Source organism: Bubalus bubalis, chromosome 6 (genome assembly GCF_019923935.1).
Source record: "Bubalus bubalis isolate 160015118507 breed Murrah chromosome 6, NDDB_SH_1, whole genome shotgun sequence".
Classification (NCBI taxonomy): Eukaryota; Metazoa; Chordata; class Mammalia; order Artiodactyla; family Bovidae; genus Bubalus; species Bubalus bubalis.
The window spans coordinates 19419091-19491179 of record NC_059162.1 but is presented as its reverse complement, the minus strand read 5'-3'; the positions used below and the strand labels follow the sequence as shown (position 1 = coordinate 19491179).

At 41.0% G+C, this 72089-nt stretch overlaps 2 protein-coding genes across 11 annotated transcripts; one reads left to right on the top strand and one right to left on the bottom strand.

Moving 5' to 3' along the window:
• Positions 1-20463: 20463 nt before the first annotated feature.
• PSMB4 (proteasome 20S subunit beta 4) lies at positions 20464-22850 on the top strand. Its single transcript, XM_006055108.3, has 7 exons — positions 20464-20642; positions 20887-21093; positions 21338-21484; positions 21661-21742; positions 22117-22233; positions 22430-22518; positions 22728-22850. The coding sequence occupies exons 1-7, from the start codon at positions 20503-20505 to the stop codon at positions 22738-22740; spliced, it is 795 nt and encodes a 264-aa protein (XP_006055170.1). The 5' UTR covers positions 20464-20502; the 3' UTR covers positions 22741-22850.
• A 1266-nt stretch (positions 22851-24116) lies between these two features.
• On the bottom strand, positions 24117-71510 carry POGZ (pogo transposable element derived with ZNF domain). 10 transcript variants are annotated; one of them, XM_025287850.2, is made up of 19 exons: positions 71277-71509; positions 54796-54920; positions 53660-53818; positions 45153-45328; positions 44152-44260; positions 42704-42994; positions 42405-42596; positions 39684-39790; positions 38665-39002; positions 38116-38270; positions 33513-33613; positions 32688-32834; positions 29693-29827; positions 29404-29576; positions 29107-29247; positions 28570-28626; positions 28262-28374; positions 27986-28010; positions 24117-27855 (listed from the first exon to the last, which is right to left on the bottom strand). In XM_025287850.2, exons 2-19 carry the CDS (start codon positions 54917-54919, stop codon positions 26184-26186), a joined length of 4215 nt encoding a protein of 1404 aa, XP_025143635.1. In that variant the 5' UTR covers position 54920; positions 71277-71509; the 3' UTR covers positions 24117-26183. The 10 variants fall into 10 exon arrangements, with proteins under 10 accessions (XP_025143635.1, XP_025143633.1, XP_025143634.1 ...); XM_025287848.2 differs by having other exon boundaries at positions 42405-42623; positions 71277-71508; XM_025287849.2 differs by lacking the exon at positions 71277-71509 and adding an exon at positions 68496-69116 and having other exon boundaries at positions 42405-42623.
• Positions 71511-72089: the final 579 nt, after the last annotated feature.

The window sequence follows — 72089 nt, the reverse complement described above, 5'->3', positions numbered from 1 at the left end:
GGGTCGCTAGGAGTTGGACACGACTGAGCAACTTCGCTTTCATTTTTCACTTTCATGCATTGGAGAAGGAAATGGCAACCCACTCCAGTGTTCTTGCCTGGAGAATCCCAGGGATGGGGGAGCCTGGTGGCTGCCATCTATGGGGTCGCACAGAGTCAGACAGGACTGCAGTGACTTAGCATAGCGTAGCATATATATCTATATATATGTGTGTGTGTGTGTGTGTGTATTTTTAAATAATTTTATTTATTTCTGGCCGTGCTGGGTCTTCATTGCTGCTCAGGCTTTTCTCTATTTGTGGCGACCGGAGGTACTCTCTAGTTGCGGTCCTTGGGCTTCTCATTGTGGTGGCTTCTCTTATTACAGAGCATGGGCTGTAGGGTGTGCAGGCTTCAGTAGCTGCAGCTCCTGGGCTCTAGAGCACAGGTTCAAGAGTTGTGGTGCATGGGTTTAGTTGTTTCACAGCATGTGGGATCTTCTCAGACCAGGGAGTGAACCTGTGTCTCCTACAATGGCAGGTGGGTTCTTTACCACCGAGTCATCATGGAAGCCCCATTTGAAATAGTTTTAATATGTCTAGGTTTTTAAAGATTTAAGACAGGTGTACCCCAATGTTCATCGCAGCACTGTTTATAATAGCCAGGACATGGAAGCAACCTAGATGTCCATCAGCAGATGAATGGATAAGAAAGCTATGGTACATATACACAATGGAGTATTACTCAGCCATTAAAAAGAATACATTTGAATCAGTTCTAATGAGGTGGATGAAACTGGAGCCTATTATACAGAGTGAAGTAAGCCAGAAAGAAAAACACCAATACAGTATACTAACGCATATATATGGAATTTAGAAAGATGGTAACAATAACCCTGTGTACGAGACAGCAAAAGAGACACTGATGTATAGAACAGTCTTATGGACTCTGTGAGAGAGGGAGAGGGTGGGAAGATTTGGGAGAATGGCATTGAAACATGTAAAATATCATATATGAAACGAGTTGCCAGTCCAGGTTCGATGCACCATACTGGATGCTTGGGGCTGGTGCACTGGGACGACCCAGAGGGATGGAATGGGGAGGGAGGGGGGAGGAGGGTTCAGGATGGGGAACACATGTATACCTGTGGTGGATTCATTTTGATATTTGGCAAAACTAATACAATTATGTAAAGTTTAAAAATAAAATAAAAAAAAAATTTTTTTTGGCCATGCCACACAGCATGTGGGATCTTAGTTTCCCTACTAGGGATCAAACATGCATCCCCTGCAATGGAAGCATGGAGTCATAACCACTGGATCCCCAGAGAAGTTCCCATAACACAGTATTTTTGAAAAGCATCTGCCAACATCTATTAAAATTAAAAATATGCTTATTCATCATAGCCAACAGGTGGAAATAACCAAATTCCATTAATAGATGAATGAGTAAGTAAAATGTGGTATATACCTTCTGTAAGATCTTAGTTGGTGATGGACAGAGAGGCCTGGCTTGCTGCAGTTCAGTTCAGCTCAGTTCAGTTCAATCGCTCAGTCGTGTCCAACTCTTTGCCACCCCATAAATTGCAGCACGCCAGGCCTCCCTGTCCATCACCAACTCCCAGATTTCACTCAGACTCACGTCCATCAAGTCAGTGATGCCATCCAGCCATCTCATCCTCTGTCGTCCCGTTATCCTCCTGCCCCCAATCCCTCCCAGCATCAGAGTCTTTTCCAATGAGTCAAATCTCTGCATGAGGTGGCCAAAGTACTGAAGTTTCAGCTTTAGCATCATTCCTTCCAAAGAAATCCCAGGGCTGATCTCCTTCAGAATGGACTGGTTGGATCTCCTTGCAGTCCAAGGGACTCTCAAGAGTCTTCTCCAACACCACAGTTCAAAAGCATCAATTCTTTGGCACTCAGCTTTCTTCACAGTCCAACTTTCACATGCATACATGACCACTGGAAAAACCATAGCCTTGACTAGACGGACCTTTGTTGACAAAGTAATATCTCTGCTTTTGAATATGCTGTCTAGGTTGGTCATAACTTTCCTTCAAAGGAGTAAGTGTCTTTCAATTTCATGGCTGCAGTCACCATCTGCAGTGGTTTTGGAGCCCCCCAAAAATAAAGTCTGACACTGTTTCCACTGTTTCCCCATCTATTTCCCATGAAGTGATGGGACCGGATGCCATGATCTTCGTTTTCTGAATGTTGAGCTTTAAGCCAACTTTTTCACTCTCCACTTTCACTTGCATCAAGAGGCTTTTGAGTTCCTCTTCACTTTCTGCCATAAGGGTGGTGTCATCTGTATATCTGAGGTTATTGAGATTTCTCCTGGCAATCTTGATTCTAGCTTGTGCTTCTTCCAGCCCAGCTTTTCTCATGATGTACTCTGCATATAAGTTAAATAAGCAGGGTGACAATATACAGCCTTGACGTACTCCTTTTCCTATTTGGAACCAGTCTGTTGTTCCATGTCCAGTTCTAACTGTTGCTTCCTGACCTGCATATAGGTTTCTCAAGAGGCAGGTCAGGTGGTCTGATATTCCCATCTCTTTCAGAATTTTCCACAGTTGATTGTGATCCACACAGTCAAAGGCTTTGGCATAGTCAATAAAGAAGAAATAGATGTTTTTCTGGAAGTCTCTCGCTTTTTTGATGATCCAGCAGATGTTGGCAATTTGCTCTCTGGTTCATCTGCCTTTTCTAACACCAGCTTGAACATCTAGAAGTTCATGGTTCATGTATTGCTGAAGCCTGGCTTGGAGAATTTTGAGCATTACTTTACTAGTGTGTGAGATGAGTGCAATTGTGCGGTAGTCTGAGCATTCTTTGGCATTGCCTTTCTTTGGGATTGGAATGAAAACTGACCTTTTCCAGTCCTGTGGCCACTGCTGAGTTTTCCAAATTTGCTGGCATATTGAGTGCAGCACTTTCACAGCATCATCTTTCAGGATTTGAAATAGCTCAACTGGAATTCGATCACCTCCACTAGCTTTGTTCGTAGTGATGCTTTCTAAGGCCCACTTGACTTCACATTCCAGGATGTCTGGCTCTAGGTCAGTGATCACACCATTGTGATTATCTTGGTTGTGAACATCTTTTTTGTACAGTTCTTCTGTGTATTCCTGCCACCTCTTCTTAATATCTTCTGCTTCTGTTAGGTCCATACCATTTCTGTCCTTTATCAAGCCCATCTTTGCACGAAATGTTCCCTTGGTATCTCTAATTTTCTTGAAGAGATTTCTAGTCTTTCCCATTCTGTTGTGTTCCTCTATTTCTTTGCATTGATCGCTGAGGAAGGCTTTCTTATCTCTTCTTGCTATTCTTTGGAACTCTGAATTCAGATGCTTATATCTTTCCTTTTCTCCTTTGCTTTTCGCTTCTCTGAGAGTGTGAGGCTGCGACAGCGCAGGAGCAGCCGAGGAGCTACCCCACGTCCAAGATCAGGGGTGGCGGCCAGGAGGAGCTACCCCATGTCCGAGGTCAGGGGCGGTGGCTGCGAGGAGCAACCCCACGTCCAAAGAGGGGTGGCTGTATGGGTGCAGGAGGGCCTAGAGGAGCTATTCCACGTTCAAGGTCAGGAGGGGCGGCAGTGAGGAGATACCCCTCCTCCAAGGTAAGGAGCAGCCGTGAAGAGATACCCCACGTCCAAGGTAAGAGAGACCCAAGTAAGACAGTAGGTGTTGCAAGAGGGCATTAGAAGGCAGACACACTGAAACCTTAATCACAGAAAACTAGTCAATCTAATCACACGGACCACAGCCTGGTCTAACTCAGTGAAAACAAGCCATGCCATTTGGGGCCACCCAAGACGGGGGCGGGGTCATGGTGGAGAGGTCTGACAGAATGTGGTCCACTGGAGAAGGGAATGGCAAACCACTTCAGTATTCTTGCCTTGAGAACACCATGAACAGTATGAAAAGGCAAAATGATAGGATACTGAAAGAGGAACTCCCCAGGTCAGTAGGTGCCCAATATGCTACTGGAGATCAGTGGAGAAATAACTCCAGAAAGAAGGAAGGGATGGAGCCAAAGCAAAAACAATACCCAGTTGTGGATGTGACTGGTGATAGAAGCAAGGTCCGATGCTGTAAAGAGCAATATTGCATAGGAACCTGGAATGTTAGGTCCATGAATCAAGGCAAATTGGAAGTGGTCAAACAGGAGATGGCAAGAGTGAACGTCGACATTCTAGGAATCAGCGAACTAAAATGGACAGGAATGGGTGAATTTAACTCAGACGACCATTATATCTCCTACTGTGGGCAGGAATCCCTCAGAAGAAATGGAGTAGCCATCATGGTCAACAAAAGAGTCCAAAATGCAGTACTTGGCTGCAATCTCAAAAACGACAGAATGATCTCTGTTCGTTTCCAAGACAAACCATTCAATATCACAGTAATCCAAGTCTATGCCCCAACCAGTAATGCTGAAGAAGCTGAAGTTGAATGGTTCTATGAAGACCTACAAGACCTTTTAGAACTGACACCCCCAAAAGATGTTCTTTTAATTATAGGGGACTGGAATGCAAAAGTAGGAAGTCAAGAAACACCTGGAGTAACTGGCAAATTTGGCCTTGGAATATGGAATGAAGCAGGGCAAAGGCTAATAGAGTTTCGCCAAGAAAATGCACTGGTCATAGCAAACACCCTCTTCCAACAACACAAGAGAAGACTCTACACATGGACATCACCAGATGGTCAACACCGAAATCAGATTGATTATATTCTTTGCAGCCAAAGATGGAGAGGCTCTATACAGTCAGCAAAAACAAGACCAGGAGCTGACTGGGGCTCAGATCATGAACTCCTTATTGCCAAATTCAGACTTAAATTGAAGAAAGTAGGGAAAACCACTAGACCATTCAGGTATGACCTAAATCAAATCTCTTATGATTATACAGTGGAAGTGAGAAATATATTTAAGGGACTAGATCTGATAGATAGAGTGCCTGATGAACTATGGATGGAGGTTTGTGACATTGTACAGGAGACAGGGATCATACCATCCCCAAGGAAAAGAAGTGCAAATAGCAAAATGGCTGAGGAAAAGAAGTGCTGCGGTTCATGGGGTTGCAAAGAGTCGGACACAATGAGTGACTGAACTGAACTGAAGATCTTACAGAAAAACCCAAATGAACGTTTTGGCCAACCTAATAGATACAACAGGATATTATTTTTCCGTAAAAAAGAATGAAATCCTGACAGACAAAATGAATAAACCCTGAAGATACTACACTAAACAAAATAAGTCAGACAGAAAATGACAAATATTGTGTGGTGCCACTTCCTATGAAGTATCTAGAGCAGGAAACTCATAGAGATTCAAAGTGGAGCAGGGCTTACAGGGACAGATGAAGAGGGAAGGGGGAGGTATTATTTAATGGGTATACAGTTTCTGTTTGGGATTAAGAAAAAATTCTAGAAATGAACAATGATGCTAGGTGCACAATATTGTGAAGATACTTAATGCCATTGAATGGTACACTTAACATGGCTTAAGTAATACATTTCATGTTAAGTGTACAATAAAAGACTCAAAACAATTGTAAACGTACACACCAATTTATACAATGGAATACCACACAGTAAAACAAACAAACAAAAACAATCATACCATTATATACAACAACACGGATGAATCTCAAAGACAAAGTGTTGAGTGGAAGACGCCAAACACAAAGGAGTGCATACTGCATTATTCTGTGCATCTGAAGTTCAAGAGCAGACAGAATTTCTATGTTAATAGAAGTCAGAATAATGGTTTTCTTTGCTGAGGAGGATTATTGATGAGAAAGGAGGAAGGAACATAATAAGAGTTTTCTGGGGAAAAGATTTATATCTAGATCTGAATGGCGGTCACATGGGGGTATATACACACATAAATGTTATTTGAGCTGTGCATGTAGAATTTCTACACTATAGATAAACCCATAAAGATGTAAAAAAAAACAAGTATCTTTGATTTAGAAATCATAATTTTGGGAATCTAACCTACGGAAACAAAAGCATCACTATGTAATAATAAAAGTTTGCACATCATAAAAACAAATCACAAGATTCTGGGACAGTGATGATTACACAGTTTTTGAATCTCACTGAATTCTCTCATAAAAATAGAACAACTAGGCAGCAAAGCCAAAACCCCATTAACAATGACAAACTCATGGGCCCACAGCCCCATGACACCCAAAAACAAGTGGGCGGGGACAAACCAGCCAAAGTTAACAGACCAGTGTGGCGTCAGCACTCGTGTGGGAGAGACACTGGGGCCCCTGACACGCCCGAGAATACCAGACCCCCAGAGAGCCAACAGACATTGAGCGGAAAGCTGAACGGGATACTCTGAAAACAGCAGTTCCAGCAGAGCAGGGCTTTGCCCAGTGATGAAGCTGAGGAATGCAAGGAGTCTGTGGTGAGGTCTGAGGGGGCTGGACTGGCCTCAGTTCCAGGAACTCTCTGACTGAGCAGGAAGGCTCCTTGTGGGACAGGGCTCCACACTGAGGAGAAATTGATGCAAGCAGAATAAAAAGCAGTTAAAACAGGACGATAGAGCCGGATGAAGAGAAGGAAGGTCTAAGGAAAAGTGAAGAGAAAGCTAGGAAATCTCAGAGAATAGGTCATGTTTTTTGAAACACTACCTAAAAAACAACAGCAGAGGGAGCTCTGTGATGTTAGAAAAGCTATCTTGAACCATGCCTCTTAAAAGTTTAGGAAAAGAAATACTTCCAAAAGAAAAGAGAAACAAGAAAGGGTAGAGAGCAATTCCCACACAAAGTTATTATGAAAATAAAGAGAATAAGAAGCAGAATAACATCCTTACTGACAATGAAAGTACACCAGGCAGACATGTCCACAAGGAGAACAAACTGTGATACGCTATTTCAAAATGAGCTGAAAGATACTGTGAAAATAATGTAGGAAATGAAAGACCAACAGAAACGAGAATTTGAAAAATGCAGCCATTAGGTGACTAAACATAGGAAAGAACTGAAAATAAAAGAAAAAATCTTTTCAGAAATGAAGACTAAATTAGAAGGAATATAAGACTAAGTATATATAACAGGTAGTGTCTTAAGAGAAATAGAAGTAAAATTTTTTTAATTAAAATAAATGAAGAGATACAGGGAATACATACTAAAAGTTAAAAATCAAGAAAAAAAATTAAACAACTACACATTGAACTAACAAACCACATGATTAAGATTATCAATTCAGAATACCCGCTGCTGTCATGTTCTGGTAAAATTACTGAGATTTAAGGAAAACATTAATGCTAAAGATTTAATGCCAAAGAATGCTCAAACTACCGCACAATTGCACTCATCTCACATGCTAGCAAAGTAATGCTCAAAATTCTCCAAGCCAGGCTTCAGCAATACATGAACTGTGAACTTCCTGATGTTCAAGCTGGTTTTGAAAAGGCAGAGGAACCAGAGATCACATTGCCAACATCCGCTGGATCATGGAAAAAGCAAGAGAGTTCCAGAAAAACATCTATTTCTTCTTTATTGACTATGCCAAAGCCTTTGACTGTGTGGATCACAATAAACTGTGGAAAATTCTTCAAGAGATGGGAATACCAGACCACCTGGTCTGTCTCTTGAGAAATTTGTATGCAGGTCAAGAAGCAACAGTTAGAACTGGACATGGAACAACAGACTGGTTCCAAATAGGAAAAGGAGTCCGTCAAGGCTGTATATTGTCACCCTGCTTATTTAACTTATATGCAGAGTACATCATGAGAAACGCTGGGCTGGAAGAAGCACAAGCTGGAATCAAGATTGCCGGGAGAAATCTCAATAACCTCAGATATGCAGATGACACCACCCTTATGGCAGAAAGTGAAGAGGAACTCAAAAGCCTCTTGATGAAAGTGAAAGTGGAGAGTGAAAAAGTGGGCTTAAAGCTCAACATTCAGAAAACGAAGATCATGGCATCCGGTCCCATCACTTCATGGGAAATAGATGGGGAAACAGTGGAAACAGTGTCAGACTTTATTTTTTTGGGCTCCAAAATCACTACAGATGGTGACTGCAGCCATGAAATTAAAAGACGCTTACTCCTTGGAAGGAAAGTTATGACCAACCTAGATAGCATATTCAAAAGCAGACACATTACTTTGCCAACAAAGGTCCATCTAGTCAAGGCTATGGTTTTTCCAGTGGTCATGTATGCATGTGAGAGTTGGACTGTGAAGAAGGCTGAGCACCGAAGAATTGATGCTTTTGAACTGTGGTGTTGGAGAAGACTCTTGAGAGTCCCTTGGACTGCAAGGAGATCCAACCAGTCCATTCTGAAGGAGATCAGCCCTGGGATTTCTTTGGAAGGAATGATGCTAAAGCTGAAACTCCAGTACTTTGGCCACCTCATGCGAAGAGTTGACTCATTGGAAAAGACCCTGATGCTGGGAGGGATTGGGGGCAGGAGGAGAAGGGGACGACAGAGGATGAGATGGCTGGATGGCATCACTGACTCGATGCACATGAGTCTGGGTGAACTCCGGGAGTTGGTGATGGACAGGGAGGCCTGGCGTGCTGCAATGCATGGGGTCGCAATGAGTCGGACATGACTGAGTGACTGAACTGAACTGAAGGAAAAAAGTATTTCATTATCCAAGCTATTTACATAAGGGGGAAAATTACATTGTCATTAGACTGACAGGAACAAATTATGTCAGAAGAATTCCCTGGTGGCTCAGTAGTAAAGAACATGACTGCCAACACAGGAGATTCAGGTCAATCCCTGGGTTAGGAAGGTCCTTTAGAGAAGGAAATGGCTACCTACTCCAGTATTCTTGCCTGGAAAGTCCCATGGACAGAGGAGCCTAGTGGGCTATAGTCCATGGGGTTGCAAAAAGACTTATCAACTAAACAATGACAACTGAGATACACTTCAGGGGGAAAAATGTGGGCTAAGGGTTTTATATCCAGCAAAACTGACTTGGAAGTTTGAAGGGCACACACAATTGTTACTAGTGATAACTAAGAGAATGTATATTCCATGAGCCCTCCCTGAAGGATCTAGAAAAAAGCTTTACAAACAAAATGATTACAGCAACATCAACAGAAGGACTGGTGGTAAGACATATGCTGCTGCTACTGCTGCTGCTAAGTCGCTTCAGTCGTGTCTGACTCTGTGCGACCCCATAGACGGCAGCCCATCAGGCTCCCTGTGTGTATATCTATAACTTATAGAACCAGGAATAAATATGTTTATTTTCTTTTCCCCAAACCTTTCCTTTTGTGAACAATTCAGTCCAAAGCCATTAGGTGGGACCAAGCAATGTGGGCAACTGTGTATGAAGCAGAGAATGGTGCAGAGCCACCGCGGCACAGCATGAGATGTGAGGAGGACATCTAAGCATGGAGGTAGGGGGCAGTGATAGGGAACTGACATAGGCTGTTGGAGCCACAGTAGGATAGAGGGCATGCACTTGGAGAGATAGATGGCCCAGTATGGTAGCCTGAATGGGGTCCAGAGAAAACCTTCATGAATGGATGGTCCACTAGGCTGTTGGAGCCAGAGCAGAGTGAAGAGGGCAATGGTGAAGGGATGCAGATGTGACAGTGATGGAAGATTGGTTATGCATAAAAGAATTGATTTACATATAGAGAGAGGATAATTGGAGCTAGATTTCTCATTTTCAGAAAAGGAAATTACAAATATGAAAAGGAAGGAGATTAGAATATGCCCAATAGTGCTGGATTGAAATTGGAGATACTGGTATAAACCTGTACAGATAGTTTTCAGTTCAGTTCAGTTTAGTTCAGTTCAGTTGCTTAGTTGTGTCCGACTCTTTGTGACCCTATGGACTGCAGCAGGCCAGGCTTCCCTGTCCATCACCAACTCCCAAAGCTTACTCAAATTCATCGAGTTGGTGATGCCATCCAATCATCTCATCCTCTATCATCCCCTTCTTCTCCCACCTTCAATCTTTCCCAGCATCAGGGTCTTTACAAATGAGTTCTTCGAATCAGGTGGCCGAAGTATTAGAGTTTCAGCTTCAGCGTCAGTCCTTCCAATGAACATTCAGAATTGATTTCCTTTAGGAGGGACTGGTTGGATCTCCTTGCAGTCCCAGGGACTCTCAAAAGTCTTCTCCAACACCACAGTTCAAAAGCATCAATTCTTCAGTGCTCAGCCTTCTTTATAGTCCAACTCTCACATCCATACATGACTACCAGAAAAACCATAGCTTTGACTAGATGGACCTTTGTTGGCAAAGTAATGTCTCTGCTTTTTAATAGGCTGTCTAGGTTAGTAATAGCTTTTCTTCCAAGGAGCAAGTGTCATTTAATTTCATGGCTGCAGTCACCATCTGCATTGATTTTGGAGCCCCCAAAAATAAAGTCTGTCACTGTTTCCACTGTTTCCCCATCTATTTGCCATGAAGTGATGGGACCAGATGCCATGATCTTAGTTTTCTGAATGTTGAACTTTAAGCCAACTTTTTCACTCTCCTCTTTCACTTTCTTCAAGAGGCTCTTTAGTTCTTCTTCACTTTCTGCCATACAGGTGGTGTCATCTGCATATCTGAGGTTATGGATATTTCTCCTGGCAATCTTGATTCCAACCTGTGCTTCATCCAACCTGGCATTTTGCATGACATATTCTGCATATAAGTTAAATAATCAGGGTGACAATATACAGCCTTGATGTACTCCTTTCCTGATTTGGAACCAGTCTGTTGTTCCATGTCCAGTTCTAACTGTTGCTTCTTGACCTGCACACAGATTTCTCAGGAGGCAGGTCAGGTGGTCTGGTATTCCCATCTATTGAAGAATTTTCTACAATTTGCTGTGATCCACACAGTCAAAGGCTCTGGCATAGTCAATAAAGCAGAAATAGATGTTTTTCTGGAACTCTCTTGCTTTTTTGATGATCCAATGGATGTTGGCAATTTGATCTCTGGTTCATCTGCCTTTTCTAAATCCAGCCTGAACATCTGGAAGTTCACGGTTCATGTACTGTTGAAGCCTGGCTTGGAGAATTTTGAGCATTACTTTGCTATCATGTGAGATGAGTGCAATTGTGCAGTAGTCTGAACATTCTTTGGCATTGCCTTTCTTTGGGATTGGAATGAAAACTGATCCTTTTCCAGTCCTGTGGCCACTGCTGAGTTTTCCAAATTTGTTGGCATAGTGAGTGCAGCACTTCAACAGCATCATCTTTCAGGATTTGAAATAGCTCAACGGGAATTCCCGGAGAAGGCAATGGCACCCCACTCCAGTACTCTTGCCTGGAAAATCCCATGGACGGAGGAGTCTGGTAGCCTGCAGTCCGTGGGCTTGCTAAGAATTAGACATGACTGAGCGACTTCACTTTCACTTTTATCACTGGAGAAGGAAATGGCAACCCACTCCAGTGTTCTTGCCTGGAGAATCCCAGGGACAGTGGAGCCTGGTGGGCTGCCGTCTATGGGATCGCACAGAGTCAGACATGACTGAAGCGACTTAGCAGCAGCAGCAGCAGCAACGGGAATTCCATCACCTCCACTAGCTTTGTTTGTAGTGATGCTTCCTAAGGCCCACTTGACTTTGCATTCCTGGATGTCTGGTTCTAGGTGAGTGATCACACCATTGTGGTTAACTCGGTCATGAAGATCTTTTTTGTATAGCTCTTCTGTATATTGTGGCCACCTCTTCTTAGTATCTTCTGCTTCTGTTAGGTCCATACCATTTCTGTTTTTTATTGTGCCCATCTTTGCATGAAATGTTTCCTTGGTAACTCTAATTTTCTTGAAGTTTATATGTAGTTTTCAGTATATATATTGATAGATACAGCAATAAATATGATGTAAATGTATGTGCACAGCTCTATCCACTAAGTAGTCTTGGGGACAACAAAATCTCAGTAATGAGCTCATTAGAAACCAAATTTGGCCTCTAAATACCAAGGTCAAGAATTTCAGTGGTGGTCCAGTGGTTAGAACTCTGTGCTGTCACTGCTAAGGGCCCAGGTTCTATTCCTCGTAGGAGAACTAAAATGCCACAAACTGTGTAGCCAAAAAACAAACAAACAAACAAAAAGAGGAATAAATATCTGTCTCCACTAAAAGGAATCAAGGTCCTTTGGAAAAATGACTGATCCAGGGCTGGTGCAGAGAAAGTATGAGCCTGGAACATCTTGTTTTGCCAAAAAGTAAGGATGTGATCAAATAATGATGTGTGTGTTGGTTGCTCAGTCATGTCCGACTCTTTGTGACCCCATGGACAGTGGAGCCTCCAAAAATATTGGAGTGGGTAGCCCTTTCTTTTTACAAGGCATCTTCCCGACTAAGGGATCGAACCCAGTCTCCCACATTGAGGCAGATTGTTTACCATCTGAGCCTCCAGGAAAGTCAAAATAATGATAGGATATGTTAAAAGGATCCAGAAGCTAGTATTTTTAAATTAAAAGGCTCTTGCTGGACAAATCTGGAATAATTTGAGCATCAGAATGAATGTTTAAATCTATGAGCTCATAAAAATATATTAAAAAAGCTAACTGGTCACATTTAGATAATGATAGGGGCAAATCATTTAAAAAGTCATTAAAGAGAAAGAATAAAGCATTTATCTGACCTTTCTTAGATGAGTTTCAGATCAGATCAGATCAGTCGCTCAGTCGTGTCCGACTCTTTGCGACCCCATGAATCACAGCACACCAGGCCTCCCTGTCCATCACCAACTCCCAGATTTCACTCAGACTCATGTCCGTTGAGTCAGTGATGCCATCCAGCCATCTCATCCTCTGTCATCCCCTTCTCCTCCTGCCCCCAATCCCTCCCAGCATCAGAGTCTTTTCCAATGAGTCAACTCTTCACATGAGGTGGCCAAAGTACTGAAGTTTCAGCTTTAGCATCATTCCTTCCAAAGAAATCCCAGGGTTGATCTCCTTCAGAATGGACTGGTTGGATCTCCTTGCAGTCCAAGGGACTCTCAAGAGTCTTCTCCAACACCACAGTTCAAAAGCATCAATTCTTTGGCACTCAGCTTTCTTCACAGTCCAACTCTCACATGCATACATGACCACTGGAAAAACCATAGCCTTGACTAGATGAACCTTTGTTGGCAAAGTAATGTCTCTGCTTTTGAATATGCTATCTAGGTTGGTCATAACTTTCCTTCCAAGGAGTAAGCGTCTTTTAATTTCATGGCTGCAGTCACCATCTGTAGTGATTTTGGAGCCCCAAAAAATGAAGTCTGACACTGTTTCCACTGTTTCTCCATCTATTTCCCATGAAGTGGTGGGACCGGATGCCATGATCTTCGTTTTCTGAATGTTGAGCTTTAAGCCAACTTTTTCACTCTCCTCTTTCACTTGCATCAAGAGGCTTTTGAGTTCCTCTTCACTTTCTGCCATAAGGGTGGTGTCATCTGCATATCTGAGGTTATTGATATTTCTCCCGGCAGTCTTGATTCCAGCTTGTGTTTCTTCCAGTCCAGCATTTCTCATGATGTACTCGGCATATAAGTTAAATAAACAGGGTGACAATATACAGCCTTGGCGAACTCCTTTTTCTATTTGGAACCAGTCTGTTGTTCCATGTCCAGTTCTAACTGTTGCTTCTTGACCTGCATACTAATTTCTCAAGAGACAGACCAGGTGGTCTGGTATTCCCATCTCTTGAAGAATTTTCCACAGTTTATTGTGATCCACACAGTCAAAGGCTTTGGCATAGTCAATAAAGAAGAAATAGATGTTTTTCTGGAACTCTCTTGCTTTTTCAATGATCCAGTGGATGTTGGCAATGTGATCTCTGGTTCCTCTGCCTTTTCTAAAACCAGCTTGAACATCAGGAAGTTCACAGTTCATGTATTGCTGAAGCCTGGCTTGGAGAATTTTGAGCATTACTTTACTAGCGTGTGAGATGAGTGCAATTGTGCGGTAGTTCGAGCATTCTTTGGCATTGCCTTTCTTTGGGAATGGAATGAAAACTGACCTTTTCCAGTCCTGTGGCCACTGTTGAGTTTTCCAAATTTGCTGGCATATTGAGTGCAGCACTTTCACAGCATCATCTTTCAGGATTTGGAATAGCTCAACTGGAATTCCATCACCTCCACTAGCTTTGTTCGTAGTGATGCTTTCTAAGACCCACTTGACTTCACATTCCAGGATGTCTGGCTCTAGGTCAGTGATCACACCATCATGATTATCTTAGTCCTGAAGATCTTTTTTGGACAGTTCTTCTGTGTATTCTTGCCATCTCTTCTTAATATCTTCTGCTTCTGTTAGGTCCATACCATTTCTGTCCTTTATCAAGCTCATCTTTGCATCAAATATTCCTTTGGTATCTCTGATTTTCTTGAAGAGATCCCTAGTCTTTCCCATTCTGTTGTTTTCCTCTATTTCTTTGCATTGATCGCTGAAGAAGGCTTTCTTATCTCTTCTTGCTATTCTTTGGAACTCTGCATTCAGATGTTTATATCTTTCCTTCTCTCCTTTGCTTTTCGCTTCTCTTCTTTTCACAGCTATTTGTAAGGCCTCCCCAGACAGCCATTTTGCTTTTTTGCATTTCTTTTCTATGGGAATGGTCTTGATCCCTGTCTCCTGTACAATGTCACGAACCTCATTCCATAGTTCATCAGGCACTCTGTCTATCAGATCTAGGCCCTTAAATCTATTTCTCACTTCCACTGTATAATCATAAGAGATTTGATGTAGGTCATACCTGAATGGTCTAGTGGTTTTCCCTACTTTCTTCAATTTCAGTCTGAATTTGGCAATAAGGAGTTCATGGTCTGAGCCACAGTCAGCTCCTGGTCTTGTTTTTGCTGACTGTATAGAGCTGCTCCATCTTTGGCTGCAAAGAATATAATCAATCTGATTTCGGTGTTGACCATCTGGTGATGTCCATGTATAGAGTCTTCTCTTGTGTTGTTGGAAGATGAGTATAACACCGGTTAACTAAAAAGTAGATGAGAAATGTCTCTTTATGGAAACATTCAAGCTAATGAATTAAAACAAAGTTATAGAATTAGAATATCATTATTGTGCAACACCAAATAAATTAACTGAAAAGGAGCAATTGATAATATCACAATAAAGAGAGACAACTAGATACAGTGGGCTTCCTGATTAAAAAACACACCACCACTTACAGTCTTGCCAAAGGCATCAAATATGAGTGTAAAGAGACCTCTGGATTGTGCTGTCCATGTGCAGGGACTGAAGAGGACTAAAGAACATGTCAAATACTCCATCAGTGTGCAATCAGTAAAACCCAGGCTGTGCGCAGAAAGTAGCGTATGCAGCTCAAACATCCTGAGGTCTTCAGCAGATACACTGTCATGAAAAGAAAGGGCTGGAGGAGGAAGTATGTAGGTTAAGAAACTCAAAACACATATAAGTCAAATAAACGGGAAATCCAAAGTATAGTGTCCAGGGAAGCACACTTGGATGATGAAGGTATAAAGAAATCCAAGGGGATAATTATCACAAAATTCAGGAGAATGGCTATTTTCAGGAGAGGGAGACAACTGCGATCAGAACTAGACTAGCTGGAGAAGTTCCATTTCTTGATTTAGATGATAGTTTTAAGGGTGCTGGCCTTAAAATAATTCATTAAGTCATATACTTATTTATGTGTATTTTATTTTTCAGTTTTATAAAAGTAAAAAAAATCAACACATCATGACCTTCTGATTACAGATGTGGTAGGCTAATAACGGTTTCCCAAGATGTATCCACAGCCTAATCTCTGGAACCTGTGAATACTTCCTTTTCTGCAAAATAAGGAAAAAGAGCTTTTATGTGGAAAAAGGGATTTTCCCTGCAGATGTGATTAAACTAAGGAACTTTAAATGAAGAGACTATAATGGATTATCTGGGTGGGTCCTACATGTAATCACAAATGTCCTTATAAGAGAAGAGCAGAGGGGGATCTGATAGAGGAGGTTCCTGAGCAGAGGAAGTAAGAGGAAGATGGAGAGAGATTAGAGTGATGTACAGGACAAGGAACACCAAGTAAGTGATGCCAGCAGCCACCAGAGGCTAGAAAAGGCAAGGAATGAATTCTCCTCCAAATCCTCCAGAGGGAATGTTGCCTTGATGTTGCTTGGCTTTCAGACTCTGGCCTCTAGAACTGTGAGAGAAAAAAATCTGTTTTTCTAAGCCACTAAGGTTGAAATTACTTGCTAAAGCATCCACAGAAAACCAATACATCAAGTAAGTTGTAGGGCATGGCTGGTCAGTATTCCTCCTAAAAGAAGCTAGAAAAGTTATAAAAACCATATTTTTTGAAGGAAACAAGGACATGTCAAAGGAATGAAGACTAAACCAAGTTAAATTCCAATGACAAGAGAATCTTTCTGAAGTGAGCTGAGCACAGGCTAGAGACAAGGCCTAACTTAGGTAGGCCTGCTTGGGGAAGAAACATCACTGAAGATCTTGATGGTCATGCAACATTGGAGTGCCAAGTTAAAACTTAAGGGGCCTCAAATGATGGCTAGAGTTATATATGGAAAATTTGCTGAACTCTGGGAATGTTCATGAGACTGGAGAGTTGGGCTAAAAGCTTCTAAAAGGCACAGTCAATCTCCCATGTGTGTGTGTGCTTATTCACTCAGTCGTGTCCAGCTCTTTGTGACCCTGTGGACGGTAGCCCACCGGGCTCCTCTGTCCATGGGGATTCTCCAGCCAAGAATACTGGAGTGCGTTGCCATGCCCTCCTCTTGGAGATCTTCCCAACCCAGGTCTCCCGCATTGCAGGCAGATTCTTTATCATCTGAGCCACCAGCAAAGCCCAAGAATACTGGTGGATAGCCTATCTCTTCTCCAGGGGACCTTCCCAACCCAGGAATCGAATCAAGGTCTCCTGCATTGAAGGCAGATTCCTTACCAGCTGAACTACAGGGAAGTCCAAATCTCCCATAGTCTGGCATTACTGATTAGGAAATGAAGACTTTCTGAGGCAGGGAAAGAAGAGCCTCAACTCAACTGGTCTCCTCCTCAAGATACTTGCCAGATTTTGAGACTCTCTGGAACAGGAGCCTGGAGAGCTAGCTCAATCTTCTTCAGTATTTCAGAGCTAAGGAGACCAATACCTGTCCAGCTTTCAGTTAAAAGATTGTGAGAAACATGCCTGAAGAATATGGGTGAATCGGGCTGAAACAGCAACCCGACCTTGACATAGCCTAATCCTTGACAGGATGGACTGCTCAATCCCTCATTTTATCTGCCTAATGGGAAAAAGGGAGAACTTTCTGGGGGAAGGGAACATGGTATGGAGCCTCTGTAGTTATTCACAGTTTCTGGAAAACAGCAAAAAAGCATGGGACTTGTAAAGAGAGAAGAAATATGACCAAAATGAAAAGAAAAAAAGAGATAATAGAAAAAGACTCACAAATGACCCAGATACCAGAGTTAGTATGTACACGTGGTGTTCAGTCGCTAAGTCAGGTCTGACTCTTGGCAACCCCATGGACTGTAGCCTGCCAGGCTCCTCACACATATGATCAGTGATTTCAACAAGGGTTCCAAGCCCATTCAGTGAGAAAAACAGTCTTTCCACAAATGATGTTGAGAAAACTGGTTATCTACATTTGTAATAATGAAGTTAGACCCTTACCTTACACCATAGACAAAATTTAACTCAAAATGGATAAGAGATCAAAACATAAGGGCTCTAAGTATTAAGCTGCTAGAAGAAAACATAATGGAAACGCTTCCTAAAAGTGCATTTGGTAATGATTCTTTGGATATGACATCACAAGTATGGATACGCTATCAAAAGTATGGGCAAGAAAAAAAGATAAACAGGACTACATCAAAATCTGAAACTTCTGTGCCTCAAAGGACACTGTTGAAAAACAATCTGTTTCTGCTTTTGTGGAACTTTTGGTTTAGCATGGCAGCCAGTTTTTAGATGAGTGTAACACATGCTGTGAGAAAGATATTGCAGAACTGAATTATAGAGGATATAAAATTGCAAAAATCCCTAGGGCATACCCACAGGGAAGTGCATCCATGAATAAGCTGGACACATTTTCTTTTTCATCTTTCTGTTATAGCCCCCAGGGCCTGGCCCTGAGCAGGTCAAGAAATGATCCTTAACTCTTTTGTAGTTGAAGTTTCAAATTCCACTTCTAAAATATGGAGCATTAGCACTTTCACTGTGGGAGTGTAAAATCTTAATGAGGTGGTGGTGATGGTGATGATTAATTTCAATTTAGTCTAGTGTTTTATTTCTTTTCTGAGCATTTCAAGACATTCCCTATAACCAGGGATATCCTGACATATTACAGAACCAGTCTGATGACTACTGATTTAAAAGCTTGAACACTGGTGAGAACTAAATACTAATTAAACTCAAAGCCAACGCAGAAAACTGGGCAAACTTAAAAATGACTTTCCAGATAATACCAGACCTGATTTGACTTTCCAGATAATACCAGACCTGATTTAAAAAGAGAAGAAACTTCTTAACTTGTCTTGTTTCAGTTTAACTTATGACTTGGTGTTTTCATCTTAGCACAAAAGTCATGCTAGTCATCTTCTGAATACTGCATCATCAAACATGAGTGGTTTGCTTTCCCTGTTATCCTACTCTCAGGCTCGATGAATCTAGATTCTTTCACTTTTCTTCTTTTCGACCCTGTGGAATTTGATTGCCTGCCTGATCTCTGGAACTGGTACTGGCCCTACCAGAGCCTTAATCTAGGGATCTAAAATGGAGTGAGACCAGAAACCAGCAAGCCGCCTCAGGCCATTTCCAAACAAGGATATAGTCAGTTAATTGATGGCTAAATTGCTTTAGAGTTCATGTGATGAGGGCTCTCCTAGCTATGAAAGTCAAGGATTCTAGCAGTTTTGGAGGAATCCCAGTAAGCCTTTTGTTATCACCTGCTATGTATCCAAGTAAGCCTCTGAGAGGCCCAAGAATCACCTGGAATACGGGGGTTGGGAGAAGATGGCTATTAATTAGAAGAAAAAAATAGAGACTACCTGGTTTTCAAGTCCAAAAATTGACACAAAGAGTATCATTTGGGTGCCTCTAATGCAAGATCTTCAGAGAAGGCAATGGCACCCCACTCCAGTACTCTTGCCTGGAAAATCCCATGGATGGAGGAGCCTGGTGGGCTGCAGTCCATGGGGTCGCTAAGAGTCGGACATGACTGAGCGACTTCACTTTCACTTTTCACTTTGATGCATTGGAGAAGGAAATGGCAACCCACTCCAGTGTTCTTGCCTGGAGAATCCCAGGGACAGGGGAGCCTGGTGGGCTGCCGTCTCTGGGGTCACACAGAGTCGGACACAACTGAAGCGACTTAGCAGCAGCAGCAGCAGCAGCAGCAATGCAAGATCTTGCCCCTTCCCTTTCCAGGGTTTCAAGACCTAGTGAAATAACTTCATTTCAATTAAGCTAGAATTTCATGCATTATTTGGTTCGAATTAACTCAGGGAATTTAAAAAACAAAACTGATTTGATTTGGTTTCCTGCTGAGTAAAAAATTTTGAATCTAGTTGTGAAGGGAGGAGTGGCAAATGAGTAGTTTTAGGATTATTGTTTGATTCTAGACACTGCTTTCAGGCACTGCTACAGACTCACACTGAGACGGGAACGCTTGGAATTCAGTTACACTCCCACAGTCGATGGAGTTTTTCTGCTGTTTAAGAGGTAGGCAAGAGCATCTGACCGGAGAATGCAATGGCACCCCACTCCAGTACTTTTGCCTAGAAAATTCCATGGACGGAGGAGCCTAGTAGGCTGCAGTCCATGGGGTCGCTAGAGTCGGACACGACCGAGCGACTTCACTTTCACTTTTCACTTTCATGCATTGGAGAAGGAAATGGCAACCCACTCCAGTGTTCTTGCCTGGAGAATCCCAGGGACGGGAAGCCTGGTGGGCTGCCGTCTACGGGGTCGTACAGAGTCGGACACGACTAAAGCGACGTAGCAGCAGCAAGAGCATATGACAGAAAACTTTCAGAGATGTGTCCAAGATCCTACAGAGTGAGTGATCCACCTGAGATAGCACATATCGCAAGGTACTCGCAACTGTTTGATTCCTTTTTTAAATTCTGAGTTTGAAAACTCAGACCTACCATTCCTTGCTCTGTGAACGGGTTAATCACTACATAAGTCTCGGTTTCTTATCTGTAAAATGGGTCGAATGTGCCACATGAAGCTGCTTTGAGAAATACAAATTTAACAGACTCTGAGTTCACTGTTAGTTTCGTATGGGGTTTTATTTTCCAATCTAAAAAGAGAGCTGCTTCCTCGCTCAGCGTCAGCGTCTTGAAGTGCCCCACCCGTGCCCCATACCCATCTCCCACACCACCCACCCCTTCCTTGAATTCGTGTGTCTGAACACAGTTCTAGTCCAGACTCTACCGCGTTGTGACACGAGGTCAGGCACTTCCAGTTTTCAGGGTCTCGGTTGCTGCCCGGGACACGGGTACTGTCTGCCCCGACCTTATCAACATGGCTGCTGGAAGTGGCTTGTAGGAAGAAGAAAGGTGCGGCACTGAAGGATCACTTCCGTTTCCGTTGGTGCAAAAGCTTTCACTTCTGGTGGTGCTACCGTGACTAAGATGGAAGCACTACTGGAGTCGCGGTCCGGACTTTGGGCCGGGGGTCCGGCCCCCGGGCAGTTTTACCGCATTCCGTCCACTCCCGGTTCCTCTGTGGACCCGGCGTCCGCGCTGTACGGGGGTCCGATTACGCGCACCCAGTAAGCTCTCGGGGCCTTAACCTGCGCAGGGGGAGGGACAGTGGGGCCTGGGGCTGCCGGCCGGTTCTGGGAGCCGGGGAAGTCGAGGCGAGGACCCCGGGGCGCGCGACAGTGGGGGAGCTCGGGAGGAGGGTCTCGGAGAATGAAAGGAGCCGTGGAAAGTCAGAAACGGAACCCACAGCTCGGGAAGCGGGCTCGTGCTTTTCGCCGCGCCACCCCTCGCCAGACCTCCCTCTCTCTCTAGGAACCCCATGGTGACCGGGACCTCTGTCCTGGGGCTCAAGTTTGAGGGCGGAGTGGTGATCGCAGCAGACATGCTGGGCTCCTACGGCTCCTTGGCTCGTTTCCGCAACATCTCGCGCATAATGCGAGTCAACAACAGCACCATGCTGGGTGCTTCCGGAGACTATGCTGATTTCCAGTATTTGAAGCAAGTTCTCGGGCAAATGGTGTAAGTCATCTAGAGAATAGAAGTAGTTGTCTAGTGGGGAGGGGAACCCACTGTTTTTTAATCCCTTCAAAAATTTCTGCGGGTAGAGAACAGGGAGACGTGCTGGGGGTGGAAGATGTGAGAATTTTTGCAAATAGTTTATTTCAGTGGGTTTAAATGGGGAAGATTGTGGTAACGTCTTTTGGGGGTGGATGAAAATCCTGACTTCTGTTCTCTCCCTTTTCTCACAACCGGTTCTTATAAGGATTGATGAGGAGCTGTTGGGGGACGGACACAGCTATAGTCCTAAAGCTATTCATTCATGGCTGACCAGGGCCATGTACAGTCGGCGCTCCAAGATGAACCCCCTGTGGAACACCATGGTCATTGGAGGTTATGCTGATGGAGAGAGGTTGATTTTAATACAAATAACTTTATTTCCTTGACCACCCAACCTCTAGTGCCTGTTTAGTGTCTGTCTCTTCTCCCTGAGTGAATGAATCCCACTTCTGCTTCAGACCCTATAGTCCTTCATCCATTCTTCAGCTAAGATACAGAAACCTAAGATGACCTATTGTGTCTTTTTAGCTTCCTGGGTTATGTGGACATGCTTGGTGTGGCCTATGAAGCCCCTTCGCTGGCCACTGGTTACGGTGCATACTTGGCTCAGGTAAGTAGTCAGTTGAGGGGTAGAAGACAGAAGGTAAGATTAGTGGCTGGCTGCTTGTTTTACCGTTTAAATTCTGACATGAGAAACAGACTATGTTCCCTACTGCTGGGTTTATTTTTGGTCCAGAGGCTGTAATGACAAGGTGGGGTATGTCTTGGAGTGAGTCAGTATATGTACGCAAAGTGAGGACACCCATGAATTTCCCCTTCAAGTGGGTCTTAGCACAAGCAAGCAGAATTCATTCTGCTGAGGCAGAGTAGGTGGAATGTCAGCTTTTCACTCATTTATGATTCTTTTTACATCATGGATTTGCAACAGATCATCTGGTATTCAGCCCATAGTATCTCCTATGTTTTTTCCTCCAATCTCCCTAGCCTCTGCTGCGAGAAGTTCTGGAGAAGCAGCCAGTGCTGAGCCAGACGGAGGCTCGAGAACTAGTGGAACGCTGCATGCGAGTGCTGTACTATCGAGATGCCCGTTCTTATAACCGGGTGAGAAGTGTGAATAGTAAATGGGGATCTAATTGGCAGGCCGTGCAATTCCTGAGTCTCTATACTCTGAAGAACAGGCCATTTCTGCGTCTATTTTTCACATTTCAGAAAAACCCTCCACTTGACTTTTGACCAGGCCTGAGACTCCTTTGATGACAGGGTTGGTATTTTCATTGAGAGCTCTGCTTTTTTTCAGTTTCAAATCGCCACTGTAACTGAAAAAGGTGTTGAAATAGAGGGACCCCTGTCTGCGGAGACCAACTGGGATATTGCCCACATGATCAGGTGACTGAAGTTAAAATTACAGTGGAATAGTAGTTGGGAGATCCCTGGTTGTAGTAAGGTTGGTTTTTCTGGAGGTCTTAACCAAAAATTCTCTGGGTGGCAAGGGTTTGGGTTGAAGATAGAGCTATTTTGGGGATTGAAGATAGAGCTATTTTGGGGAACTGATTTCTCACTCTATGGCTTCATGATTTTATCATCTCTTTTTTTAGTGGCTTTGAATGAAATACAGATGCATTATCCAGAACTGAAGTTGTACCCTTCTTCTAACTTTGAACCTGGTTGGTTCAAAGGTACTCTTCTTTTGTAAAATAAATAAATCCTTTGAAATGCTGGCTGAGTGGTTGTATCATTTGACTAAGTCACACCAAGAATGAAACTGCTAAGTACTGCTATATGCCATCTCCCTGCCTGGTCAGAGAACTCTGGTTCTTGTAGCACATATAGACTTCTCTGCATAGTACAGAAGATCCACTACTGTCTTCATTTGGGTCTGTACTGAAGGCTGCTTTCTGTAAAAGTCAGACTTGATCTTTGTGTGATAATACAATTAGTTTTTGTGTTTTAACATTTTTCTTCAACATTCTCACCCATGCACTAGACTCTAAAATACAGCTTTTGTGGTTAATGTTGACTGCATATGGAATTTGTTAAAATGTCATTTCAAAGATGGAAATGTAACATCTAGCTGACCTGTAAAAGATTACTCCTAAACCAGAAGTAATAGCCTTAATCCTGCACCCAGCCAACATCCTCACCCTTCATGGGGAAACCTAATTTTGACATATAACCTAAATGTTTATTTCCAAATCTACTACTAATTTCTAGCACTGTAAGACCTCTTCGAAATATTGTGTGTTCACTAAGAAGTCCTGTAGTGTGAGTCAAATCAGTTGGGAGTTAATAGCCAGTTCTTTTGCCAGGATGGTGTTAAACTCGAATTTTAAAAAACACCCTGGGTAATACTGATGGTATATCTTTTCTAAACCTCTTTTTGAGAAACTAGTATAGGCAGGAAACCCAAAAACTATTACAGGCATACCTTGTTTTTTATGCTTTGCAGATACTGCAGTGTGTTTTACAAATTGAAGGTCTCTGGCTACTCTGCATTGAGAAGTTTTGGTGTCATTTTTCCAACAGTATTTGCTTACTTTGTGTTACATTTGGTGATTCTTGCAGTATTTCAAACTCTCATTATTTGTTACGGTGATCAGTGGTCTTTAATGTTACTACTGCAAGAAAGATACAACCTGCTGAAGGCTCACCTGGTGATAAGCACAATTTAGCAGAATTTTTTAAGGAATCTTATTTTTTTAGACATAGTGCTATTGCATATTTAATATACTATAGTATAAGCGTTAACATATGCACAGGAAAACACAAAAAATTTGTGACTCGCTTTGTTGTGATAGTTGCTTTATTGTGGTGATCTGGATCCCAACCTGCAGTATCTCCAAGTTATGCCTGAAATTCAGTGAGGTGAGAGCTGAGGGAGAAATCAAAACCCTTTCACTCGTGTCATCATGATTACAGTTAGCAAAATTTAAGCAAAAGAAAACCATCAGCTTTCGATCTGAATTTCACACAGTCTCAACACAAAGTAGTCAATAAATACTTGTTTATTGATTAAACTGAATTATAAAAAACAAAACCAAAAAAACTTCCTTCTACTACTAAGCCATGCAGGCAGAATCCACTAAAGTAATAACTTCCTGGCCAAAACCCAGCCGATCCACTGTTGGTATTATGGCCTTAGAAAAATTACCCATCAGGAAAGTCATACAGTGCAGAGGCCAGGAACCCAGCTCTGCTAAGTCTGGGGCTGCTGCGGAGACTACCAAAGAGAAAGATTAGTCACTGTACATAAGAGTTGACCATAGTTCTTGAACTTTCTGAAAGGCAAAGTTTTGACTCAAAAGTCCGTATTCTGTCAAAATGGCATCAGGCAAAAAGCTGGGGAAGAGAAGCCCAGGTGGTTCCTCCATTCAGTTTTCATATGCCATGGGTTCACAAAGCTGGCCAAGCTGTTTATGGAAGGGTACACTCCAGTTCACTATATTATAGTGTGCTGGGAGTTAAAAAACACAAAAAGAAAAACAGATGAGGAGAAACAGGTGGTGTACTACCAGGCCCATCACATTTTGAGCACCTCCCAGTCCGTGAAAGCCTGTTCAAATAGGGTCATCTAGGAAAAAAACCACATTGTTTATAAATCCATTTCCCCTCAATTTATTAAATGTTCCACTTATGTACATTTTAAAGTTGAACCATTTACAAGCCTACGCGGGTTGCCTCCTTGGCTCACAGAAGGGAAACGTTGCAGAAATCCTCAGGATGGACAGAAAGACAGGATAGTTGTGGGAAAGGTAGACCTGGATTTCTTTTGCTCCTTTTCTCTGTTACAGTACATTTCAGTCTATAGCCATGAGTACATACGATTTAAAAAAAAATCCCTCATGCAAATTGTAGAAAAAATTTTCTTTCCTTGAAGCTGGCAGTGAAAAATAAAGATTCATGTCTTTTTCTTTGTGCACACCCCTATGTTTCTTCTTCAGGTCAGATTCTTCTCTAAGCATTAAGAGAAATAGGGGAAAGCCACAGGGTAAGCAGGATTTCAACAAGTGGTCTTTTTAAAGTTCAATACAACTTCTTGCACAGTTAGCTGCTGGCTGGAGGACATGTGATCCCTTGAACAAGTATGCTGTCCACTTAATAGGAAGTTCGACAAAGCAGGTACTGGCCCTGTGGATTGCAGGATGAAGACCCATACACTGGGAATGGCTTCCACCCTAATTCTGTGTGATCACCTCAGTACCTCCTGCTTGCTAATGACCCATGTATGATCCTTTGTCCAGAGGGATGGTGTAAGAACGGGGAAGGGGGCCAAGGATCACGAGTGCAAAGAATATTGGTTTTATTGTGTTTTTGTTGGAGGGAGGGTGGTGAGGAAAAAAAACCTCATCATCTTGGATGATTAAAGGTGGTTTCATGCATTTTTAAAGCCACAATTTTACATCTAGAGTTGCTGTGGAAACCAACATCTCTGGAGAGGGAAGGAAAGAAAGGAGAAGGAAGAGAGAGTTCAGTGGGATTCTTTTTCCATTTTCATTTTTATATAAAAGTGTTAAGACCACAATGAAAAAACTTTATCCATATATATATATAATAAACCAGTTTGTGAGCTACAACGTTTGTCTTTCCCATCTTCAGAAATGTTCTCACATTGACAATGGTTGGATAGCATCATGCCCAAAGACATTGGCCACACAGTAAAACAAACAAAATCCAGATGTACTATGATACAGTTGAGGTAAAAGGGGAAACAAAAAATTTAACATTTGCCCACAAAGGATTTTTTTTTCTTTTTCTTGATTTTTGTCAGAAAAATACCAAACACAGTGATTTAAATTTAAAAAAAAGTCACAAAAACCTGTTTTTAGCAGAAGTGAATGACCAACAGGCCAGTTTATCGGCTCAGACATGATCGCTATAGGTTTTCCTAATAATCCACAAATCCACAGGGATGTATATAAGTCACCATCAGGGGGGAGTGGTGGCATAAAATTAAAAAATATAAACCCAATACCCCCACTTGGTATGCCCCTTTATCCTCTACCCCCCCTCACGCTTCCCCACCCCTACTCCACACCCCTTTGTGACCCCAACACTCAAATCTCCATCAGATCTAGGTCAGCTTCTTCAAAGCCATAGAAAGACTCGGTCTCGCTTTCACCCTCAAAGAGCTGGTGAAGGCTTTCAGGCTCAATTGTCTCTTCAGGAGATGACCTGGGTCGAGGAGTGGAAGCTGAGGGTTCCTCGGACTGTTCCCCACTCAGCTTTAGCTGCTCCTCTAGGGAGGCAATTAGCTCCTCCTGCATGTCAGCGTTTCGTGTGGGTGAGTTCATGTTGCCATCAGGGCCAGGCAGAACGCTAGCCACCAGGAAGGACCGCTGAACTAGCTCTGGACAGTCCCCGATAACACCAAGCACCTCAGCCAGCCAGACCAGAACTAGCTGAAGCAGGACATCAGAATCACACGCAGTATCTGCCATTTCCCGAGCCTGCTCCTTCCACTTTTTGTGCAGGAAGTTCTTGACAGTCCGCTTGATGCATACATCTAATGGCTGGATTTTGGAGCTGCAGCCTGCGGGGATGACCGCAGGCAAAGTGCTAGAGGCACTAAGCATGGCCAGCACCTCTTCTGATAAGTGAGTGCGGTGGCAGTCCATCACCAGCATGCCTTTGCTGCGCTGGCAAGCCGTGTGTTTTTGCCACACTCGGGTTGACCACAGCTCCATGATCTCATCGTCACTGTAGCCACTCTCCTTCGCCTCTAGCAAGATACAGTCTGGCACATTAGCAGGCTGATCCACCTGTCCTCGGTAGAAAACCAGGGTAGGGAGGACAGTGCCATCTGCCAGAATGGCCAGCACCACGTCACACCAAGGCTCCCCTGTGCCCACTGTCTGCAGGGCATTCTCCTTTCGGTCTTCACTGCTCAGTACCTCCATATCGAGGAACAAGGAGACCTCATCAATAGCCACAATCATAGACAAGGACAAGTCCTGGTTGTGAATTTGCCGTTGTACAAATTCAATGAAGAGTCCTGCATTCTCTGCCACATCCTTAGGTAGAGTGTGGGCCACAGCACGCCGTGCGTGGGGAGTCAGGTGGTGCCGTAGCATGAAACGCACAGCCCACTCGTATGAGATCTTAAATCCCCCCTCCAAGGAACGTCCTATTTTGGTGGCTTTCTGGAACAAGGTCTCCTCATTTACAGGTAGCTGTTGCTCTCGCTGGGTCAGCACCCACTCAGCCAGCTTCTCTTCTGCCTCTAAGCTCAGATACTTGCCCTCCAGACTCTCCCCCTGAGAGGCCTGGAAGCGCCGAAGCCAACGCCGGATGCGTCGCTGGGGGTTTCGGAAGTGTTCAGCTGCCTGTTCTGTGTTGCAGCATAGGGCAAACAGGACCACTCGAAGCTTCTTCACAGAAAGCTGCTCTTTCTTGCCAACCCCACTGCTACTACCACCCCCTGATGCTGGCTCAGGGTCCTGGGTGACTGGGCTCCCTTCATCCTGGTCATCAACATTCAGACATTCGGCCTCCTCTGCAGCCAAGGGTGGAAGGGCTAAAGTCTGGAGATGTGTGGGGGTCGGTGGTGGGGTTGCAGTTGAGGCCGGTGACGGGAGTGCCTGGGCCACAGGAGCTGGCAGCTCTTCAGGCTCAGCTGGGGTGACTCCAACAGACTTCACAGTGGCAGCTTTATTAGACGAGAAGGAAGGAGGAGGGTACAAGTTTTTCAAGTTCCGGTCGTGTGCTCGGTCACGAGTCTGGCCATGCCTAAAGGGTTAGCAAAAGGGAAGAAAAAGCTCAGTTAAATTAGGAAAACAAAATAATAATATTTGTAGTAGTAAAAAAGAACAAACTTACTATAAAATAAAAATTAAACCATCAAACGAGTTTCTGTTACCTTGAGTGAGATATCCAAGTGAGTCCTATGGGAAATAACACAATAAAAAAATGTTAGCTTGGTGAAGAAACAAACCCTCCTGAGACAGTTCTTGAGATTTTAACCAAAAAAGCAAATCTACTGCTTTCCCAGCCTTCTATAAATCTCAGGTTAGAATGCTTCCAACTTGGTGAGGTATGTCTCAGCAGTGGATGGGTTAGGCCAGGAGCAGATGCACCTGGCTCACCATGACCTGCATCCTTAGTCCCACCTACAACCCCCATCTCTCTTACTCACCCCGTGGCAGGATGCTACTGGATCTATGAGAAGGGTTGAATACCAAATGCTTAGCCATGGCATCTCCCACAGAGGTAACAAAGGTACATGAAGTGCAGGCCAGCTTGCTTCCACTGAGAAAGAGAGTCAAGAGTATGTCAGACAAATGCAGCAATGACTACCGAGAGTTAAGCTTCAAGGCTTTAATAAAGAAAAAGAGTGTCCCTCCTTTCTCCTCTCAAGTTAATGCATATGTCTATACCCCAAACATAAGGGATTTAACGTAAAAGCTTGAACAATTAACAGTCCATCAGTAAGTTTGTCATTACCTCACAGAATTTTTAAACAAAGCCAAATACTTGGGGCTCTTCCGTGGAACATGATTGCTGAGAAAGACAAAGAGAAAGTTGTATAAGTTACATGGTTCAGCTCACTAAACTAGAGATCACCAGCCATTGACAAGGCCTGAACAAAAGAAATGCCTCTTTAATCAATCCTAACCTCAACCCAAGCCTATCACATTAATATTTCCTATTAATATGCAAATAGATCCTGGAGGTGGGGGGAAATCTATTAAAAGGCATATTGTGGTTGAGGGTGGAGGGGTGGTGACCAGGGTCAGAGGCCGTATTTCTAAGAAGCGTCCTGGGCCTTGGACCACATTTTGAGTAGCAAGGTTGTACAAAACCAGATTACAGACCAATGAAAGCCAAATAAAGCCAGGTCTGGCCTCTGACTCTGCTAGCAAAGGTGCACAAACAGCTCTAAAAGTTGAAGGGGGAATCACCAGAAGCAGGGAAGGGAATGAAATGAGTTCTGAAGAATCTGAAATCCCAGAGAGGAACATTGGTTTAATCCTGACTCACTTGATCATATGGTTGGCGTAAGCTCGAGAACAGCAGGTACTATAGCGACACAGAGAGCAATGAACGTAAGTAGGGAAATGATTGGGGAAGTCTGGGATCTCAAAGCTGCACTCCAGACACGTCTGCCGGCCCATGACACTCCTGTCGAGAAACAAAGAAAATCATATTACTGCCTCAGGGGTCCCCAAACTGTACAGATTCAGGCAACAGACTCTGCTTAAAAGGCTACCAGATGACACTGGCTCTCAGGAATAGCTGTGCCCGCCCGGCCCCCAGCCTCCAACAGAAGGCACTGACATTTTCCTAACAGCTCTCTTCTGGACGTTGCGCTGCACAGGGGGGTAAAGGAAGACAGGCAGAGGGTCTGCTGAGGAGGCCAGTGGTGCTGCTTCCTGCAAGCTGCCAGGAGGTCCATCACTGGAGGGTACAGGAGCAGTTCTTGGCTGCCCCCGGGAAGCCCGGATTGTCACCTGGGAGTCAAGGGAAGGAATAATTAGACGCTACCTATGAAAGAACCTCAGAACACTGAAAAGCTCTATTCCTCCCCTTCTTGGATCCACGAAGGGAATGTCGACAAACCCTTTACCTTGGTGCCTGGTTTCAAACCTTCCAGCTGCTTGGGTTTACGGAAGGTTTTATGGTGCTGCAGCTTGTGTTCAATTTTGTCCTTGGCAAAGAGAAACTGCAGCCGGCATTTGTTGCAGTGATAAACATTCCTCTTCTGAAGGGGAAAAAAAGAGACAGAATCCTTTAAAGGTTCCCAATGAATTTTCTTCCTGAGGAGAAGGTAGATCATCGCCAATCATAGCATTCTTTCCATCTTTCTGTTGATAATTTAACAGAGTTAAAAAGAAACAGACAATATAACACCAAACCTAATTTTTCAATCTTTAACTTTATATATTTTGCAATACAGTTACAAGCCTTATTATTAGGTGGTGAGAATCATCACGTCCCATGCTCCCAGAGAAAGGTGCATGGAAAGCCAGGTTAACTAGGTCCTCAGAGCATCACGCCTGACTTGCTTTGACAGTTTGGCTGAGCGGCTTCAGCTTTACTTGCCCTATTACTTTTTTTTTTTAGTTTAGTTATTGTTTTTATTTGAATTACTGTCAATGTTCATTTCATCCTTGATAAACTATAAGCTTGAGATTGTCTTATTACTTTATTTTTACAGTGTGGATGGACACTGCTACTACTTCTGGATATTATTTTTTAAAAATATAATAAAATGTATATGGTGAAAAAAAATCATACTTTTATTTTGTACTCCTTCATGTGTAAGTTTACCTTCAACTGCACTCCTCAGTCCCCTTCCACAGAAACAACTTGCTACCAGCTTCCTGGGTGTTCTTTCACAGATAGTCTGTGCAGATAACCATACAGCAAACTCAAATGTCTCCATTCACCACCCGTTTTCCTTTCTCTTTTTTAACAAAAAACAATAGTACTTTCCTACACAGTGCTGTTCTTTTCCCTTTTAACACATCAACACATACAGATATGCCTCCCTAAAAGGCCATTTTGAGGATTCAGTTTGGCCCAGTATTGAAACAGGATACCTGTCTATGATTCCTTCCTAGGATAGCAAAGGCTCTATAACCGCAGCTACAGGTGACAGTTCCTGCGCTACTATATGGAAATACACCGGCGGTGGATTACAGCAGGCACCCTGTGTGAACCTAAGAGGGTGCTTACAAGCGAGAAGCCAGGGCACATGTGCACACACGTGGATGTCACCTACCGGTGCACCCATCTTGTTCTCTAATTTGTTCCCTCTCTATGTACCTTCACTTTCCTCCTCTAGTGGCTCCTTTCCTGCAGCATTTTAAAACAAAGGCTTATATATTCCATCTTCAAACCAAAACACAGCAGCAACAACAACTTCTCCCTTGTTCCCTCCTTCCCTGCATCTGCCACCCCTGGTCCTGCCCTTCATAAATTTCTTTAAGTAAGTTCTCTGCATTTCCTTACCTCTCATTCATCTGTCCCACTAAAATCTGGCTTCTACTCTGCTGACCAACAAAATGGCTAAATTAAAGGCTGGACTCTCACGTTTCTATCTTGCTGATACCTTCTTGTAACACTTGACCACACTTTCCTTCAAAATGCTTTTGTCCTAGCCTCTTCCTCGACATCGCGACTCTTCGGATTTTCATTCCAGGACTATGGCCCTGGCTTTGTGGAGAGAGAACTCAATGGTCCTTCACCTTATTCTCAATTTGGGGGTTTGGGGGTGGGGGTGAAGCTTAGCACTTACAAATTTAAATCTACTGGATTTATATAATGATGATTTCTAAATATCTTTCACAATTCAGGCCTCAGACCTATATATCCAACTATTTAGTATTCAATTACACTTGATGTCCATAGATACTGCCAACTCAGAATATCCATCCGAACTTAGAATCCTGCCCTCAAAAGTTACTTTCTCCAGTGTTCCTATCTCAATATAGTCTCCGCATTCATCCAATTACCCAAGACAGAATCCTGGGCACTATTCTTAACTACTCCCTCAGTACCTTCACCTAATCCATCTCTAAATTACAGATAGCATTTACCTTCTCAGTATCTTGCAACTCTAATCCTCTTCATCTTCATTTCAAAAGCCAATAGCCACTATCATCTCTCAGGTAAACTACTGAAAAAGCCTTCGGCTCGCCTCCCTAACTCTTGGAGCAGCCAGTGTAATCGTAAGTAAAAGCAAATGTGAACACATCAGTCCAGGATGTGAAAATCTCTTCAATGGCTTCCCAACATCAACTTCTTTTTTAATGAACAGAAGTCTGTATTTTATGTTGATTTGCTTAGTTTTCACATACACTCTTTTTTTTGGTTCTAGGTTCCCATCCAGGATACCACCTGATATTTTACTAGTCATGTCTCAAAGTTCCTCTTGGCAGTTTTCCTCAGGCTTCTCCCAACAACTTTTCATAGTAAAAGTTGAAGCTCCTTTTTATTTTTTAAACTATTTTAGTTTTTGGTCAGTTAAAGCCACAGGTTTGTTTATTTACTGGTTGTGCTGTGAGGCATGGGGGATCTTAGTTCCCTGACCAAGAACTGAACCTGGGCCCCCTGCATTTGAGAGTGCAGTCTTAAACACTGAAGCACCAGGGAAGTTCTGGAGACTCCTTTTTACAGCTCTAAGATTCTCTAACCTCCAACCTCCCCCATACCCTACACACTCCAACCACACTGAACTTTCAATTCCTTGAGCCTCGCTGTGCCTCTGGGCATGCTGTCCTTCTAGTCCACTTCACCTGGCTCATCCTTACTCATCCTTCGGGTCTTGAACAACCCTTTTCCTGGAAGGACTTACTAGGTTCCCAGAGTAGGTTATGTTCTTTTTTATATTCTGTATTTCCCCTAACACAACATTGTTCCTGCTTTATTGTACTGTTTAACTCTCCTGTTTAACCACTAAATCTCTAGCATCTAGCCCAGTGCCTGGTACATATTACTGGAATTCAATACATTTTTCAAACTCACACATATAATCTTCTTGACCAAAATTATTTGCCTCGCTCAGACCTGGCCCCAGCATCCATAATTAAACAGAGCAATTGCTTGGTGTCTGGTACCTGGTGCCTCATGTAATGCTGTTGGAACGCACTGCCATTTTTGAAGACCTTCAAGCAATAAGGGCAGAGCAGGTGCCGAGTATCCTCATGGATCATCCGAAAGTGGACGTCTACCTCAGAGTAGAGTGAGGAGCGGTACTGACACACCTGAATCACATAAGGAAAATAAGCTAAAAGTGAAGTGAACAGCTGAGGCCTTAGAAAGGGGGTAGCAACAAAAATGTTAACACAGAAAAAAAAATTTTCCTAAATGTACAGAAATCAAGTTATTTTTCTGATTTTGTAATGCAGGGTTATGTTTGTGATCATGAATTCAGCCGTGAAATACAGTAAAAATGGGAAGGACAGCAAAGTCTGAAAATTCTGGCTAAGAGGAGCAGTTTTTTTCCCTATCTCCACAGGGAACATTCAGGAGACAGACACTCCCTCACTTTTTAAAAAATATTTATTTATTTGGCTGCACTGGGTCTAGAACTGCATGTGGGATCTAGTTCCCTGACCAGGAATCAAACCCACGCCCCCTCCACTGGGAGTGCAGAATCCTAGCCACTGGGCCAACGGGGAAGTCCCAGACACTCCCTTACTACAGGCATTGTGTTCCAAGACTGGGTTCCTCGGCTGGGTACATGCATATATCCTTTCTGTTTTTCTCCTGCATGATGAACCCTGAAAATAGAACCTGGGTTCAGTATTTCTTTTGTATTTCCTCAGTGTTCCTTAAACTGAGTTTGTGCAATAGATACTGGGCAATGTTCATTAGTGGATTCTTCATATTCAGCCTGAGAGCAAAAGACTAAATAAAGCTTCCTAAGGAAAAGGCAATACCTGGCAAACATAAGGCATCTCTCCAGGCTTATGAGTATCCTTCATATGCTGGAGAAACAGTGGCTCACTCTCAAATGCCCACTCACAGATCTTGCACTTGGCTGTAAGAAGAAAAATAATTGATAAATACACCTGAAAATATGACCCAAAATCCTGCTGATTCATAATCTTTACTTTCTGACTCCTGTATCTTCATTTGCAATAGTATCAGTAACTTATGGGGTCTCTTCTTTTCTTTAAAATGGCTGTCAACAGTTGTGTCGCTGATAAAAAGTATCCTTCTGTCTCTAGCTCAGAGGTCTTCACCAAAGCTCCATTCCAGATTTTGAACTCTCTACAAGACATTTAAACATGAATAGTCCACCATCTACAAATACAGATTTGTCCTTAAAAGACTGACAACATGAACAGAATTTCTTGCCTTATGAGTTATTGCTAACAAACTGAGATAATTAAACTTTAAAATTAGCCATTTTATCAAACTTCTATATAAGGCTGCAATTCTAAATTTTTGGCAAGTATTTTAATTGCTACATACTGTGAATTATACAGGCAAAATAAAGACAGTTATTTGTATTTTTCTTAACATTACTAAAATTATTTTCAAGTTTTTGCAAACACAAAAATTGTAAATTGCAAGTTCTAAGCGCTTATTTACTGTCTAACCCCTGCCCACCACTCCCAAATGAGTGACGCTGAAATAAAACAAATGAACAAAAACCAAGGGTTTTAAATCTGGGGTCCAAGGAAGAGATCTTAGGGAACCCAGGTATCCCCTGAAATTATCTGCAAAGAGTGAAATGTTTATTTTGGGGGGAAGTTTTGTGTTGATTCTCAAAGGTATCTGCAACCCATTTAGAACCACTTCCCAGAAGTACATCAGGTATGAGAACAAGATAAATAAAAAATTCTGCCTAGAATGAGAAAAGTTGATAACATAAGCTGAACCTTTAAAGAATAGTGATTTGCCAGACAGAGCAGACAAGAGAGGAACTTGAGCAAAGGCATGGAACTACATGACATGTTTGGGAAACTGTAACTAGTGGCATGACAATCTTTTCTCCTGTTTTCCTGCCCTTTACTTCTCAATTCAATTCGCTTAGCTTCTTTTTTTCTTTTCTAGAACACTTTAAAGCATTGGTATTTCCCAGCCTTCTGTCCAAGCCTTTTCCTAGTCTCTGTGTTTTCCCTGGGCAACCTCACTCACCCTTAAAGGCTTTTCCTGTATCAGCTCTATTGTTATATCTGTCTTATAATATCAATAGTAACATTTATTAAACAATTTCTAATGCATAAGCAACATCCTAAGATTTATATGTATTATCTCATACACAGAAAATCAGTGAGAAAGGAAGCAAAGCCATCAGTGGATTTAAGGGATCTCAAATAACCTTTCACACCTGTTCTAAGGGGGAAGGAGTTGATTTGAAGAAGATTCAAGAGGGATAATTGACTGATTTTCCAAAGTGGCCATCCTAACACTGTCCCTCCCAGCCCTGTCACTCTCATCTCCTTAACACCTACCTCGGTCTCTTGTTTTAAGAAAACAGGTGTGAAATACTATAGATTCTGCTTCCTGCTTTCCAAATTTGGAAGGACAGATCCTTTTTGCCTTTCTAAGGTTCATCCAATCTCCATGTATATATACCATGACTTTATCAAACAAGGGGTTCTCCCTTTCCCGAGTCTTTCTTCACAAAGGATCCTCCTGACACATGAACACAAGCATGCATCCATCCCTCAACCTTACCTCTTCTTAGTCTATTGCCCTTAAACAAGTTTAAACACAATAACCCACTGATGTTCTGGAGACAATTCAGGAAACTTGAAAATGAAGATAGATGATATTAAAGACTTATGATTAATTCTGTTAGGTCTTGATAAAGATACTATGGCTATGTATTTTATTTTGTTTATTTCTTTCAGGTTGGAAATAAAGTTTACTAAAGTGTTAACTATATCAGCTGGACTGATCAAGTTCATACTTGTTTAAACCCGCAGTTATCACAAAGTGTGATTTCCATTAGAACCCGTAGCTTGAACACAGATCTGGTTGCTCAGGCCTCATGGAACCCCAGGAAGACCACTGGACTCTGTCGCACTTGACCTCGGCTTGTGGCAGAAGTTCCACTCTCCCTGGGTGTCTCCCATGGCATCTGCTCCGTGGCTTGTGCAAGAGTGATTTTACATACGCAGAGCCGTCTAACTGTTTCAGAGTAGGGTAGTTATGCATTTGCTCATGTGAATAACCAAGCGTGTCTCTTCCTATCACCCTTCAGAACCCACATTCTTCAGGGACCCATCCTAAGTGTTCCCTGAGACTCCTGACTGTGGTCCATGTAGAGTCATAAGATCTGCAGCGGGTGTTAACTCTTCAGTAAACGTCAGCTCTCTCACCTCTTGGCCCCACGTTGAGAGGTACAGATGGAAAAAGGCCATCCTTTCTGATGAGGATGGGAATGCCTATGTATTTTAAATGTCCTTACTTTTCAGAGCTATATAATGAAGTATTTAGAAGTGAAACTTCATTATGTCTATAATTATTTTAAAAACACTTCAGAAAATAAAAGAAAAAAATGTTTCAAAACTAAAAAGAAAACAATGGATCTCAAGATATTAACACGAAAAAATAAGCTACTTTCATGAAGGATCTGCCACAGATGCAAAAAAAAAAAGGGAGTTATAAAAGAATCCAAGAGTAAAATTTATATATACCAAAGCACAGAAAAGGCATTTACCTGTTTGGATCAACAATGTCTGGGTTTTTCATCAGAATAAACTGAAGTCATAAGATACTCAAAAAATTAAAAGTCAAGGATAAAACAGTGGTAAACTAAAAGGGAAAGACTGATGAGGTTCTGCATTGTCCACTTTGTTTTTTCCCATTAGGAAGAACTTATCTTGTTATGTATAGTAAAATATGTAAGTGGAATAACACACTCCACCAGATTTCTGTATAAAAGCAGATGTTTTCACTGGGAGATTCAGATGAGTAATTTGGACTTCCCATCACTGACAGTGAAGAACGTGGGACCTAACTTAGACCAAGATGCTACTCTGCTACATGTGTTATGATGGTTGAAACTAATATCTACTCCACTCACAAACTGTTAGTCCAAAGTTCCACTGCCTTCTATGGTAACCACCAGTATCCACATGGCTAGTGAACATATGAAATGGGATGAGCTCAAATTGAGACTATTTGCTCTGGTATACACACTAGATTAAAAAATTTTTTTTAATTTTTCATTAATTAAAAAATTTTGATTATATGCTAAGATTATCTTGGCTATTTTGAATTAAATAAAATATATTATTAAAATTAATTTCACCTTAAAATATTTTTATTTCAAATGACTACTAAAAAAATTAAAATTACATACGTAGCTCATTATATTTTCTGTTGATCAGCACTCATCTGAGCCACTCATGACAATCCTACTTCCCTTGACAATATGACCACAGCCAAAGAGAGAGAAAGGGAAAACAATTCTGCCTTGCAAGGAACACACTTAGGAAAGACAGGAAGACATGGCCTCTTTTTCATCTGCACAATCTTACATCTGAATGAATTCCTGACATTAACATAGCCTTCCTGCTAGAAAGCCAGAGACAAGAAAACTGTTGAAAAGTAAAGACTTAAGTTCTGGGGTGATGCTTACTCCACCTTAAGTCTTCTCAGTTAAAGGATCTATTAATAGATGTCCTTAATGTTTAATCCAATTTTAATCAAGATTTTTAATCTGCAGCAAAAAGCATCTATATTATGCATATTTTTCTGTCTCTACATGTTTGCTCATGCTGTTCCCCATCACATAAAATCTCTCCTTACTATTTTCCATCCACCTAAATCCTTCTTGTATTTAAGACCAAGTTTATACATTACCTATTCTGTGAAATCCAGCCACAAGGATCTTTTCCCTTCTCTGAACTATTCTACCTATCATTCATTTCATCCAATGTCTGTATTTATAGTAAATACATAGTGTTGTTCTCAGATTTCCCTAGTTAAGCAATTTTTGTCTCTTCAACAAAACTAGAAATCCCTTATATGATAAAGGAAATATTTCTAGAAGACTGGATTCAAATCCTCACGTCACCTTACTAGAAGTGTACGCTCTTAAGTAAATGACTAAATATTTCTGGGGTTGTATTCAGCCTGTTTCTCACCTTTAAGATGTAGCTAACACTCCAACTTATCTTATATTTCATGAAAGCACTGTCTTAATGGTAAAGTACTTTATAATATTATCTTTTATCCTAAATAAAAACTACGACATTACTAACTAAAGTGGAGACCCAAATACAGATGCTTGCTCCTTCTATAAAACAATCTAGGTAACAAACCCTTAAAATATACCTCTCTACAGTGGTCCAAGGTCCCTAATATTTGGAATCAAGCACTGAACTCAACTCAAGCTTGAACAGAATAGAAGCCAAGCTTGTAGGAAAACAGAGTAAGTGAAGTACTGACTATAAACATGCAAAAACCTACCTGACACTGTTACCCACATATGAATAAATATAAAGGGCTCCATGCTAGTGCCATTCACTGAGTGAAGAACAAAGTACACCCCTAGAGTTCATGAACTTCCAAACTTACTAGTTGATTCATAGGGACTATGAACATTTTCCAGGTGGCACTGGAGCTGGAAGGGAGTGGAAAACTGACGATAGCAGTGCTGGCAGATAGTATGGCCGTCCACCTCACCATTCTGCTGATCAAGCTCTACATGATGTTTCATATGGTTCATAAATCTGTAGCACAGCACAAAGGAAAAGTACAGACAACATAAAAAATCAGAAGCCTTGGAGAAATACAACAGCGGAATCACAGAACAGACTTTACATATGTCCCCCCCTCCACCTTCCCACCCAACTTCCTCTTTTTTGGGACAGTCCTTTGCTCAGCCCAGAAACTAAGAGGGTTCCCGAAACTTATCTGAGAAAGGAGATGCACTGGTCTCACTCTACCCAAAGTTATCTTTTATTTATGACCACAATGTCTCCTGTAATATTAGTTATTGATTTGATAACCCTGAGCAAGAGAGGCTATAATTAGGGCCATTCTCCAGACAGAAAAACTGAAACATGTAAGCAGTTTTCAGCCTTCACTTGTCCAAGGTGAGATCCAAGGCTCTTCAACACTCACCGAATGTTGTTTTTTAGCCTTTTGGTACAATGTGGGCATCGGAAAGATGTGGCAACCTTAGGGAAGTTTGTGAGCTGGGCTACTGTGCCACCATCCCGTCCATAGTAGAAGTCATCTACTAGCATAATGAGCTTGGTCTGGACAGCATCACCCACATTCTCATTTGGCTCTGGTACTTTGGTAGGTGGTGACAGAGCAGGAATAGGTGTAGAAGAGGGAGTGGAAGCAACAGGAGCTGTTTTCTCAGGGGATGGGGGCTTTGCTGCTGATGGGACACTGGGTTCTGAATCCAGAGATTTTCCTTTCTTCTGGTATTCAACCATTTCTGGGCAACAGTACTACAAAGAAAGAAGACATCTGATCATCCTGGTTCTCCTGGGGGCTGGATGCATGTACTCCTCAGGTCCACTAATATTCCTTGGTAACAGTTTAGTTCTAGGTATTCTCACCTAGTTTCCACCCTGCAGTTTTCAACAATGTCCAGGTTTCACTCTTTTTCATGTGTCTGTGTGTGTGTACTTATATATAGATATATGCCACTCCAAACACCATACTTTGTACTTCTTCCTGTTTTAGATTCTTGAACTACTCGCTAGTATAAGCTGGTTCTGGGGTCCCTGGTAGGGAGAAGTCCCAACCTTTGCATCTGGACTAATACCAAAAAATGAAAGCCTTGAGTTAGTAATTGCTTAATAGCTCCTGATTTATCCAATGACACAATAAATAGAAAATGAACTGAGGCCAAAAAGTTCTGATTATCTAACAAACCTGTCCTCCTGTGCAGTTCAAAATCTACCAACTAAGGAAATAAGGTCACATATGTTCTGATCTATTTGAGGGACTTTAAATGTTTCCTATTACATTTTTGAGTTCATTCTAAAACAGGCCAAGAGTATAACCCTTTAAAAGGCTTCCAAGTCATTTCAGAGCCCTTGCCTCACACTGTCCCAAGACTACAGGAAGTAAACAGTGAATGGCAGCCATTTACGCTGGATCCCATCACAGGTGACATCACTTACACACATGTGACCTCTCAGAGCTTCAGTAACACGGAAGTGAGCATTACACTGTGGACATATCTTCCGTCCACCATCCTGGAGGTCAAACACTGGGATGGGCGAGGTCACTGGAAGAAGTGAGAACATGGTAAGATTAGTAACATACTAGAAAAAGACTATCGGCCTTTTGGAAAAAAATTATTAAACACTTCATAAGGGGTATAATTAAGGTTGGTAAGCAAGCATGAGAGATCACTATGAGGCACATTCCTTTTACCATTCTTCTAACTTTAGGCCAGGGGTTAGCAAATCACAACTTGTAGACCAGATCCAGCCAGCTGCCAGTTTCTGTGTGGCTAATGAACTAAGAATGGCTTTTACTGGGTCGGCCAAAAAGTTTGTACAAGTTTTTCTGTAAGTTGTTGGGGAAAACCGAACGAACTTCTAGGCCAACCCAATGTATTTTCTGTTGTTGTTCTGGTTATAAATCATGGTAAAATATACTTCACATAAAATTTCCTCTTAAGCATTTAAAAATGTTTGGTTCAGTTGTTAAGAATGTTCACATTTTCATGCAAGCAATCTCCAAGACTCTTTTCATCCCTCAAAACTGAAACTCTATACCCATTATTAATTCCCCACTGTCCATTCCTCCTAGAACTCTAGCAATCACCACTCTACTTTCTGTCTCTGTGAGTTTGACTACTCCAGATACCTCAGGTAACTGGACTCACACAGTATTTATCCTCTTGTGACTGGCTTATTTTACTTAAGATAATGTCCTGAAGGTTCATCCATATTACATAATGTATGAGAATTTCTTTCCTTTTTAAGGCTGAACAATATACCACTTAAGTATTGATGCTTTTGAACTGTGGTGTTGGAGAAGACTCTTGAGAGTCCCTTGGACTGCAAGGAGATCCAACCAGTCCATCCTAAAGGAAATCAGTCCTGAATATTCATTGGAAAAGACCCTGATGCTGGGAAAGACTGAAGGCGGGAGAAGGGGACGACAGGAGTTTGAGTAAGCTTCGGGAGTTGGTGATGGACAGGGAAGCCTGGCATGCTGCAGTTCATGGGGTCACGAAGAGTTGGACATGAATGAGCGACTGAATATACCACTGTATATATACACACCATATTTTGTTATCCATTCATCAGTTGATGAACATCTGAGATGCTTCCATATACAGGCTTTTGTAAATAACATTGCTGTGAACACGGGGGTACAAGTACCTGTTTGGGTCCCTGGGTATATATACCCCAAAATGGAAGTACTACAACATGTGGTTAATTTCATATCTCATTTTTTGAGGGACCATCATCCCATTTTACATCCCCATCAGCAATGGACAGGGGTTCCACTTTCTCTACATCCTTCACCAACAGTTATTATTTTCTGCCCTTTTTTTTTTTTTGGATAAGAGCTAATCGGTGTGAAGCAGTATCTTCTGTAGTTTTGGTTTGCATTTTCATGATTAGTGATGTTTAGCATCTTTTTGGTGTTTAATGGCCATTTGTATATCTTCCTTGAGAATTCTCTATTCAGCTCCTTTGCTCATTTTTTAATTGGGTTGTTCTTCTGTTGTTGGTTGAGATGTAGAAATAGTTTATATATTCTGTATATTAAGCCCTTATCAGATATATGAGTTACAAATATTTTCTCCCATGAAAAGTGAGTTGCTTTCCCACTCTCCATAACCCTAACCCTTTGATGCTCTAAAGTTTTAAATTTTGAAGTAGTCTCATTTATCTATTTTTTCTTTTGCTGCCTATGCTTTTGGTGTCATATGCAAGAAATCACTGCCAAATCCAATGTCATAAAGTTCTCCCCCTAATGCTTTCTTCTAAGAGTTTTATGGTTTTAGGTCTTTTATTTTGGGATTTAATTCATTGAGTTAGTTTTTGTATATGGTGTATGGTAATGGCCCAACTCCATTTTTTTGCATGTGAATATCCAGTTTTCTCAATACCATTTGTTAAAAGTTTTCGTATTTGTAAAGGGTTCAAATAAAAGCAAAAGAAGAGTAAGATTTTCTGACACATGAAAATAAAATGAAATTCAAAATTCAGAACCCATAAATAACTTTAGTGGCACATAGTCATATGTCTAGGCCTATTTTTGCACCAAAATGGCACAAAGTAGTTGTGACAGAATCATACTGCACATGAAGCCTAAAATATTTACTATCTGGTCCTTTACAGAAAAGGTTTGCCAAGTCCTATTCTAGGACTGAAATTGAATATGGTTATGCTCATCATCCTGCACCTGAAAACCTCTCTACCAAATATCAACTTTAAAATCTAGTTCAGAAATACATCTCTTCCTCCCTGAACTATCTTGATTATCCCACTCATCTCTGATCACTCAATCCATTTCATTAGTCTCCAAACCACAATTAACAGAAAATTCCTTTGGGCTGACTTAGTTACACTTTTCTGGAGAAGGAAATGGCAACCCACTCCAGTGTTCTTGCCTGGAGAATCCCAGGGAGGGGGGAGCCTGGTGGGCTGCTGTCTATGGGGTCACACAGAGTCGGACACGACTGAAGCGACTTAGCAGCAGCAGCAGTTACACTCTTCACAAGTGGCAATCCCCTTTACTACACTAAAGTTTCTGTGATAACAAACTATTGCAACTATACCCTATCTTCTCTATTTCACAGTATAGACTTCTGATACAATACGTTATGCTAATGTTTTTGAATGATTGGCTGCCCAGAGTCTTTCTGATTATCGTACCTTTCATTGAAGACTCAGGCCCGCTGGTTCTTTGAGAGCCATGTGCGGAGCTGTTGTTGGATACCACCACTGGCCCAGGACTCTGGCCCAGGGAAGGGATGGTGTTAAGGGTATTCACCAGTTTGGCCACTTCATTGCTATTTTCACCTGTAACACCAGGTCGCTTCACAGTGACAAAGCTGGCAATGCTCACTGCAGGTGGAGAGGGGAAGGAGGGAGCTTTTTTGACCAAGTGATAATCATCTGTTCTCCAGCCACCACCCATCCCAGCTGTGCTATCTCCTCTTCCCAAGCCTCACCTAGTTTGGGGTTCTGAGTCTGGCTGGATTGGCCTGGGGGCTGGACAGCAAGGTGCCCCAGTGAGGTCGGCTGTGTGGCAGTGGGTGTGGTGGAAGTGCTGGGAGTGGACTTGGTCGACTGGGACTGAGACTGTGGGACGGTGCTTCGAATGGTCAGAGTGGCTGGGATGACGGTGGTGAAGGTGTTGGTGGTGGGCCGCACAGGCATCGTGGAGCCTGGCCTCACAGGGGTCATCTGAGAGAACACTTGTGGGACGCCCACTGTCGGCTTAACAAACTGGGTACCTGGGGCTTCAAAAGAGAGACAAAGAAAAGCACCAAATCTTGGTTAGTGAGCTCTCCTATAACACATTTCCTCTGTGTTTACTGGAAATACTAGAATAGGAAAAGATTATTTCCCCAAACTGATGAAAGCAGTTAGCCTCAGTAATCAGCCCTACAAACATCACAGTGAAAGCAGATTTCCATCAACTCCTCCCCAAACACCTTAGCACGCTGCCTTTTCTATTCCAAGAGTAAATCATGAATAGCCTGATTTTGGTACTGGAAGAGAATAACGGGTATAGAGTGGGAAGCAGTATGGGTATACACAGGCCAAGAGGCAGAGCTGGTTCTGAAAAAAGTAATCCTCCTTTCTCAGAATACTAAAGAGTCTTTCATTCTCTTACACAAACTCACAGAGAAGACAGACTATGTATGCCATTCTACTAGGATGTCCCAAAGGTGAGTCTCCTGGATCAACTAGACAATTCACTTACAAATATTTAAGAAATATCAGAACTAGATAGGATAAGCTCAGACCTGAAGGCCAAAATCCCAATGGGCTCTGAGAACAATGACAAAAACTTAGGAAGACAAGCTACCTTTACCACAACTAAAATAATATAGTATTTTTTGGCCCAAAATGTAGTAAACACTGAATATAGAACTGGGGGCAAAATTATAAGATTTTAAAGAATTATCTTTCAATTTCTTAAAAAAAAAACAAACAAACAAAACACCACTAGTCATTAGCAATATTCATCCTCAAAGAATATGCCATTTGTTTAACTTATATTCCAAATCTATGCTGTAAAATGCAAGCAAAATAAGTTTTTAAGTCCACCATGTAAGTAAGTAGACTTATTAGGAATACAGAATTTGGGAGTTTGCATTAATAACAGTCCTTCAGGATAACAAACAATAGCTGAATAAAACAGCAGAAACAGAAAAGTAACTATAAAAACCCTGTTTTACTACCTCATGAAAGGTGGTAAAAAGTTAAAAAGAAAAATAAAATTACCACCCTGGCCAAAGGTTAGGAAGTTTTTTAAAAATGGGGCTTAACTCAATATGATTTTTGTAGTTTCAGAAAGTATACTTTTTAAATGACCTTCAACACTTAGAAACAACAAAAACAAGTCTTTTGGATGCTGGTTTATTCCAAATGGGTAGACATTTTTCCTTACCTGGGACTAGTGTAATTGGTCTAACCGTTTGGCCTTGCTGTACGTTCAACACAATCCCAACCTGATTCATTGCATTTTGTACAGGCCGGACATTTCTTACAGGAAATCCCTGCATTAAAAAGCAAAAGGATCTTTAACATGGAGATCAGCTAACACTAGCAGAGACTGTATTCAGACCTATGTCCAAAAAGTTCCCACACTCTTACCTAATGATTCTCTCTCTGGAACTAGAGCTTTTAAATGACTGAGATGGAGAAAATTCTGGACTTCTGGCAAACTTTTGAGTGACAAATATTAAAACTGGAGAATGAGGTTTGGTGCATACGAACAAAAATGAAAACCTATTTCTTGTCTTAAGAGAACCTCAGTTCAAAAAACTCATTCACAAACTGACCCCTAAGAATGGGGAAAAAACTGACACTAATGGAGATTCAACACATATACAACTGTAGGAAATTGTCCCCAAGTCTACTTCAAAAGGCCATACACCTCTGGGAAATTTGTAAGACAAGGCAGGAAAAAGCATCTGCCTTTTTATCCCACACCAGCACTGGGTTTTCAACTACAATTCACATTTATATCAATAAGTCATCTTCCTTCTCTTTCAAAGATCTCCCTGCACTTCACCAATTTTGCATATATATTTCTGTAAGTCAACTAACTCACCCCATTTTAAGAAAAATAGCCCAAGCAAAGGGTGAGAACTTTTGAGGACCAAGTGTTTAGGCTTCCTAATGCAAACTTCCCACTCTCTCCTGCCTAGACCTCAATCAAATTACTTAACAGCCTCTGGGGGCATAAAGAGGAAATTGCCCAGCTGTATGCTATGTTGGGCTGTCTACTCAAGTCAGCAGCAAATAAAAACTAGTAAATGAGAAAGCCAGACCAAAGGACAGAACCTAGAACCATTTATAATTATGCTGGAGACTCAAGTCAGAGCCCTCAAAGGTTCCCACAGTCCCAGAATTCTACCAGGTCCCAGAATTCAGAGTCCTACTTACCTGTGTAGTGATAAATATTGGCTGTGAGGCTACCGGGGAACTAGTCACATGATTGGCATTCTGCATGACCTGCACAGGCCTCAATACTGGTTGAGTAACCATGGTACCGAGACCTGGGGCTGGATTCTGGGTTAGGATGAGTGGCTGTCCACCTTGTTGGACCAAAGAATTGCCAGCTAAAGGGTAAAAGAAAGAAGAAGAAGAAGAAAAAAAAACAACACTGTAAGCCACAATTTATAAGCAACACAATGGTCTTAGGTAAGAAATGGTGTCCCCATGTATTAAGATATCCAAGACTGTCACTCACCTCAGGTTTAATGTCATCAAACTTACCAAATATTTAAGCCTTACTCAAAGCTACAATGAACAGAAAAATACATAGATACAGAAAGTTCACCAAAATCTCCCTCATATCTTAACTTGTTATTTAATTGCTAAATTGTGAACAACTCTTTTGCGATCCCATGGACTGTAGCCCGCCAGGGTCCTCTGTCCATGCAATTTCCCAGGCAAGAATATTGGAGTGGGTTGCCATTTCCTTCTCTAGGACATCTTCCTGACACAGGGATCGAACCTGTGTCTCCTGCAGTGGCAGGCAGGTTCTTTACCACTGAGCCATCAGGGAAACCCACGTATCTTAACAAAGCATGTCTTAACACACATGGTAAGACTTTTACATGGCTATCACTTTGATGATCTAAGTGACCACGTATAATTTCCCCATACCAAATCAGCAAAACCAAGTAACATATAAATTCTTTCTCCATATTTTTACTATGTAAAACCCATTTTTTGGAATGTGATTTGTTGTTAGTTAATCTACCTTAAACTTTTTAAAAGAGGAATATTCATCAACAAACAGTAATTCAGCTTCCCAGTGAGCCAAATCTCAGAAATGCAACAGGTTCTCTAAATATCCACTGTATAGGATATATAGGATGTATATGTATACTTGTATAAGATGTATAGGTATGGAAACAGAGACTTCTTTATGTCATCAGAATTTATAAAGAACACACCTGCCAAAACCAATAAATATGACTTCAGAAGATTCATTCATGAATAAATAGTAACAATATCATAAATATTTGAAAACTAAAGTATTTTAAATTCTTTTTCCTGTGTGATAAAAGTAACTTTGGAAATGTTTTAAGTCCTATATTTGCTGGATGTTCTCAGTTGCTCAGTCATGTCCAACTCTTTGCAGCTCCTTGGACTGTAGCCCACTCTGTCCTTTGGACTTCCCAGGCAAGAATCCTGGAGCAGGTTGCCATTTCTTATTCCAAGGGCTCTTCCCAACCCAGGGATCGAACCCTTGTCTCTTGAGTCTCCTGCATTGGCCAGGTGGATTCTTTACCGCTAGCTCCACCTGGGAAGCCTCCGTTTGCTAAGTTTGGCTAAAAAAATCATTAACACTAAGTTTCCTGATTTACAAAGACTACTCTAAATTCTATTTCAGAGAGCCAGTATGCCTAAATCAAAGATTCAAGCAAAATACTGCAGCTCTTTTCACTAGAATGGGATGAACTCCTCGGAAGTTTTAAGTTACATGTGACAAATGGCATTAGTAGTTAGCTACAAAGCTAGACCACCAAAGTGGGTATATAGGTGGCCGGCTATTAATGGCTAATAGTGACTTGCCCCATGTTCTCCCAGAAACTGAGAGATCATCAGTGGACTAGATTCTCATAGTAACTGGGCCAGCAAACAAGTAATTATAGAAGCTGACAGACAAAAAAATTTCAAGTTCTGTCTATGCTAATTATATGGGTCCTTTTCTCTCTATATATTTCAACATAAATATTTTATTATGAAAATGTTCAAATATATAGAAAAATAGAACATGATAATAAACCTCCATGTACCTATACCAGCTTCAATAATTATCAACTTAAAGCCAACCTTCTTTCATCTGTACCTCACACCCTCTTACCAGCTCCCATATTATGCTGAAACAAGTATCATATCATATCATCTATAAATACATCAATATATATCTCTAAAAAGTAAAGATCCTAAAAAAGGAGAAATACAACATCATTATCACTCCTAAAAAATATTATAATTCTGTGATTATAGTGGATAACACTGTATGATATTATTAAAGTCTGCCGAGAGAAGTTAAACATTCTCACTATTCCTATCCCAGCCCCCCAAAATGATAAATATGTGAGGTGGTGTATATGTTAATTAACTAGACAGTGAGAATCCTTTCACAACACATACATATATCAAATCCCCATAATGTACACATTAAGTATCTTACAATTTTATTTGTCAATTATGCCTTAATAAAGTTAAATATATAATTCTTGGGGGCTTTTCTGGTGGTCCAGTGGTTAGGACTCTACACTTTCACAGAAGGGTGCACAGGTTGGATCCCTGGTCTGGGAACTAAGATCCCACATGCTGTGCAGTGCAGCCATAAATAAAACAATTCTTTGATATTAAATATCCAGTTAAAATTCAAATTGACAATTATATTTTTTTGCTTGAGTTAGGTTACAAAAGGGTTCATAAAGTACAACTGATGGACATCTTTAATCTCTTTTAACCTATAGCTTCCCCATCCATCTCTTTTTTTCTTTCACAATTTATTGTTGAAAAATATTGACTAAATAAAAATATATATTTTCTATTCACTATTTTAACTGCTAGAGTAAAATAAAACAAATTATCTGAAACTAAAAATTCTTAAGATAAAATCAATGACTAAATATCTCATCTAAATATAGGAAGGGAAGGATGGAAAATTTTTTGCATTTATGTGGAATCAACTAGTATTAGAAAGTCTCAAAAGACAGGCCTAGTTTCCATGAAATCTATACATAGTCTACTACTACAAAGAACGTTAACACATTTTCTGCAAATATTCTCTGATGTCAGGGTCATGTTTGAATTTTGGTGAATTGTTAGGACCTTCCCAAAAATAAAGTGCAAACAAAGAAGGTTTCTAACCGTAGACTAGGTTTACAATTCAACTGAAAGCAAAACCAGCATATGGCAAGTCACCCAGAGTAAATATTTATTTAATGAATTCTATAAATTCATTCTAATATAATAATTCCAATTCAAACAAATGAATTGTTTTTAATGATTCCTGCATTCTTATTCTTTCCTAAAAGAAATGCTGACAATTCAGAAGTCTTCCAAAGTTCTATTTCCAGAAAATGAGTCAGTCAGTCAGAATCTTGAGGCTTAAAAAAGCCTTTAAAAGAATCATCCAACCAATTCTCTACCTGTAGGTCTGCTCTCAATTAAGTACCACAGCCTTAAACAGATTAAATAATAGAACATCCAACAGCTTCTCTCAAAACACATTCTGTTTATTTTACAAATCTGAAGGTCTTGATTTTTTTCATTAAGTTTATTTACATAGCCTTAAACCCCAGAGATAAAGAGGGCTAAATGGAGTAGAAATGGACCAAACAGGAATTGAAAATCATAATTACAGTAAAAAATTTATAACATTAAATTCACATTATTCACAGCTCAGAATTAAGCAGGTCATTTCATTTCATAATGTTCCTTTCCAATGCACATATACGATCAGCCAGAACTATAAGAATAATTTCTAAATGCTGAGTGACAGATTCTGAAGAATGGCAAAAATAATAGTAAAACATCTTCTGCAATTTCATTCCTAACATTTTCTTAAAAAAGAAAAAAGCCTTACTGAGATGTAATTCACATACCATACCTTCTGTATCACCCATTTGAAGTGTATGATTTGAAGGCTCTTTTTGTATATTCACAGGTTTTGTGCAATCATCACCACTATTTAATTCCAGATTTCATCATCCCCAAAATAAACCTTATACCCATTAGCAGTTATTCCCCATTCTACTACCCCCAGCCCTGGCAACCAAACAATCTTTCTGTTTCTATAGATTTGTCAGTTATGGGCATTTCATAACAATGGAGTTATATAATACGTGGTGGCCTTTTTGTATTTGACTTCTTTCAGTCAGCATGTTTTCCAAGGTTCATTCATGCTGCAGCATATATCACTATTTCACTTCTTTCTATGGCCCAATAATGTTCTGTTGTATGAATATACCACATTTTGCTTATTCATTCAACATCTTATGTAGTTTTCACTTCTGGGCTATAATGAATAATGCTGGCATTTCAAGAGTATTTGATAGAAGTCACAAAGCTGTATATTTTATACAAAAAAGAAAGCTAGACAAACTCAATCTATTAATGTGTGCTTATCTATGCATGAAAGAAATTTTAAGCCTTTATTGTTTTTTTGGCTGTGAGACTTATGGGATCTTAGTTTCCCAACCAGGGATTGAACTCAGGCCCCTGGCAGTAAAAGCTCGGAGTCCTGACTACTGTACCACCAGAGAACTTCCAGAACTAAAGAATTTTTGGAAGAACACACAAGACATATGTAACTGTAGTAACCAGTCTATACCTTTTTTTTTTTTCTAAAACCATGAACATGGGTCAACATTTTAATTTGAATGCTAGAGCTTTCTGAAGTAAATAAAATCAATTTTTATATTTCAAAAAAATTTTTGCACATAGGCCACAGGAATCAAAGGTCCATTCAAAGAAATTAAGTCATGTGATGCTCATCTTGGGCCTCGGAATGCTGTGATCAAAGGGAAATTTAGCAAAACTGGTTGCTCATAGCACTGTGACAAGATTATTTTAAGAGAAACACAGGAAAGCAGTATAATGCAGTGGGAAGGCCACACATTTTGAAGTCTAAATAATTCAAATCCAGTTTAGTCACTTACTATTTGACCTTAAGTATATTATTCAGACTCTCCACACCTTGGTTTCCACATCTGTAAAAAATGAAAAAAATCTCTAGAGGTTCCTCATCTTTATATATATATATGAGGGTCACTAATTATATGTTGAAAAAGAATTCTAGGGGTTTTCCATGTAATAAAAATTACTTTTTTGATATCCAAAGATTGACTGGTGAGGCCGCATGTAGAGCAATCTCTTATGGCAACTTGATACTATCAAATTTTAAATGCCTGACCCAGCAATCTCACTTTATATGACAGATATGCTTACATAGTAGGCACAGATATGATGCCTGAGAATATTCATCGTAACACTGTTTATAATCACAAAAAATGGGATTGTAATAAATGTCCAAAAATATGGAAGGTAAATGGTTATATCCAAAAGTAAGAATACCAGGTTCACTTCTACTGGAAATGTAAGATACAACATGTCTAGATGGCCATTTCAGGAAAAATACTGATCAAAATCCTTAAAAATTGTGATAACCTCTGATACAACAATTTGACATTTAGAAATATGTTCTCAGAACTAAGGATATGAGAAAAGACAGATGTTTACAAAAACTCTTTTAAAGTAGCAGTACACCCCTTTACAACCTATTGCTAAGGACTGTTAACCAAACAACAGGAAATAATCATCAAAAATGCTACATAAAATTTATTAAAATCACTACATATTAAGGGGAAAAAGCAATTAGAATCTGTATGGGCCCATTTTTATAAGGAGTGAATCACTTCACATAGCATATAGATGTACATAAAGTACATATATGGGGACTTCCCTAGTTGACCAGTGGTAAAGTGCCAATGCAGGAGACACAAGTTCAATCCTTGGTCTGGGAAGATGCCACATGGCAACTAGACCTGTGTGCCACAACTATCGAGCCCGTGGCTCAACCACTAAGCCCTAGGGCCCATGGTCAGAAACAAGACACCGCTGCAATGAGAAGCCTGCGCACTGCAGCTAGAGAGTAACTAGAGAAACCCGCACAAACCAACAAAGACCACGTGCAGACAAAAGTAAGAATGAAAACAAATGAATTAATTAAAAAGATACATATAAGTACAGAATAAGTTACAATTAGTTATCTCCAGGTAGTAGGATTATAGTTAAAAATTGTTTTATTCCTCCTTTTACTGTCCCCTTTTTCTACAATGCACATATTAGTCTTATAAAATAATTAAAAATAAGTCCTTTATAGCAATGCAGTAATTCTATGAAGATGTTTACTCTAGACATGAATCTTGAGACATAACTTGCCAGTAACTCATTTTCAGAATGTAGGAAGTAGGAGGTATGGGAGGAAGGAAACATAATAAAAAATGTTACAATGAAGCTCATGACTGACCTTTGAGTAGTAGTTTAAAGTATGCTGTTAAAAATTTGAAAGGGGCCGTTATGAAAATTATCAGACTGTAAGAGAAATGTGTGAGCTCACTAAATAAGGATTTCAATGTAGATTTTGTCTTTATCAAATGAAGTTAAAGCAAGAAGCTATAGTTAAAGTCTGAATGGGAGGCCCGCCATTGTTGTCCCACATCTGGTAGTTGCTGTTTACATTCCTATGAAGGGAGCCTTCATAAGCTTTTTGGCAGGTACGTGGTGAACACTTCAGCTGCACGGTCAAGAAAGGATCCAAGGTCATGGATACTACAGCTGATTTGTTTTCTTCTGCCTCATCCTGATTTACAAGCAAAATCTAGAAAACCTGCAAAAGTAAGTGTTTGGTGGCTTATCTAGAAATACTATGAAAACAATGCTGTTATTTTTGGTGAAGAAAATCAATTTGTATAGTTTATTTCAGTGTAAATAAAATGTGAATTTTGTGTAAAGTTCAGGTTTTTTTTTTTTGGGTGGGGATGAAACATTTTTGTGGTAAATTCTCTTTTCAAAAATATTTATCATCTTCACAATTGAAGACAAGTTTTTTTTTTCTTTCCTTTTTTTGGTATATGGTTTACTACTTTGGGGAATAAAAAAGCCATTTTAATTGTGAAATTATTAAGATTTATCTAACTTCTAAAATATTACATGCTATATGACCCCTGATATAAATTGTTAATGCTTGTATAATTGTTGCTGGCTTTACTGACTATGCCAAAGCCTTTGACTGTGTGGATCACAATAAACTGTGGAAAATTCTAAAAGAGGTGGGAATACCAGACCAGATCACCTGACCTGCCTCTTGAGAAACCTGTATGCAGGTCAGGAAGCAACAGTTAGAACTGGACATGGAACAACAGACTGGTTCCAAATAGGAAAAGGAGTCCGTCAAGGCTGTATATTGTCACCCTGCCTATTTAACTTATATGCAGAGTACATCATGAGAAACACTGGGCTGGAAGAAGCACAAGCTGGAATCAAGATTGTCAGGAGAAATATCAATAACCTCAGCTATGCAGATGACACCACCCTTATGGCAGAAAGTGAAGAGGAACTCAAAAGCCTCTTGATGAAAGTGAAAGAGGAGACTGAAAAAGTTGGCTTAAAGCTCAGAAAACGAAGATCATGGCATCTGGTCCCATGACTTCATGGGAAATAGATGGGGAAACAGTGTCAGACTTAATTTTTGGGGGCTCCAAAATCACTGCAGATGGTGACTGCAGCCATGAAATTCAAAGATGCTTGCTCCTTGGAAGAAAAGTTATGACCAACCTAGATAGCATATTCAAAAGCAAAGACATTACTTTGCCAACAAAGTTTCGTCTAGTCAAGGCTATGGTTTTTCCAGTGGTCATGTATGGATGTGAGAGTTGGACTGTGAAGAAAGCTGAGCACCCAAGAATTGATGCTTTTGAACTGTGGTGTTGGAGAAGACTCTTGAGAGTCCCTTGGACTGCAAGGAGATCCAACCAGTCCATCCTAAGGGAGATCAGTCCTGGGTGTTCACTGGAAGGACTGATGCTAAAAAGCTGAAACTCCAATACTTTGGCCACCTCATGCAAAGAGTTGACTCATTGGAAAAGACTCTGATGCTGGGAGGGATTGGGGGCAGGAGGAGAAGGGGACGACAGAGGATGAGATGGCTGGATGGCATCACCAATTCGATGGACATGAACTTGAGTAAACTCTGGGAGTTGGTGATGGACAGGGAGGCCTGGCGTGCTGCAATTCATGGGGTCGCAAAGAGTCAGACACGACTGAGTGACTGAACTGAACTGAACATAAATGAATGAATATTGAAAAAAAAAAAGAAAATAGGAAATGAAACAGAAGCCAATACTATGTAACTTCACTAGTCAATCAACTCACTAAAAAAAAAACCACTAGTCTTTCACCATTTCCTTCAGGTAGACAACAACACTATCCTATTTTCCACACCCAAGAACCAATGACCAAATTAAGCTGCCAAAGAAAATATGGAACAAAACTACCCTGGGATAATTCTTACCAGACTAGTGGGGCTCTTCTAATTAAAAACAAACAAACAAACAATCCCGTCCCCTTCATATCTCCTTAACAGTTAGGAATTTGGGGCTTACATTTTCTTTCCTAGAAATTATCAGTAAGAAGAAATCAGCTGCCCTCTGACTTGAACCACCAGCATCGACTCAGCACTAACTCAGAAGGAACACTACCACTTACTTCCGTATCAGAGAATTAGGACTAAACTCACTCCAACATCAGCAGAACCACATCAGTACCTAAAACTGAAGAGGTACGGCTAATCTTAAGACCTCTTTTAGTCTCTCAACCCTCTAGCCCAGGAAGAATTTCCCAGTAATCCCACTTACCATTGTTGTTGGCAATGAGTGTGACAAGAGTCTTCTTTGTACTGTCGCTGTTCTGTGCCCCGCTGCTACTAACGGTGGTGGATGTAGAGAGATGCCCAGCGACAGAAGCATGGGCAGCGATGGGCACTGGAGCCGAGACAGGCTGCTGGCTCACAGAAACTGCGGGGAAGGGGAGGCACAGTCACTTGGAGACAGGGACAGATGACACTGAAGGACACTCTTCTAATCTTTCATCTTATTGCAGGTCTCTACAGCCATAAAGTTTCCTGCTTTATTCGCAAATCTGACTGGTTATCTGATTTCTCCTCCTGTGTGTCCCTCACACCGCAAATTAGACACAATGCCTTCTTTTTTGTCTCAGATTTCCTGGTGAATTAAGTTAGATTACAAGCTCACTGAACCAGATTTCACTATTTTGCTTATAGAGCACAAGCAAACCTCTAGAACTCAAAAGACTTATTATCACCACTACTGGTATTCATAACCATGCAATAGTAAGCTGTCCACAAGACCACGAACTGTCCTGTTTCAAACCAATGCCATCTTCAGTTCTCAAGGCAGGAAAGATTAAAAAAAAAAAAAAAAAAAAGAGCAACAGATACAATTCAGGGGAAAAAGAACTACCACCCACTTTATGAATTTAGGGCAATCTAGAATTTGACCCTGCAACCGCACCTTTTTGAAAGAGAAGCTACAAGCCTAAGTTTGTAAACTGTCCCTGAAGGCAGACACGAAGCAAATTCTGCTCAGCTCACACAGGAAACCAAGTTCAAATAAAACAAACAAAAAAATCCCTCAAGACTATGGGAACCTGTTTTTCACTGGGTATATAAATGAACACTAACACACACCACTTGTTCACACATCATATGGTAAGAGAACTGCTTATGTGTTTGATAAATATTGGTGAGCTCAACTCTTAATGTTTTAAATTTATTAAATATAGTGTTTCTAGCTTTGTGTATAAGGAAAACCAAAGCACTTACAGACCAGAGAATAGGGGGAAAAGGTAGTACCAGTGCCACAGAAAAGCAACCCTGAATTCTTAAAAGTCTTGCACCCCATACTTTCTTAACAAAAATGCCATTCAATCCAGTCAATATAACAACAATCTAAGATCAAAGAGTTTTTGTTACCTGTAGTAGTTTTATCCACTGAATTATAATCCTCAACTACAGAATCCTCAATGACATCACTGATTTTCTGCCATGGCTCCAACTCCTCCTCCTCACATTCCATAAACAGGTCGGTGTCCGCCATGCTACAAGAAAAAAAGATTAAATTAAGATACTGACCTCACAATGGGAGAAATAGTTTTATACAAAATACAGAATCAGACTCTGAAGCTATTGGTAACCTACACCATTGTGCTTCCTCTACCATTTCCCCTAACCTCCTCTATTTCCAAGGTTCCAGAATTATAACTTTTATTCTTAAAAAAAATTAGTGTGGAAGACTCCACAGCAAATTATTTAATAATTACAGTTGAAAAAATTTAAGCTATAATACTCAGGGCTGGGATTAGGGTAAGGTGAACTTTGTAAGTGGAGGGTCAGACCTTTTTTATTTACAATTACTACTTTGCTCATTATAAATTTTTTTGCACGAATATTGAGTTTTTAAAAATGATACATTTGCCATTTGAGGAAAGCATCCTAGGAACTTGTTTGGAAAACCAAGAACTTTTGAAGAAAGCACTAACCATTCTGTGTCTAGACTGCTGTTCTACTGATCCTGGACTTGAGGTACAATATTTCCAGCCTCCAGCCAGCTCTGCTTGCTTCAGACTGGCCCCCACAATCCTAACTGGCAAGAGTCAGTTCCTTAGTATCATCCTGTTGCTACTGCTCCGAATTCAGTGCTGTTTGTGTACTAAAAGACTCCTTGGCTTGTCACATGTCTGAAGTCAAGGGAAGGTTCTGTCAGCAACCAAGGGCCTCTCTGCTCAGTCCTGAATAGAACTTCCTCCAAGTACATGGCTGATCCCTGAATTTGTGCTACCAAATCCATGTGGTGGTTGTTTAATCACTAAGCTGTGTCCAACTTTTGCGACCCCATGGACTGTAGCCCACCAGGCTCCTCTGTCCATGGGATTTCCAAGGCAAGAATACCGGAGTGGGTTGCCATTTCCTTCTCCAGGGGATCTTCCTGACCCAGAGATCGAATCCCAGTCTCCTGCATTTAGCAGGCAGATTCTTTACCACTGAGCCACCAGGGGCGTCTGTATCTATCTAATATCTATAAATGTATTTAAAGGTATTTATAAAATATAAATATATCAAATCTATAAAGGTATATAATTATACCATTCCCTAGATTTTTCTCTAATTGTTTAATATATTGTACAATTTTAAACACACTGCATCCTTAAAGTTGTCTGCCCATTTACCTTTATTTTAGAAATCTGAACAAAGGCCCAGGATGGTGAAATTTAAATGTAAATAAAATAAAAATAATAGCATAAAAATGATATATAAAATACTATTTATCTTGATTCCTGAGCCTTTTTGTACTCAAGAGCCATACTCTAATTTCAACCTCTGTGCACGTGTGCGTGCTCAGTACTTGACCCTCTGCGACCCCATGAACTGGGCACCACCTGGGAATTCCAACCTTAAACTCCACCAAGATTTTGGGAGTCAGCCTTTAATTTGAAAACACTGCTTGAACTACATTCTTCTTTTAAAAATAAAGCCTACCTATTTGCAATGCAAATGAACAGCTATTATTATGATGCTGCCCTCCAATATTAGTTGAATAAAGGTCAATTTCTTTGCTTTGGAATGGGAGTAGCATTACTGCCCAATGTTCAAACAAAGCTTTTACTGCAAGAGCTCTCAGTGCCTCAGTATCTCAGAATTTTTTCCACCACACCCCTAAGGCAAAACAAACAAAACAACCAATTTAACCATTGCGTTATAGGGCCATACAATTTGATAGTTTGCAAGATGCCCAACAGATGGCGTCGTCTACTTGAAAATTTAAAATATTCCATAGCTAGTCAAGGGCCCATTTTAACGGGTAAAGTGCTTTACCAGATTCTAAGTGGTCTCTAATATTCTAATTATTTCTGTTTTCTCAAATCAAAACCATAAAGGAGAGATGCTATGAGTAAGGTAAGAAAAAGCTCTAAGGTATCAACTTTAACTTCCTTGTCATTTAGTTGCTAAGTCTCGTCTTGACTCTTTTGAGATTCCATGGACTGCAGCCCACCAGGCTCCTCTATCTGTGGAATTTTCCAGACAAGAATGCTGGAAGGGGTTGCCATTTCCTTCTCCAGTAAAATTTCTTAGATTTTCATTTAATTTACATATACAAAAGACAATGCTAGCCAGAAACTGAATTAAAAAGAAGCCAAATCCACATCCCAGGAGTTCTTTGAGTTAAGACTACACAACACACTTTTGTATTTTCCAGTCTAGTTCCACTGAAAGAGATAATATTCCAAACAACTTTTTTCTAACTAGTTTTATACTACTGTTCTTTGCTGTGTAACTTCTTAAGAGTCCAAAGCCAACAGATAATTCATGCATACTATAAAGCATCCATCAGAATGAATATAAACTGTGGATAAATGTTTTTTAAGGACTTTCTTTCAGCTCTGACCAGCTGCAAGCAAAATCTTCATACATATGCTGAGGAATCGGTAGAAAACTTTCTATGGGAATAAGTAGAACTATCTGAATGCAAATTGTGGTTTTTCAGTGTCATGAATATGGACATTTTAATACCATATCCAAAGGCTAGTCTTTTACCTCAACTACTTATAGCATCTTAAGAGACTGAGTTCAGGTTTTGTCAAACAATGAAGATTTATTAAAAAAAAACGAAAGTTTCCTCCACCTCACAGTCCAATTATGTTATTTCCACCATGAAGAAGGTATTCTAAGAAACAAAGAGTGGAAAAGGTAGCTGTGGAAAGATGGAAAGAAGGACATTTATATCCTAATTACTTTTTACCAAGTGAGGAAAAAATAACTCCCCAGGGTATATGCTCTGCCAAGACAACCAATGTAAATTAAAGGGTTCAAGATAAAAAGTTCAACTCAGAATATATTTTTCAAGATTTTTACAATGTGAAAGATGGAGTTAACCAACAAGGCGTATCAACTCAGAAAAATAATAAATCTGCTGACTGAACATATTTTATGACTTACACCCAAAACATCTCAGAAAGACACTGAAATCAAGTTTTTCAAACAGTTCTCAATTCTGATCTCGACTCTGTATCTGAGAATGGGATCATTCCTTTCATTTCACCATCTATAGCTCAGGGTCAAAAAATTAACTCTGCTGAAAAGATGGGCCATGCCAAAATAGATATCAACCTGAATTAAATTCCTTGTAAACTTTAAAAATGAAAAATGCAAATTTAGTACCCTTCTGTAGTTTTCCAGCTATCAAAAAGGAATTTTCATTAATACAATGAAGTGCTATATTTAATATCTCCACCAAGATGCTCAAGAAACACGACGATTCTCTGATCCATGAGAACACAGTCAAGTGATCTATGGCATACAGAGTTACCTTTCAACTATTTCTGAACAAAGAAGACAAGAATTACTACATATGTAGTACTAAAATGTATAAATCTTTCCAAACGATCAGTCTACTTGTGTTTAACTTCCCTCCACACTAAACCTTCAACTTAATTTCTCACAAGGAAAAAAAAATATCTATAAATTTTCTCTATTATTTTGCTATAAAGGATAAATGTACTCATAGGCTTGGCATGTATTTCACACTAAAAAACAAAGTTATGTTCAAGTTGAAACATTTTCATTAAAAGGTGCCAGGTAAAAATGTGAATTTTGGAAATTAAAGGCCAGCATGTAGGGAACACCATGCTCCATCAAGAGGAAAAACTGGACAGGCAGTAAATTTGAGGATCACACTGTAGCCAAGTAAAGGGGCAAACCCCCATCATATTTCAACTATGAATCTCTGAATCACTACTCTAGGGATTCCTTTTCTGCTGTTCTTCAAATAAGATATAAACTTTATATACAAGAGTAGGGAACTCACTGGCAGTCCACTGCGTGAGGACTCTGCTTGACTATAGGGGGCCCAGGATGGATCCTTGATTGGGGCAAACACACACACACACACACACACACACACACACACACACACACGTAGACATATATCCATAACCCCGGTTTAAACATTTTCAACCAGGCTTTCCTGGTGGTCCAGTGGTTAAGAATCCACCTTGCTATGCTGGGACACTGGTTCAATTCCTGGTCCAGGAAGATCCTGCACGCCCCGAAGCAACTAAGCCCATGAGCCATAACTAGCTGCTCCCACACTCCACAACAAAACAAGCTACCACAACGAGAAGTCTGCACACTGCAATTAGGGAGTAGCCCCTGCTTGCTGCAACTAGAGAAAGCCTGTGCACAGCAAAGAATACCCAGCACAGCCCAAAAATAATTTTTTAAAGTATCAACCAATCTTATTTCATGCATGCCCTCTTTCCTTCATATTATTTTGAAACTAATTCCTAATATCCCATTCCTAAATATTTTGTGTGTTGTATGCTCTCAGTCATGTCCAACTCTTTTTTACTGTAGCCATGCTCTGTCCATGGAATTTTCCAGGCAAGAATACTGGAATGGGTTGCCATTTCCTACTCAGGGGAATCTTCTTGACCCAAGGATTGAGCCCGTGTCTCCAGCACTGGCACATGGATTCTTTACCACTGCGCCACCTGAAATATATTACCTATCTCTAAAAGGTAAGGACTTGAAAGAGCATGTATTTAAAAAAAAAAAAAAAATCACAGAGAATTCCTTGGCAGTCCAGTGATTAGGATCTGGCGCTTTCACTACCAGGGCAGGATTTGATCCTTGGCTGGGGAACTAAGATCCTGCGAGCCCCTCAGCTAAGTTAAAAATTAATCAAATAAACAAGTCATAGTACCATTAACACGCCTAAAAGATTTATAGTCTCAATATCAAATGTACAGGCAACACTAAAATCTCAAATTCTCTCAAATACCGTAATTTTTTTTTAAAGATTTATTTATTTTTGGCTGCACTGGACCTTCACTGCTGCACGTGGGCTTCTCTAGCTGAGCTGAGCAGGGGCTACTCTTGGCTGCAGTGTGCGCTTCTCACTGCGGTGGCTTCTCACGTCCAAGAGCACGGACCCACAGTGCGTGGGCTCAGCAGTTGCGTTACATGGGTTTAGTTGCTCTTTGGCATGTGGGATCATCCTGGATCAGGGATCGAATGCCCCTGAACTGGCAGGCAGATTCTTGACCACTGGGGAAGCCCCTCAAATACTGTTATTGGAGTATGATTTACAATATTGTATTAGTTTCCGGTGTACAGCGAAAGGATTCAGTTACACACGTTCTTATATCCATTCTTTTCCAGATTCTTTTCCCATATTGCTTATTACAGAATACTGAGTACAGTTTGCTGTGCTAAACAGCAGGTCCTTGTTGATTATCGATTTTTTTTTTTATTGGTTTTGTCTAGCTACACAGTATTGTGTATATGTTAATCCCAATTTATCTCCTAATTTATCCCTCCCTCCACCTTTCCCCTTTGGTAACCATACATTTGCTTTTTTCTTTTTCTTTATTTATTTGGTTGCTCTGCATCTTCATTGCTGCGTCCTCACTTTCGCTAGTTGTGGAGAGGAGGGGCTACTCTCTGGTTTAGGTGTGCAGGCTTCTCACTGTGGTGGCTTCTTTTGTTGCAGAAGACAGGCTCATAGAACCCAATGGCTCAGTAATTGTGGGGCACAGGCTTAGTTTTTCTGTGACACGTGGAATCTTCTCAAACCAGAGATGAAACCGGTGTCCTCTGCATTGGCAGGTGGATTCTTACCCACTGTATCACCAAAGAATTTCATAAATTTGTTTTTGAAGTCTGTGAGCCTGTTTCTGTTTTGTAAATAAGTTCATTTGTATCCTTTTTTAAGATTCCAGGTATAAGTGATATTCTGTATTTGTCTTTCTCTGTCTGACTTCACTCAGTATTATAATCTTCAGGTCTATGCATGTTGCAGCAAATGGCATTATTTCATTCCTTTTCATGGCTGAGTAGTATTCCATTGTACACATGTATCACATCTTATTTACTTCTCTGTTGATAAGACATTTAGGTTGCTTCCATGTCTTCATTAAACATCATATTTCTTAAAGTTGGCTTTGATTTGGAGTCAAATAAGGTCTACATATTATGATTATTTGATAGATTTATTAGGTCTCTTAATTTCTAGATCTTGATAAGCTGGATCTACAGGCATGATTAGATACAGGTTTAACATTCCCCTCTCCCCCAATAAGACTACTCTTAAGGGCAGGATTTTGTTCCATCAGGAACCCTCCCATCCAGGCTCAATGCCTAGATATAGTCAGTCTAAATCTATAATTTCCTTTTCATTTGTTAACTGAAACACTCTGATTTAAAAAAACAAAAACATATCTACCATCTGGTTACCCAGTGGTGCAGTTCATATAGAAGTCTTGATTCTTTCCATCTTGCTTCTCTTTATTTACCGGTTTTCAAAATAATAATCTGTTTCACTAGCATTTCTTCAAAGTGACCAATAAGCTTGTTCTTAAACTATCATTATATCACAGTACAGATTTAATCATTTGATGTGCTTTGATCCACAGCAGTTAACCTTATTGATATTCAAAGTGTCCCATTTTGCTCACTGGAACTTCTCGGTCAGCTCCTGAGTTCTTGTGACACCATGCTTAGTAGTGTTTGGTAAAATTCTGGCTCTGGGATAAATAAAAAGTTCCAGGCTCATCTCCTACATTCCTGCCCCATATCAAGAATCATCAATTTCCCAAGGAACCCTGATTCCTTCTGTTACAGAATGATACTCCAAGATCACAGTCTAGATGCTAGGGGTTTCTCTGCTCATTGTAAACATGAAATTATTTCCACATTAATCCCCAACTCTTAGTCAGCTACCTTCTATTTGCTTCTGTGTCATTTGGGGAAAAAAAAAAAATTCCACATCTACAAATAATCCTTGTCTTAGAACCTTAAAATTCTATCTTCTCCTGAGATTCCTGAGATGTTTCAATCTTTTAAACTTATATTTATTAATTCTCAGTACTTTCACTCTTTTCCAAACCTTTCCCTTCCCCTTCACAAGATGCCGACATCATTTTCCTTACTGGTAGAATTCACATCTAGTTAAAAAAAAAATTTTTTTTTAAGAAGAATCAAAGAGGACACAACATACAGATTTTAATCAAGTCCTTTAGCAAGTAACTTTTTTTTTTGAGTCTGCCTTCATTACCTTAACACAATCATCTAGGTTTTGTGGAATTTTTAAGCAGTTTATTTTTTATCACTGAGTAGTGCTTCATTGGAGAAGGCAATGGCACCCCACTCCAGTACTCTTGCCTGGAAAATCCCATGGACGGAGGAGCCTGGTGGGCTGCAGACCATGGGCTCGCGAAGAGTCGGACACAACTGAGCGACTTCACTTTCACTTTTCCCTTTCATGCATTGGAGAAGGAAATGGCAACCCACTCCAGTGTTCTTGCCTGGAGAATCCCAGGGACAGGGCAGCCTGGTGGGCTGCCGTCTATGGGGTCGCACAGAGTCGGACACGACTGAAGAGACTTAGCAGCAGCAGCAGCAGCAGCAGTGCTTCATTTATGGAGAAGTTATCATTTGTTTATCCATCCACATGTTGGCAGATAGTCGTTTTCAATTTTTCAGGTTATTATGAATAAATCTGCTATGAACATTTGGGCACAAGTCTCTGTATGTGCATATGTTTTCATTCTTTTGGATAAGTAACCTGAGAGGAATTTCTGGGTCATATGGTAAGTGTATGTCTGGCCACTTTTCCAAACACTAGGATAAGTAGCTTCTGACTTTCCCAATTTACAAGTCCTGCAGAGACGGCCTTGTTATTTATTTATTAATTTATAGTCATGCTATAAGGCATATGGGATCTTAGCTCCCGGACTAGAGATTGAACCCTGAATTAGAAGCACAGATTCCTCACTGATGGACCACCAGGGAAGTCTCTGCAACTTACTTTATAATGTGAAGTTGCTTAGCTCCTTTGATCCTTGAAGTTTCAGGCTCTTAGCTGATACGCTGGAACAATAGGAACATTCATATTTAACTAACATAAGATAATTCAATTTAACATTCTTCCCTTAACTACCAGAAATATTTGAGTGGGCAGGAACCATGTCTTTCTTGTTAAACTGAAAAAAACTGATTTACAATGTGTCAGTTTCAGGTGTACAGCAATGTGATTCAGTTATACCTACAGATGTTCTTTTTCAGATTCTTTTCCCTTACAGGTACTGAAATAATGAATATAGTTCTCAGTAACTATTTAAAAGACTGTCTTTTCGTGAATGCCAAGATATAAACAGATCACTCCAGACAATTTTAAACAAAACTTTTAAGTACTCCTAACACAAACTTTATCCACAACACATAGCTAATAAGGTTCTTTTTCAAGCAAATTGGGAGGTGGGAGGGGGATGAAATAAAGCAAAGACCTATACTTGACTTACAAATGAAGAGCTGCTTTCTACTTTCAATAAAATTTCCAATAGAGCTAAAAAAATGTCATCATATTCCAGTGTTCTTCAACATATAGTAAAAACAGTCCAAACTGTGCAACATATCTACAGAAGGTAACTATGTTCAACAGCTGCACATAGATTATATAAAAGGAGATCCAGATCATTAAGGAATCTACATATGCCAGTGGCTTTTATCCAACTCAGTAACATTCAAACAGGGATAATCTGCCCCCAGAAGACATCTGGCAATGTCTGGAGACACTATTGGTACTCACACCAGGGGTGGGGCTGGGGAAGGGTGCTGCTGGCATCTATCTAGAGACAAGTGGCCAGGGGTGCTATTACACATCCTACCATGCACGAGACAGCCAGGGACTTACCAGGCCCAAAATGTTAACACTGCCAAGACTAAGCCCTGAGCAAACTGAATCCATGTTCTGAAGCAGAAATTTTAAAAAAATCACCTCACATTCTATGCATAAAGAACGCTCATTTTTCTTTTTAAACTGAAGTACAGTTGTATTCAGTTCAGTCGCTTGGTCGTGTCCAACTCTTTGAGATTCCGTGGACTTCAGCACGCCAGGCTTCCCTGTCCATCACCAACTCCCAGAGCTTACTTGAACTCATGTCCACTGAGTCAGTGATGCCATCCACCCATTTCATCCTCTGTTGTCCCCTTCTCCTCCCACCTTCAATCTTTCCCAGCAATTCTTCTTCAAAGAATCCCAGCAGATTCTTTACTAGCTGAGCCACAAGGGAAGCCCATAGTTGATTTACTTTATGTTAATTTTCTCATTTCTTTTTAAAATAATTTATCCTCTCTGCAACAGAAAAGATGAGCACAAGATTCCCATGAATTATTCAAATGGTTACACCTTACACAATAAAAACATTTTTATAAAGCTCATATAAATCTAGTTTTGTTTCACCCTATAATGATCTGCCCATCAAAGAGCTTGTTCCCGCCTAAGTATATAATTTCTCCTTAGAAAACTTTAGCACAGCACTATGATGTTAGTTCTCTAAATTTATGGTTACTATCAGTAATCCCCATTATCAGAATTAACTGTGGTAAATAATCCTTGTGAAAATAATTTCCCAAACTCCCCAAATCTCCATTTTGAAAATTTCTGGTTTTGACCTCTTTACTATTCTATTCCTCTATGGGTTGCTTTTGCTAAATATATCAATTCTTCTTGCCTCTTCAACTTTCAGATCATTTTCTCAGAGGGTGGCGAACCAAAATGACATGATGCAAACTTATTACTATGGTCTTTCTCAAAGTCTTATTGTGCTTGAACTTAAAATTACAGAAGTAGCTCTATATCTCAAAGCCAAAGGTTATGACAATAATAAGTCTAAATAGAAAAATAAAAATGTGAGCCGATAATCCAAACTTTACCTGTCGTCAGCTGTTCTTTTGTTAGAACAAAAAAAACACAAAACAAATAAAAGCTATTGACAATAATATGTAACCTCAATCAAATCTAGCACTTAAATTGAACTGCAATTTTTAGGAAGTATAGCAATAGAATAAGTAGTACCACAGGGAAATAATGAGATAAATCCAGAAAGTGGGACATTTTAAAACAAAATAATCAGACAAATGCAGAATACAGAATACTTTATAAAACTGCCAACACACTAAAACTGTCAAGCACACACCCACAATTACACACATGCACACACACAGAGAAGACTAAACCAGACTGAAAGAAACTAAAGAGATATGACAAAATGCAACACGTGAAAACTTCACTGGATTCTGGTTCATAAAAAAGGTATAAATGACATATTGGGGACAACTGGAACATTTAAAAATAGACTAGATATAAGATTATATTTGAGAATTTTACTTTTCTTAGAAAGGATAACAGTATTAGTTATGGAGGAAAATGTATTTATTCTTAGCAAATGCATGCAATGTTCAGTGGAAGTATCATGACTTTCAGGTGGTTCAGCAAATATATATTTTGGTGTTTTCTTATAGACATCAAATATGCCAGAGTGTTAAAAATCACTGAGTCTAGGTGGTGGGTTCATTGTAGACTCTCCTTGTATTCTTTCACCTTTTTTTACATGCATGAAATTTTCTTGAATAAGGTCTGAGAATCTAATGCAAAATATGGTGGCTACAGTTGGTAACACTGTGTAACTGAGATCCACTAAGAGAACAGAACTTAAATGTTCACACATACACAACCTAAATATGTGAGGTAATGGGTGTGTTAACTGAATGGGGGAATAGGTTCACAATATTTATGTATGAAATTACCATGATGTACACTTTAATATCCTACAATTTTATGTCAGTTACACCTCAATAAAGCTGCAATTTAAAAAAAAGAAAAAAACAGGGGAAAACTACCTAATCATCTTTTGGTTGTGACATTTTATACCTCTATATTCCTTTTCCATTTTTGCTATTAATTAAATCAAACTGGTAGCCTTGTGGGTTGAATTTTCTGTTAACTTGTTTTCATTTCTAGGAGTAATTTTCACATACATTATATATACATATTTCTTAATATATTTCACAATAATTAAATAATACTAGAAAAAATAAAACCAAGTTGGGGTATACAGATTACCAAGGAGGTACTGCAAGATGAGAGAACATTGCCATCTTCCATTTATCAAGACATCTTGATCATCTGACATCTTGGTAACTATGTGGTTTCTCTGTTCTGTGGTAGTAATCTCACTGGTAACATGACTTCCGTGTACTCAGTACATTTTACTCAACACTACAACTTACACAGGACTACTAGTGATTTTAAGTCTCTGGCATTCATCTTTCCACCATAATATGGGTGTACCAGATACATACGTTTCGAGGGAGGACTGCAGTTACCTTAAATGCTGGCAAATATGGTCCTATAAAATCAGCTAATGAGTAAAAACCTATATAACTGAAAAGCAAGATACAAAGAGACTATGCAATCTTATTTACAAGCAGCAAAAAGAATCCCTCAGTTACAACGGTCAGTGTACTTCTGAGGTATTTAATGGGCAGAAAGGTTTACCTATCTTCATCTCAAGTGAGATTAAGAAAACATCTGTTTTCTACCAAAACTCTCCAGACAGATTTGGCTTTTGAAGCTCTGGATTCCTATGTCTGATTCTTTTATAGCACTAAAGTAAGTTCCAGGAATGAAAAATTCAGTACCTAACATTTTCAATTCACTGCTAGTGCATACCCATCCATAAATCAAGATAAAAAGAACATGTGGAACAGAAAAAAATGTTTTAAAAACAAAAAATTTAGAATACTACTCTCTCTTGCTCCTGGGTGAGAAATAAACATAATCCTCAAATCAATTTGCATTTGTATTCAAGTTGAAGGCAAAAGGAGAAGGGGGGGCAGCACAGGATGAGGTGGTTAGATAGCATCATTGACTTAATGGACATGAATTTGAGCTAACTCCACAAAACAGTGAAAAACAGGGGAATCTGGCATGCTGCAGTCTGCTGCTGCTGCTAAGTCGCTTCAGTCACGTCCGACTCTGTGCGACCCCATAGACGGCAGCCCACCAGGCTCGCTCCCCAGTCCCTGGGATTCTCCAGGCAAGAACACTGGAGTGGGTTGCCACTTCCTTCTCCAATGCGTGAAAGTGAAGTCGCTCAGTCGTGTCCGACTCCTAGTGACCCCATGGACTGCTGCCCACCAGGCTCCTCCGTCCATGGGATTTTCCAGGCGAGAGTACTGGAGTGGGGTGCCATCACTATGGGGTCGCAAAGAATACGGACACAACTTAGTGGCTGAAAACAACAAACGTCAAGTTACCTCAATTTTTTTCCTTTAAAAGGGATTAATTCCAGAAAATCTATAGGGCTGAATACTTAGTATGGCTACGAAACAAATTATTGTTGAACTTGTAGCAAGCAACTTTTATTTACCCAGTCCATCCCTCACAGAACTATTGTGGAACCTCACATATAACTTTCACAATGGGTTCTTAAATACTCTTAATAATCTAATATTCTTAAACATAAAATACTTCTACTTATCTGGCAGCAAACTTCCTATCAAGAATCCATATATATTCATTATAAGCCCTCTACCGAACAACTGAAGTGAGCAGTTAAGTTTCCCATTTTTAAAGGGTTCAATATTCAGTTTCTCTCCCAAGAAAAATTCATTGACATGTCGTCTAAATTCCATTTCTACTCAATTTAACTCTGCCAAAGCTAGCAAAATGTTATTTCCTTCTCCTCTCCTCCCGAGTTACATGTAAAAATGTTTTTGTGGATATGGTTTATTATCACAAACCACACTGCCAAAGAATCTATCAAAGTCTTATCATACTGATACTATGACAAAGACACCACCAGTTCTAGGAACTGCAATTTAAATCAGAGATCTCCACTTACAACAAAAAGACATATATGGAGAAAAAAGACGAAACATCATTTGGAATATGTTTTATTTTACTGTCATATAATACCAGGCATTATTATGCACTTTACATTCATTATCACAATGAATTCTCCTAACTATGTCCTAAGTAATACACTTTATGCTGCTGCTGCTGCTAAGTCGCTTCAGTTGTGTCTGACTCTGTGCGACCCCATAGACGGCAGCCCACCAGGCTCCCCCATCCCTGGGATTGCACTCCAGTACTCTTGCCTGGCAAATCCCATGGATGGAGGAGCCTGGTAGGCCGCAATCCGTGGGGTCGCTAGGAGTCGGACCCGACTGAGCGACTTCACTTTCACTTTTCACTTTCACGCACTGCAGAAGGAAACGGCAGCCCACTCCAGTGTTCTTGCCTGGAGAATCCCAGGGACCGGGGAGCCTGGTGGGCTGCCTTCTATGGGGTCGCACAGAGTCGGACACGACTAAAGCGACTTAGCAGCAGCAGCAGCAATACACTTTATAGATGAGGTCAAATGAAGTTTAGAGAGTTTAAGTAACTTGCCCAAGGTTACAGCTGGTCTGGTAAATTTACTAAGCTTTTTTGCTCTGCAACTCTCTCCCAATTCACTGCCTCTTCCACTATTAACTCCAACTAACATTTCTGAACTCTCCACAAGTTTCTAAATGGGAGACAGATATGGATGATCTCAGGAGCAGAGGATAGGACAGACCCAGTTTCTGGTCTCAGAACCCCTTCACATTCTTAAAATTATTAAAGATCTTAAAGAGCTTTTATTAATGTGGAAAAGATCTTTTGATATTTACTTTAGAAATTAAAACGTAAAAAGTTTAAATATTTATCAGTACAATAAAAAACAAACCCATTACATGATAACATAATTAAAATATATAAACATTTTTCAATTAAAAATGACTATTTTTACCCAAAACAGTGAAATGATGTTGTTTTACTTTTGGAAATCTCTCACGTCTAGGTTAATAGAAGGCAGTTTGACTCTCAAAGCTGCTTCTGCCTTCAGCCTTCAGCCTCCTGTTCTATGTTGTTTTGGTTGTGTATATAATGAAGATCTGCTGTCACAGAGAGAAAAAGGGAAAAGCATTCTAAAAACCTTTTCAGATAGTTGTGTGTATGGAGACAGTACTAAAACTAGACAAATAATAGTCTCTTAAACAATAGCTGGATATTGGAATCTGAAACCCTACTGATGAAAGTTATGTTAAACTCCTTCAGTGTATGTTGAATTTTGAAGACTACTCACAGTGACTTGAGTTATGCAAAAGTCATTTGAAAATACAGATTTACTGAGTTATGCCTATCTGCCAAATCTCGACACATTTCACCATAAAATATATTTTAAAAAATCAGTCATTAACAATGACTTGCAAGGAAAGTCTTTTAAGTACCATAAGTTGTTAAACTTGAGATATCAAATTTTTAAAAATTCTAATTTTCACTCTCAAATTTTTATCACTGAGAACAAATACTGTCAATTGTTTTCCTTGAAGTGACAAGCTCACTTCATTTGCTTTCAAGAAAACACTGGCAAACACTCAAGTGTGAAAAACTGCAGTTTGTCAGTCGCTCTTTCCAAGTAAAAATGCTGGTCCAGGAAACATGCAACTCGCAGCTAAATCTCACAAGTGCCTTTCCTTATGACAAAGATTTACCTCAGCAGGCAGTATCAGTGGTTTATGCACATCTCCCATTTGGTCACGGATTCTTAAATTAAAAATACGTGTACCGAAGGGTTGAAATTTAATTTACTGCTTCATCAAAGACATTCTCAAGTAAGTATAGTAGTTGTTTCCCACAGCAGTTTTATCAAGTGTTGCCTTTGGACCATCAGTGCAAATGCCAGCGAAAAAGCTAACCAGGGTCTTAGTATTATTTTGAAAACAGTTACCACCTCGTAGCTCTCCTGAGAGGGCCTGAGGGGAACCCCAGGAATTAGAAGGCCACATTTTGGGAACTGCTTTTCCAGATTTTACCACTGGTTCAAGGTGGGGTGGACACAAAATCATGTTCATCCCAAGAGACTCTACTCTGTCAGGTTCCTTTAGCTTTAGATACTTCAGCATAGCTGGTACATTACAACCATAATGTAGAAAGGGGAGGAAATCAAGAGCATAGATTGCCACTTAATCATTCGAAGATGATAGTGTGAGCACCTTTATGCTAGAACCATAACTCTTAATATGGTGGTTACCTTAATCTATCTCAGCCGAAGGACTGCAGATTAAAAACGTAGAGACGATATACCCCCCTCAGCATCCCATCCAAATAAGCTTGGAGCTGAGGTATCCCGCAAACAGCACTTTTAGCGACCTGCAAGGTACTTTTTATGCATCCTGAAGTTAAGACCGACTGTGCTAAGTAGTTCAAACTCAGAATCCAAATCCCAGAGCCAAAAGCAACGGAGCTCAAAATTTAACGCCGTTTGCCAAGAAGCAGCCCTCCGCCCCCGCCGTTTCCCTTCATCTAGATGGAAAAATTCCTTTGAAAGTCAAACTGCACGTCTGTGGGGTTTTGCGCCGAGGTGGGAGGTGTCTAAAGGAGTGCAGAGGGCTGGGCCACAGTCTGCAATAGAATGACGGCTATTCCGAGACAGGACACCTGTATCTCAGTTTCCATCTCGAAAAAGAAATTTGGACTAAATGTCTTACAAGACTCCTTCCAGCTCTACCTTTTTCTGAGCTGAAAATGTCCTAGACAAGCAGAGAAACGCTCAGTATTATTAACAGTTTGAAGGAATCCCGCGTCTGACGGGAGAGAAAGCAGGACAACTTGCGAAAGCAGAAAAAGCAGGTGGATCAACGATATCCCTCCTTTTCAGAAGGTGCTAAGAATCTAGAGAAAATAGTCCCTGGGATAAACATGGCGCCCACCGCGGCAGGATATAACCATACGAAAATAAGCTTTTTCCGCCCCATCCCATTTTATAAATCACGGCGCCATCCCGAAGAAATTTTAGAGCCAGGGGAGGAGACTTTGTAAACTAACTGCAGCGCTCTAAGGCTTCGGATGTGCTATAGACGGGATTACATAACACAAGGGAGCGGCTAAGCAATCACTCATTTTCCTCCCCGCGCTCAAAAAGAGCGCCCCACTAGTTCCCCGGCGGGGGTGGCGGGGGAGGGCCGAGCACCACCCCCACCCCCAGGGGACGTCGGCCCGCCGGCCTCCCCGGCGCGGCCTCGCCCCCTCGCCCGCCCCTCCCGCCGCGCCCCGCCGTCTCGCCACCGCCCGCGCCTCCGCCCCTTCCCCAGCGGGCCGCCGCCCGCACCCGCGCCCGCCCACTCCTCCGAGACGCCTCGCGCCGGGTGTGCGTGTGGACGTCGGGTGTGTGCGGGACCGTGGGGCGCGAGTGCGCGCGCGCGCCGCGGCGGGCGCCGGGGGGCGGGGGCGGCCGTCAGGCAGACAGGGGCCTCCCCGGCCCGGCCCGCCGCGCGACTCCCGCGGCTCCCGGGCCGCACGCACTCACACACGCGCCCGCGCGCCGCACCCCACGCCGGCTGCCACCGCGGACCGCGCCGCCACTCGAGGGGGGCGGGGGCGCGCGCCACCGGGCCCCCGCCCCCACTCCTCGCGTTCCCGCCCCATCCCCCTCTCATTGTCTCGCCTCGGAACGTCTCGCCGAGCAAAAAGATAACGGAACCCCCGGGAGAAGGGGGTGGGGAGAGGGAAGGCTCGCTCGCTCACTCACCTCCCGTGGTCGTCGCCGCCGGTAGTCTGACCCGAGGAAGGCGCCGTCGCCTTAAAGGGACCTTGCACCCGGCGCCGGGAGAAGGGGGTGGGAGCAGGGGAGGGGACGGGGGCTTGGGGGGGAGACGGAGAAGAGGGAACCGTTGAAATCTCGTCTCCTCGAGGGTGAAAGGAAACCTCCCTCGGGTTCGAGTGATTTGGGGTGGATTTTTTCCCGAGGGGGGCGGGGGGGGCCCCGAGGGAGGGGGGCGGGGGGGCCAAGGAATGCGGCTCCGTGTACGGGAGCTGGCGCGGGGGAGAGAGACGCCGACTCCCCCCACCGACCCTCTCGCTCCGCGGAGGGATACGGCTCGTCACTTCCGCCCGCCCCCTTTTGTGGTTTTTCAATTGGTTGGAGTGCGTGGCACGTCATGGACTCATCCTAACTCTTGCCCGGGCTTCTTTTCTAGTCAAGTTTGTCTGGGCCTGCAAATAAATAAATAATTTAAAAAATGAAATGAAAAATAATTAGCTTTAGAAGCAATCCCTAAATTTTGGTGAGAACGATGGGGTTTCCAAAGGAAATACTTCCCTGGACTTCCTGCGAAAATTTTGAGAGTCTCCACACTTTCCACCCAAGGCTTATACCTAATCAAGAGGATAACCTCATTCTATAGGCCAGATGGTGAGGCCCAATGGCACCAACGACTGTCATTGGAACAAAGGCATCAAAATGGCACTCACTGTACCTCAAGAGACATTTCAGTCAAGTAGCATTAAGTGAAGAGCTTTTAAAAGCTATTTTTACCCTAAACCTTTCTAGATTCTGGAAGCC

What these genes read in the sequence shown, in the direction of transcription:
- POGZ (XM_025287848.2), bottom strand. Translation starts at nt 54,919, where the DNA reads ATGGCGGACACCGACCTGTTTATGGAATGTGAGGAGGAGGAGTTGGAG. An exon ending in GCCTGAGTCTTCAATGAAAG is followed by an intron (nt 39,791 to 42,404) that starts GTACGATAATCA and finishes CACTTCTTCCAG; the next exon opens with TGACCTCGCCCATCCCAGTG. An exon ending in TTGTTTAAAAATTCTGTGAG is followed by an intron (nt 28,375 to 28,569) that starts GTAATGACAAAC and finishes TCTCTTTCTCAG; the next exon opens with TGGAAGCAAGCTGGCCTGCA.
- PSMB4 (XM_006055108.3), top strand. Translation starts at nt 20,503, where the DNA reads ATGGAAGCACTACTGGAGTCGCGGTCCGGACTTTGGGCCGGGGGTCCG. An exon ending in ACGGTGCATACTTGGCTCAG is followed by an intron (nt 21,743 to 22,116) that starts GTAAGTAGTCAG and finishes CAATCTCCCTAG; the next exon opens with CCTCTGCTGCGAGAAGTTCT. An exon ending in ATGCCCGTTCTTATAACCGG is followed by an intron (nt 22,234 to 22,429) that starts GTGAGAAGTGTG and finishes GCTTTTTTTCAG; the next exon opens with TTTCAAATCGCCACTGTAAC.